At 38.5% G+C, this 72089-nt stretch overlaps 1 protein-coding gene and 1 non-coding gene across 3 annotated transcripts; one reads left to right on the top strand and one right to left on the bottom strand.

Annotated features, from left to right (window-relative positions):
• Positions 1-18050: 18050 nt before the first annotated feature.
• LOC126026432 (U11 spliceosomal RNA) lies at positions 18051-18184 on the bottom strand. Its single transcript, XR_007501705.1, has one exon. It is a non-coding gene; the product is annotated as a U11 spliceosomal RNA (small nuclear RNA).
• A 19062-nt stretch (positions 18185-37246) lies between these two features.
• CD200 (CD200 molecule) lies at positions 37247-65547 on the top strand. 2 transcript variants are annotated; one of them, XM_049785805.1, is made up of 6 exons: positions 37247-37304; positions 41215-41296; positions 48688-49008; positions 53194-53466; positions 54739-54846; positions 65485-65547. In XM_049785805.1, exons 1-6 carry the CDS (start codon positions 37293-37295, stop codon positions 65490-65492), a joined length of 804 nt encoding a protein of 267 aa, XP_049641762.1. In that variant the 5' UTR covers positions 37247-37292; the 3' UTR covers positions 65493-65547. The 2 variants fall into 2 exon arrangements, with proteins under 2 accessions (XP_049641762.1, XP_049641761.1); XM_049785804.1 differs by lacking the exon at positions 65485-65547 and adding an exon at positions 55380-55467.
• The last annotated feature ends 6542 nt before the right edge of the window (positions 65548-72089 follow it).

Here is a 72089-nt window from a genome sequence, read left to right as displayed (position 1 = left end):
GTAACAAGAAAATTATTCAGTGACCTTGGTAGTTGCTTCTGGGTTTCTATAGTGAGTAGCAGTTCCAGATTCAAAGGTGCTAAGCGTTTGCCTAGCTAAGATCAGTTGTTCAGTATATACTATCCCATCAAATCCTCACAGATACATTTTTATTTTACTTTGTATTTTTTTCAAATTAGATAACAGCCTAATGTAATATAAATATATACATATTATGTTACTTGTTGCATATAATTTCTAACTCTAATGTATTTCATATATATCATATCATTAGTAAAATTTTAATTTTAATGAAATTATTTTATCAAAGAATAATTAATCACTTCAGTAGGACACTTAACTCTGGACTTATTTATTGAGCACCTTATATGCATCCCTAAAGTGCTTTATGCTAGAGATGTAAAATAGAGTTGAAACAAGATAACCAGCACCATCTAAAAGACATATGCGACCCCCTAGGACCCTGCCCGCAGGGTGGACTGAGGATCACGAAGTAATTCATGGGTCACAAGCGGGATCCGACCTAAAAAGGAGGAAAGAGGCTGAGAAAGAAATGAGCTCAAGTCAAGCTGGATGATCAAGAGCTGAATTTATTAAGGCAAGACAAGCTTATATATAGTTCTATAGCATAAGGAAGTAGCTTTCAGTACTTTTCCTATGGTATAGAAAAGTAGGGGGGTTGTGCAGGAAGGACTTTCCAGTTTTACAACATACCCTTATATCGCATAGACTTATATCGCACAGACATTCTTTCACAATGGTAGCTTAACAGGATGTGATCTTATCTTAGCAACTCGGGCGGTTTACTGGGATATCTGACTTGTTTTGGTTAACATTTCTTTTAGGTCCAGGGGGTAAATGCCACAGTGGCCGCCTGTCAGGTACACAGGCCTTAGGTTTCAGGCATCAGAGACTCCATTTTGCTCTCTAGCTCTAACAGCCTCCAACAGACATAAACAGCTTTAACTCAAGAAATGCAATATAGTGTGATGGCTACAGATAATATATTACCAGCTAGAAGAAAAAATTCTGATAGAGGTATTTAGCCGTGCTGAATAATAGCATTCCTATGTCTTTGAATTGGATTATGATGGAGTGCTAAGAAAGGGTAAAATGTATTTTTCCCTCAATTCATTTTAATAAAAGCACCCCAAATGAAATGTTAAATCATTTCATGTAGGTCTTGTCTATTTACTTGTAATGAAGTTCACCAAGTATTTGGGGAAAGAAATCTTTCAGATTAATTAAATTTTCTGACTGATGATATTCAAAAGTCTAAATTTACAAGGAATTATGAGGTCTGTATCCTAAAGGAAATCTTGGTAATTCAAATATCAACTATAATCAATGTTTGACCCATTGAATTATTAGTGCAGTTTGATTTAGTGTATAGTCCAGTTTTATTTTTATTTAGTTTTATATCCAATTATCCATTAACATTTTTGTTATACTGAGAATAATAGATACTTATTATAGCTTTTTATCCATTCTCTATTTTATTTCTATATAACTATTAAATCACCTAATTTTTACTAGAACTTGAAAAGTTTTATTTCCTTCTAAAAGTTAAAAGAAGTGATATTTTTCAATAATATATTTATTTAAGCACCATGATTACAAACATATTTGAGGTTGGGTTTCAGTCATAAAAAGAACACCTCCCTTCAGCAGTGCAACATTTCCACTTCCAATGTCCTCCACCTCACTCCTCACCCACTCCTGCCTGTATTCAAGATAGGCATTCTACTTCTCTCACTTATTAACATTGTCATTATAGTTGTTAGTGTAGTTAAAAGTGAGATATTTTAATGTTTAGGACAACAAAGTTCTACACATAAAAAGAGTATAACAGACTGCATAAGACTTGTCCAAAATAATGAAACTCATGATTGTCTACTTCAGCCTACTTCAGCACAGAGGACCTTTAAAATAGACCTGAGTTTGTTAAACCAATCTCAGGCCACTTGTCAACAAGACTTCAAAATCAATAATAAAATGAATTTCTTAGAGAATTATGATTGAGAACATAGGTTCTGGACTTAATCATACTCGATACTGAGTACCTGTCTCCTTATTTCTTAGCCATGTGATACATATAGAAGATACTCAATCTTCTTTGTTCATAGGTGTTCATGTATAAATTGCTTGTGGCTTTATTTAATACTTAGGGTTTTGATAAAGATTTTATCTGATAAAGCCTGGCTAATATTAAGCATTAAAGAAAATATAGTTAATGCTATCTAACTTGTTATTGTCTTTTAACACGTTTGAAAGCTTTGATAAAGCACAGTTGACTAGATGAACTCTAAAATCTTAGCAAAATGGTTATATCTTAATGCTAGATACTTATATTGGGACATATTTAAATATCCTCCATTGTTTTTGTGCATTTTACCTTGCCTGTAATTTAAATGGGTGACCTTGTTGTACTTAGCCACACTGACTTTCCCACTGCCACTGTGGGAAAACCCACTGTGGTTATAATTATATTTTTAAATATAATTATTATTTTAATTATAGTGGCGTGCATATCGTTCACAGTAATATTCCAGGTACATATTTACATTGAATCAGGGGAATTCCCACCACCAAATTGTCCTCCCACTACCGCTCCCATCCTGCCTCCCATATCCTCCGCTCTCCACCACCCCCCCCCCCCCCCCGCCCAGGGGCTGCTAGAATGCATGGTCCCTTCTGTGTTTAGTATTACTTAGTGGTCTTATAACTGTTTGGTCTTGGTGCCTCCATTACTGCCCCCTCTAATTGGGAGGCGGGACTAGATAGCTCAAGTTATGTGGTTTTGTTTGAGGAAGAGAAAGGTAATATGATGGGGTAAAAATCGACTACGCCGACTATGAGCAGAGTCATTCTAGAGGCTCTCATCCTTGGTTTGAGGAACGATGGGGAAAAGAAGAAGGTGAAACACCACAACAGTTCAAAAAGAGGAATCAAATAAGATATCCAGTGAGCACTACAGCACTAAAAATATGCACCACATAGTTGCCATGGTCTTGAGATAGGAAATATGACAAGGCGCAAAGAGGAAGAAGAGAAGAGAAGAAAGAAAAAGTAAATATATAATTGAAAAAAAAAGGACAACTACTTCAATATCTACCCCAAAACAAAGAAATTGACAAAAACTAGATATAAAAATAATAAAAAATAAAATAAAAAAGAGGGATTATTTAGTGTATTTTGTCTCCCCCCCTGCATAGGCATAGTAAATATTGGGGTCATCCGTAATGGGAATCCCCTTGGCCTAAGAGATACAGGGTTTCTCTACCCTTGGGATATATTGTCATGGGATTATCTATAGACTCCTCTCACGTTCATTTACTCTTCCCTTGGTGTTTTTGTGCCGCATGGAAGACTTCTGCTCCGATCTGGATGATAAAGACAGACCTCTAAATCTAGAGGTCTCAGTCTGTGCACAGGTCAAGGAGTGGAACTTATAATGAAGACTTTCTTTGTGATTTTAGAAGTTCTGTTTCCTCGATGTCATTTTAATCTGTCTTCTGTGATTAGTGGTCTTGGCCCTTGTGCTGAAGCTCGGATGGAGTCTGGGATATCGTCTTTCGTTATGATTCCAGAAGACCCGTTCAGTTGCATTTGCCTCAGTCAGGGCTTTGGAATTGGAGGTCATGATTGTTATGCAGGATGTAGGGCTTTCTTGTTGGTCCCAGAATACATATTGCCTGGTCATAGTTCTATCAGCTGGTCATCTGTAGATCACGTTCTTGGCTTTTGCACAGCACATAGTGTGGTAGGTCTTCCGATTTTGTTTTGTCATTAGTTGGTAAGGTAGGATAACCTGTTCTTATGTCCATTTGTTCCCAATTTTCTCGTTGTCAGGATATCATATTAGAACTGGCACATGTTGGAGATCGAGTAGTATTCAGGATGCCCCAGGTGGGCTTTGGTTCCTGTAGCTGTTGTGAAGAACTGTGTCGATTCTATATCTGGGGTTCAGGATTCAAGTCTGGACAGTCGGTGTATAATCTTCTGGCATCTAAGATGGGTCCACATGACATATTTTCAAGGTGGGAGATTCCCCTGTATTGTAAATAAGTATGAGTTCTTATCCCTAGTAGATAAGAGCTTGTTTATATACGTGGGATTTCCCCTTTTTTAGTGTGCCTTTGCAGGAAGAAATGGTGCTTCATTATATTGCCATTGCATTTGGGGGTGAAAAGAACAGAGAAACAAGTCGCACACCCAAAAAACATAAAAATAGAAATAATTGCCCAGAGAGATAGAACAGTGTTGTTTGCCTTGCAAGCAGCTGATCCAGGACCAAAGGTGGTTGGTTCGGATTCTGGTGTCCCACATGGTCCCCCATGCCTGCCAGGAGCTATTTCTGAAGAGGTAGTGTTATACAGGTCTTATACTTATGATGGAAGTATAGGTTTCCCCATTGCCTTTTGAGATTTTTCTTGTGGGGTGTGGGTTCCCAGGCACCTTTTCATCACACACCGTGCCCTTCCTGAGATTGGTAAAAGATTTGAGGGTGGGTTTTGTATAAAGTTCTTGCATTGGGAGTCCTTTTATGGCTAAGTCCGGTATCCAGCAACAGTCCATGTTAGGATAAGTTGGTAGGGAGAGCCACACAGCATGAGTCAGTAGGGGTGTTGGTTGTCTTTTCCTGCCGGGGATGAGGTGTGGGTTTGACTGGATGTCCTTTCGCTCGGGTGCTGGGTACTGGTTCGTTGGGTAGAAGGTCAGTCTTGATGCCTAATAGATTAAGAACTGAGGGTGAAGAGTTTTAAAAGTTGGAAAATCTGGATGGGATTGAGGGGTGAAGGGGTAGTCGGATTCCTGGAAGGAGGATAGGGGAGAGTATTTGGAAGGGGCAGAAAGGAAGAAAGGGGAAAATAAGATTAAATAGAGAAAGAAAAAAAAAAAAAGGAAGAGGGAGTAGTGAGAAGACAGGTGAAAAGAGCGGGGGCACGTCATTTTGCTTGAATATGTTCGATGAGTAGGCCCCGTAGTATAAGTCTGCAGGTCACTGTTGCTACTTCAGTGGTCTGGCTGGTCATATGCTTGAAGTCCTAAAAGAAGGTCTGCCCTTGAGATAAAGGGTGTGTTAAAAAGTTTTGTCCAGACAATTTTGTAATGCAACCTGGTTATGGCATCTCATGTGGCTTAGCTCTGAGATGCCATCTTAGGTTGTCCATCCTTTGTATCCAAGAACGCCTGTGGACAGAAAAGCTGAGAGATTAGTTTAAGTATATTAAGCTTAAGGCATTAACACCTATTATTTTGAAATACTTCGGTTGTAGTCAGTGATTTCCTGTGGTATTCTTTACCTGTAACCTTGTATGAGATCCCTAAGAGATTATTATGAGCCTTTGCAGTAACAGACTGATTACATGCCTGTTCACTCTACGCTTCTGTTTCTGCAGTTGCTGGTTTCTTTATGGTTTAATGTGTGGTCGAGAGTTTATGATGTTCTTTCATGTGTTTTGGGCACTTCTGTTCAGTATATGTGTGGTATTACAGTGTTTGGAGTTTCTACCCTGTTAAGTTCTGTTATTTGATCTTTGAATATTAGTTGTATATATGGTGTAGTTTCTAGGTGCTTCAGAATAGTGCTATCATTCTGTGTTTATCTTTCATCTTCTGACTTACTTTGTTTAACAGAATATGTTCAAGGTCCATTCATGTTGCTTCAAAGTCTGTGATTGAATCATTTCTTACTGCCATGTAGTATTCCATTGTGTATAGATGTTGAATTAAATAATTAACGATGGGGCTGGATGGCGGTGGATGGCGAAGGATTTCTCTCTGCCATCCCAGGCCACATGGCTCCGCAACCCCATCCAGCCGGTGGGTCCCAGGCCCAGGTGATTGTCGTAATGAAAACTCAATCACAGGCAGGCATTAGGAAGCATCATCTTTATTCATGCCCTAACCACCACAGGTGTGTGGCCTATCTCATAACCTTTCAAGCATTCGGCCATTCTTAGACCTGCATCTTATAATTCAGCCATCTTCCTTTGGCCTCCATCCTGGTCAAAGACCAAAAGAGGCAAAGAACCTAAAGCCAGCGAGCGCAGCAGGGCAGAGCGACCCCTAATCCCCAGGCTCCAGGGTTTATCTACCTATTCCAAGACCCCTCCCAGGAATGGGCGGGGTCTTGCAGGTAAGGTCACACCTAATATTCAGTTCCCAAGACCCCTCCCATTAATGGGCGGGTCTCAGATAGGTACACCATTTCCCCCTTTTCTGAAATATAAAGACCCTTTTGTAATTCTGACTCCACCTTTAGCCAAAGGTGGGTTAATATTTTCATACAACAACGTAATAAAGTGAAAATTAATATATATTTCAGAAAAGGGGGAAATGGTGTACCTATCTGAGACCCGCCCATTAATGGGAGGGGTCTTGGGAACTGAATATTAGGTGTGACCTTACCTGCAAGACCCTGCCCATTCCTGGGAGGGGTCTTGGAATAGGTAGATAAACCCTGAAGCCAGGGAATTAAGGGTCTCTCTGCCCTGCTGCACTCGCTGGCTTTAGGTTCTTTGCCTCTTTTGGTCTTTGACCAGGATGGAGGCCAAAGGAAGATGGCTGAATTATAAGATGCAGGGCTAAGAATGGCCAAATGCTTGAAAGGTTATGAGATAGGCCACACACCTGTAGTGGTTAGGGCATGAATAAAGATGATGCTTCCTAATGCCTGCCTGTGAGTGAGTTTTCATTATGCCAATCACCTGGGTCTGGGACCCGCCGGCTGGATGGGGTTGCGGAGCCACATGGCCTGGGATGGCAGAGAGAAATCCTTCGCCATCCACCGCCATCCAGCCCCATCGTTAATTATTTAATGCAACATATAGATACCACATCTTAATGATCCACTCATCTGTTGTTGGGCATCGAGGTTGGTTCCAAGACTTGGCTATTATACTGAGTGCTGTGATAAATAGTGGGGTACACACATATTTTGGGATGAATGTCTTTCTGGCTTGGGGGTAGATACCAGGAGAGCAATTGCTGGGTCAAATGGCTGCTCAATTTTGAGTTCCTTGAGCACTCTCCAGACTGTTCTCCATAGGTGTTGGACTAGAGAGCATTCCCACCAGCAGTGGATGAGAGTGCCTTCCATACCACAACCCTGCCAACATAGATTGTTTCCATTATTTTTGATGTGAGCCATCCTCACTGGTGTAAGGTGGTACCTCATTGTTGTCTTGATTTGGATTTCCCTAATGATGAGTGAAGGTGAACATGTTTTCATGTGTTTCTTGGCCATCTTTCAATCTTCTTTGGTGAAGTGTCTTTTCATTTTATCTCCCCATTTTTCTATGGCTTTATTTAGTTTTGTGGAGCTCATCTTTCTGAGTGCTTTGTATATTCTGGATATCAGTCCTTTATCAGACATGTTGAGTGCAAAGATTTTTTCCCATTTAGTTACATGTCACACCCCACTCAGAAGAGGCACACACCACAAGGTAGAGTGCCCTCCTGAGAAAGAAATTATCTGCCAAAAAGGCCCGCTTAGTGTAGTCAAAATCACTTGACCCTTTGCGTGGATTATTTGGACATAATTTCATAAGGGCTGTAACTATTTCTCTCTTTATTTTTAACCTATATTAGAAATCAGGCCTTAGTAAATTCTTTCTACTAGAACAGCAATCAATCCAGCCAAAAGTCTCCCACTGTCAAAACTACCTTGGTGCCAAGAACTGGTTTTTCAACTTAGCTCATGAGTGAAGTAATTTTCACTTTTTGCTCTGTTTACCCAAAACAGGGTAATTTTCAGTTTTTCCTCTGTAATCTTCAGTGTTTCCCCGAAACTCTGAAACAGTCCACCTGAAAATTACCTTTTCCTCCTGTTTTACCCAAAACAAGGGAACCCAAAACAAGCTGGCCTTTTCACCCTCAGTTTCAACTCTTTTATATGCTAATTTAAGCTAGAGTCCTCCTTTTCTTTCCCCAGTCTCTTTGATGCCAAAAATTTGCATCTGCCTTCCAAGCCTCTAACCTTTAAAAACAGCTAGCTCAGAAAATAAAAATGTCTCCGTTTCTGTAAACGAGAGTCCCCATACTATCTGTGTGGTTTCATTCATTTCTACAACATATTTTCCGTCGTTCGCCATCCGTGTACCCACTCTCTCCCCGCGGGTTTTTTTCCCGAAAACTCCACGAAGGATCTGTTTGCAGGCGCTGGCGTCTAGCGGACAGGTTTGGCCCACAGCAGTTACATGTCTTCTTTTGCCATGCAGAAGCTTTTTAGTTTGGTGTAGTCCCATTTGTTTATGTTTTATGCTAAAGTTCTTGCCATTGGCAATCTATCATCAAAGACTTTTTTTGATATATAGGTCTTCGAGTGTTCCGCCTATTTTTTTCTCAATAAACTTATGGTTTCGGGTCTGATTTTGAGATCTTTGATCCATTTTGAGTTGACTTTTGTATATGGGGTGAGGTATGGGTCAATTTTCAATTTCTTACAGGTGGTTTTCTAGTAGCACCAACACCATTTGTTGAAAAGACTTTCTTTGTCCCATTTCATGTTCTTGGCTCTTTTGTCAAATATTAGTTGACTATATGTCTGGGGGCTTATGTCTGGAAATTCTGTTCTAACCCACTGGTCTGAGGCTCTGTCTTTGTACCAGTATCATGCTGTTTTGAACACTATGGCTTTATAATATAGCTTCAGGTTAGGTAGCGAGATGCTACCCAGCTTCTTGTTTTTTAGTATGTGTTTGGCTATCCTGGGTCTTTTGTAGTTCCAGATAAATTTTATGATTGATTGTTCTAAGTCTTTAAAGAATGATGTCTGAATTTGGATGGGGATTGCATTAAATCTATATAGGAGTTTGGGTAGGATGGTCATTTTGACTATATTGATTCTACCTACCCATGAGCATGGGATGTTCTTCCCTTTCCTTAGATCCTCTTCAATTTCTTTCTGAAGTTTTTTGAAGTTTCCCTGGTATAAGTCCTTCACTTCTCTTGTAAGGTTGATCTGTACGTATTTAATGTTTTTTGTTACTATTTTAAATGGAATTGAAGTCTTAATCTCTCTCTCCTCTACTTCATTATTTGTGTAGAGAAATGCTACTGTCTTTTGTGTATTCATTTTGTAGCCAGCCACTTTGCTGTATTGGTTAATTATTTCTAGAAGTTTTACTGTGGGCTCTTTAGGGTTTTCAATGTATATCATCATATCATCTGCAAAGAGGGACAATTTGAGTTCCTCTTTCCTAATTTGGATTTCTTTGATTCCCTTCTCTTGTCAAATTGCTATTGCTAGGACTTCTAAGATTATATTGAATAAGAGTGGAGAGAGTGGACAGCCTTGCCTAGTTCCTGACCTTAGTGGAAATGTTTTCAGCTTTTCGCCATTGAGGATAATGTTGGCTGTGGGCTTTTCATAGATAGCTGTAACTATCTTGAGAAAGGTTCCTTCTAAGCCTATTTTGCTGAGTGTTTTCAACATGAATGGGTGTTGAATTTTGTCAAACTCCTTCTCTGCATCGATTGATATGATCATGTGGTTTTTGTTTTTCTTGTTGTTGATGTGGTGTATAATGTTGATTGATTTACGTATGTTGAACCAACCTTGCATCCCTGGGAGGAAGCCCACTTGGTCATGGTGTATAATCTTTCTGATGTAGTGCTGGATTTGGTTTGCTAAGATTGTATTGAGAATTTTTGCATCTATGTTCATTAGGGAGATTGGTCTGTAGTTTTCTTTCTTGGTGCTGTCCTTGCCATCTTTGGGAATGAGTATGATATTAGCCTCATAAAAGGAGTTGGGAAGGGTTCCTGTCTTTTCTTTCTTTTTTTTTTTTTGGGTCACACCCGGCTGTGCTCAGGGGTTACTCCTGGCTGTCTGCTCAGAAATAGCTCCTGGCAGGCACGGGGGACCATATGGGACACCGGGATTCGAACAAACCACCTCTGGTCCAGGATCGGCTGCTTGCAAGGCAAACGCCACTGTGCTATCTCTCTGGGCCCAGGTTCCTGTCTTTTCTATGGTTTGGAAGAGCCTGTGGATCAATGGTAAGTAAGTCTTCTCGGAATGTTTGATAGAATTCACCTGTAAAACCATCTGGACCTGGACTTTTGTTCTTAGGGAGTTTCTTAATTACATTTTCGATTTCCTCTGAAGTGATTGGCCTGTTTAGATTTTCTAGATCTTCAGATTCCAGTCTTGGTAGCTGGTATTTTTCCAAGAATCTGTCGATTTCTGCTGGGTTCTCTAATCTAACAGTATAGTTGTTCATAATATGACCTCATGATATGTTGTATTTCTTGGGGTTCTGTTGTAATCTCTTCCCTTTCATTTGTGATCCTATTAATTTGGGTGATTTCCCTCTTTTTTTTTTTTTTTTTTTTTGGTGAGTCTTGCCAGTGATTTGTCTATCTTGTTTATTTTTTCAAAAAACCAACTCCTGGATTCATTGATTTTTTGGTATTGTTTTCTTGGTTTCTATGTTGTTTATTTCTGCTCTGGTTTTTTTATTATTTCTTGACTTCTCGTTGTGGTTGGATTTCTTTGCTGCAGTTGTTCCAGTTCCTTAAGGTGATCCTTTAAATTGTTGATTTTGTTATTTTCCTCTTTTCTGACATAAGCCTGTATTGCTATGAGTTTCTCCGTAATTACTGCTTTTGCTGTGTCCCACAAGTTTTGACAAGTTGTCTCTTCATTATCGTTTGTCTCAAGGAATCTTTTTATTTCTTCCTTGAGTTGCTTTTTTATCCAGCTATTGTTGAGTAGCATGTTGTTTAATCTCCAGGTGTTTGATTTTCTCCATTGTTTCTTCTTACAATCAATTTTGACCTCTGTTGCATAGTGATCTGATAGGGTGCTTCTGATGATCCTTACACTTGTGGTTTTATATAAGTTAGATTTATATCCTAAGGCATGGTCTATTCTGGAGAAGGTTCCATGTGGGCTTGAGAAGAATGTGTATTCTGCTTTTTGGGGGTGGAGGGTCCTATATAAGTCTACTAGCCCTAGATCTTATAATTTTTCATTTAGGGCTGTTATTACTTTGCTATTTTTCTGCCTGCTGGATCTATCCAGTAGTGATAGTGGAGTATTAAGATCCCCTACTACTATCACATTTCCCTTCATGTGTTTCTCCAGGTTTGTGAGTAATTGCCTAACATATTTTTCTGAGTCTACATTAGGTGCATAAATATTGATCAGGGTTAGTACTTCTTGATCTATTGTTCCCCTGATCAGTATGTAGTGACCTTTTTTTGTCTCTGATCACTTTCTTGAGGTTGAATGCAATTTGGTCTGATATTAGGATGACCGTCCCTGCTCTTTTTTGTTTCCCATTGGCCTGAATAATTGATTTCTATCCATTTATTCTAAGTCTGTGCCTGTCCTGCATTAGTAGATGTGTTTCTTGCAAACAGCAGAAGTCCAGTTTATGTTTTCTAATCCAGTTCTCTAGTATATGTCTTTTAATGGGAGAGTTTAGACCATTAACATTTAGGGAGATTATTGACAGAAAGGGTTGTTGTGTAGTTGTATTGTGTAGGGTTGTTGTTGCTGTTACAATCAGGGATTTGGATTGTGTAATTCGTCTCTGAGTAGGTCATTTAAAATTGGTTTTGTTTGCTCAAATATTGCTAGATCGTTTTTATTTGACAATGTTTTTAGTCTTCCTTCCCATATGAATGAGAGCTTTGCTGGGTATTGGACCCTAGGTTGGAAATTTGTTTCATTCAGTCGTTTAAATATGTCATTTCATTGTCTTCTTGCTTGAATTGTTTCAAATGGGAGATCTGGTTTGATTCTTATGTACCTTCCTTTGTACTTGAGTTTTTTTCTCCCTTATTGCTTTTAAGAGTTCATCTTTTGGGCCTGGAGAGATAGCACAGCGGTGTTTGCCTTGCAAGCAGCCGATCCAGGACCAAAGGTGGTTGGTTCGAATCTCGGTGTCCCATATGGTCCCCAGTGCCTGCCAGGAGCTATTTCTGAGCAGACAGCCAGGAGTAACCCTTGAGCACTGCCGGGTGTGGGCCCCCCCCCAAAAAAAGAGTTCATCTTTCTCTTTTTTTTTTTTTTTTTTTGCCATTTGGATTACTATATGTCTTGGTGTTTGCTTATTAGGGTCTATTTTATTAGGGACTGTTTTTACTTCCTGGAATTGCATTGAGGTCTCTTTCCAGAGGGTTGGAAAATTTTCTGCTATTATTTCCCTGACCACTTATTCTTCCCCTTTCCCTGTTTCCTCCCCTTCTGGTATACCTACAATTCTTAGATTATTTCTTTTGTCTTTGTTTATTAAGTACTGGACTTTCTCTTCCAGTGCTTTGCCTTTTATTTCCTTGTTGGTTTTCTGGACTATTTTTGATTGCAGTTTTTCTTCAAGTTGTTCTATACGCTTTTCCAGCTGTGAGATTCTACTCGTATAGCTTTTTACATTATTTATTGTTTCCTTAAATTCCATTTGTATGGAATTTCTCATATTCTGTAGCAGTTCTTCTCTTAGTTGGTTGATTTTTTTATCCATGGTTTTCTTGTACTTACTGGCTAGTGCTTCTTTCATTTGATTTACCATGATTTGCATTTCTTTTTTCATGGCTGTTTTCAGATCTTCATCTCTTGGATTTGTTCGTTTTGGTGGACTTGGAAACTTGTTTGTGTTTCCTTCCATATCTCCAGATGTTTGGGTCTTCCTTGGTTTACCCATATTTCTTTGCAGATCTTGGTGTTGCCTGGTTTGCAGGGCCTTTCGATTAAAGCATGCTTTTGCCACCTGCCTTGTTTGATATAGGTATTTCTGGTTTGTTTAGTATTTTGCTTGCAATTTAATGAGCTCTTAATTATTTAAGAAACTTGGGTGTTAGATCTGATCTGGCTAGACCTATATGTTGTGTTAGGCTAGGGCCGTTCACGAAGTCGGTGTGGGTGGGCGGAGCTTCCCTACCTGGGGCAGTCAGGGATAACCAGGCAGGGGGTGGCTAGGGCCTTTCGTGCGGTCAGCATGAGTGGGCAGAGCTTGACTTTGCCTCATTTTATTGCCAGTATTCTCTAGATATTCCTTCCATGTATAAATCTATGTATATATATATGCATACACATATACATTTATGCATATGGATACACATTTGTGTAATTTATAACAATCCAGCAATACTAATTTTGAAAACAATATGTTTTATAGGATAGAAGACTAAGCAAATAAATATCACACCATTATATACAATATCAAGGAGCAGCCCATAAGTGATGTGTAGTATATATATGAAGAGCAAAACATAATTGAAAATAACAAAAAAGGGAGCTGGAGAGATAGCATGGAGGTAAGGCATTTGCCTTTCAGGCAGAAGGATGGTGATTCGAATCCTGGCATCCCACATGGTCCCCAATGCCTGCCAGGGGTGATTTCTGAGCATAGAGCCAGGATTAACTTTGAACGCTGTCAGGTGTGACCCAAAAACCAAAAACCAAACGAACAAAAAAACAAAACAAAACAAAAACACTCCAAAATATAATTTATAAAAGAAAAAAGAAAAATTATACTTCTATATGAAATCAGAAATATATGTTACATTTATATATTTTACAAATATATAGAAGCAAAAGAAAATTAGAACAATATTTTTAACAATCATAACTGACAAAACAACATAATGCTATAGGGCAATTTATTAATACTTATTCCATATTTTCTGCTATCTTATTTCAAAAACCCTATATTGTACTGGAGGATAAAAATGAAACCAAGATTTTTTTTTAATTCTTGTAGTCAGTGTTGGCCATTCAGACAAATGTGATCAGCGAGACATGAACAAATTTTTGGTGAATTTCTAAGGCAAACTTTGTATCCTTATCAAAAGAAATCTATGTGAACGTGTAACATTGCCCTTCAGTAATCAATTCCTGAAATATGATTTGTATTTTCACAAATATAAAATTTGGGGGCAGGGTGGAGGGCACAACTGCAAATACTTGGAGATTACTCCTAGTTATGCACTCAATAATCCCTCCTGGTGATGATTGGGGACCATATAGGATGCCAAGGATTGTACACAAATAGGTTGAGTGCATGGTAAGCACTTTTCCTGCTGTACTATCTTTCTAGTCAGACCAGCTACCTTTTGTTCACAAGAAAAGAAGAGATATAACTTAGTTCTATGCTGTTTCTCTCCACATGCTCCCCACAGTTTCTTTACTTTTTTCTTTTTTTTCTTTGTTGTTTGTTTTGGTTTTTGGGTTACACCTGGCTGTGCTCAGGGGTTACTCCAGGCTCTACATTCAGAAATCGCTCCTGCGAGGCTCGGGGGATGCCGAGATTCTAACCACCGTTCTTCTGCATGAAAGGCAAATGCCCTACCTCCATTCCATCTCTCTGGCCCCTAGTTACCTTTTTCATATACTTTCCATTAAACTTCTTTATATTCTAAAACAAAAAGAAAGATAAAAAATAAGTTATAATCTATTTAGAGTGAGGCATCAAGAGAGTGATACATTTTCTTAATTGTTAATTTTGGAATGCCATTGCAGAAAACAATAAAACTCACTGGATTCTGTTATATTTATTTAAGTTACATTTTAAAATAATGTTTAAAAACATTTTTAATGGGCTGGAGTGATAGCACAGTGGATAGGGCATTTGCCTTTCACATAGCTGACCAGGATTTGATCCCTTGCATCCCATATGGTCGGTCCCCAGAGCCTTCCAGAAGTAATTTCTGAGAACAGAGCCAGAAGTAATCCCTGAGTGGCACCAGTCTGGCTAAAAACAAACAAACCAAAAAAAATTTTTTTAATGAAAACATCAATGTCTTGAAGAGAAAAAACATTAACAAAGCAAAAAACTCCCACATAATTAAAAAATTACAACAGTCAAACACAAAAGAGTACTAAAAACACTAACAGTATAACTTAATTAGCAGCCATTATCAAAAATCAATATGTAATGATTTAAACACATAAGGTAATAGTCAACGTGATACTGAATAATGTGAATCAAGATTCTTTGTCACACATAGATCATGGGACTACATAACAGAAAGAAAATGTAAGTTAATTTTAAAATGTGGTGCATGAAAAAAATGCCTATTCTGACTAACAATGTGAATATAAAATATAAACCAATAAAAAGCAAGAGGAAATCTATTTTATCTTGGATTAGACAATAAGATGTAACACTAGATATAGTGTTTAGATGTAACACTAAAAAGTAAAAAGTAATTTAGATGTAACACTAAAAAGCATATTCTACAGCTAAGTATATGCTAAAAGTGACAGTCTCAGTAATAGAGTTTTGAATCTTTGGACAACACACCACTTTAACAGAATGTACAGCTAACAAGAGCTTACTAAACCTTCTGTCATTGTATTAATGCCTTCTTGGAGCTATATTACTTTTCAAAAATATGCTTGAACTTTTTTAAATAAGCTATTTAAGCACAATGATTACAAGCATAATTGTATTTGGGTTTCAATCATAAACAGAACATCTTCCTTTACCAGTACAACATTCCTACCACCAATGTCTTCCTTCCCACCTCCCCCAACCTTGTATTCAAGACAGACATTCTACTTTGATCTCTTTGTTTTGTTTTGTTTTGTTTTTTTTTGGTTTTGGTTTTTGGGCCACACCCATTTAACGCTCAGGGGTTACTCCTGGCTATGCGCTCAGAAGTCGCTCCTGGCTTGGGGGACCATATGGGAGCCGGGGGATCGAACCGTGGTCCGTCCTAGGCTAGCGCAGGCAAGGCAGGCACCTTACCTCTAGCGCCACCGCCCGGCCCCCTACTTTGATCTCTTATTAACATTGTCATGCAAGTTGTTAGTGTAATTATTTCCCTAGCTGCGCTTACCACTTTTTGTGGTGAGCTTCATATTGTGAGCTGGTTTTTCTGATCCTCATCTCTGTTGTCTCTGGGAATTATTACATTAATGTCTTTAATTTTTCTTAAAACCCACAAATGAGTGAGTCTATTCGGTTTCTATCTCTCTCCCTCTGACTTAGTTCACTCAACATAATAGATTTCTGCAACTCCCGATGGGGGACTCCCGACCCACGGGAGTGTGGGAATGAAGGTCGCTAGTAATTTCTGGGTTCCCTCAGAGCTGATCTGTGAAGTAAACTTGAGAGGTTAGTAAGAAGAGAGCTTTTGACGCTGTTAAAAAATTTTTATTGCTCGGGGAGACTGGCATTTAAAGGCAAAATACGTCATGGGGGGTGTTACAAGTACGTCACTCAATTTCCCACCAATTACAGCTTGCAAGCGCTTATCAGCATAAGCTGGGGGCAGGAAATAGGGAGGGATAAAGAGGTAGGCTTGAGCACATGTAAAAATGCTAATCATTATCTTGTTTGTACTGAAAGCACGAGTCATGTGAAACATTACCAAACAGGATCTTATAAATTTTACTCAGCAAGCATAAATAAAACATCAGCTGTAAACACATTAATCTTTTGCTAACACAAAGGCAAGTTGTTCTATATGGGTAACTTCTCTCTGGCTGGGTGGATGGCTGCTTTGAATATACTTTAGAGTTTAGCTATTTCCTTTGTCCTCAGGGCATGGGTGCCTCTGGTTGTATGTAGAGTCTGACGTTTCAGAGGTTCCGGTTATGCTCAGGGTTCAAGCAGCCCCCAACAGATTTCATGTACATCATGTATAGGAAAATTTCATGACTTTATCTTTCCTGACTGCTGCATAATATTCCATTATATATATGTATTGCAGTTTTTTTAGCCATTCATCTGTTGAAGGACATCTTATTTGTTTCCAGAGACTGGCTACTTTAATTAGTGCTGCAATAAATATAGGTGCGAGGAAGAAATTTTTAAATTGTATTTTTTTGTTCCTAGGTTATATCCCTAGGAATGGTATAGCTGAATTGTATGGGAGCTTGATTTTTTTTTTTTTTTTAGGAATCTCCATATTGTTTTCCATAAAGGCTGGACTAGATGGCATTCCCACCAGCAGTGAATAATAATTCCTTTTTCTTCACATCCCTGCTAGCACGGATTATTCTTATTCTTTGTGATGTGTGCCAGTCTCTGTGGTGTGAGATGGTACCTCATAGCTGTTTTGAATTGCATCTCTCTGATGATTAGAGATGTGGAGAATTTTTTCATTTCTCTTTTAGCCATTTGTATTCCTTCTTTGAGTGTTTGCTCACTTATTTTCCCCGTTTTTTTGATGGGGTTAGATGTTTATTCCTTGTTAATTTCTGTCAGTACCTTGTATATTTTGGATATTAGCCTCTTATCTGATGGGTATTGGGTGAATAGTTTCTCCCATTCAGTGGGTGGCTTTTGTATTCTGGGCACTATCTCCTTTGAGGTAGAGAAGCTTCTCAGCTTAATATATTCCAATCTGTTTATCTCTGTTTCCACTTGTTTGGAGAGTGCTGTTTCCTTCTTAAAGATGCCTTTAGTCTCAATGTCATGGAGTGTTTTACCTACGTGTTGTTCTATATACTTTATGGTATCAGGTCATCAGAGTTGCCAACTTCATTCTCTATGCCTGCTTTTGGCCTGTGTTGTTTTCCCATTCTCACGCTTGTAGTGTGAATTTTTCTACTTGTTGTGGTGTTCATTTGGCTAGAAGGTGCATGTGGTGTGAAAGCTCCTCTGGATCCACTGTTTGTGTTTAGGACAGCTTATTTCTGAAGAAGACACATCAGGGTACAATGAGCAGAGAGCATCCAATTATAGGCCACAGTACAGTCGTCCACAAGGTCTAGGCAGTTGGTGGAGGGGACAGGGTATTCCTGCACCTGGCCGAGATCCAGTGAGGTGGTCAGTGTGGTGGGGCGGTCAGTGAAAGGGGTGGGATGTTGTGGCACCTGGCTGGAGATCCTGGAGTTAGTCAGCGCAGTGGGGCAGTCGTTTTTCCTTTTCTTTTCAGAGTGTTCCATTCTATCAGTAATGAGGTGAAGAGCTTCAATGATGTCTCCAGTTCTACTTCTATCTCTGACAGAGTGATCTCTATGGCTGTTCACTAATCTCTCTGATTACTTTTCAGGGTGAGACTCTTCAAAGACAGTTCTTAAGACATTTTTTTATTGACATGTCCATGGAATCTACTTATTTTATTTATTTATTTATTTTTTTCAGGGCGCCGGGACCAACGATCACCAGCTGCCCAGGGGCTCAAAAATTATGCTTCTGAAATCTCTTGATGTCGATTCCGCATGCAGAGCAACCGAGCTGCCCGGCGTGTGCCAGTCACGACAGAAGCCCTTTTTGGAATCTACTTATTTTAATACCATTCGATCTCTCTTGACTGAAACCTTAAAGCCCCTCTATTCAAATTAAACCCACACTCTTACTTAGGACTCCCTATTACTACAGAAAAGAGATGAACAGTATCCCTCAGTGGTCCTCAAACTATGGCCCTCGGGCCACATATTGTATTTGTATCTGTTTTGTTTCTTCATTGCAAAATAAGATATATGCAGTGTGCATAAGAATTCGTTCATAGGTTTTGTTTTTACTATAGTCAGACAGACCCTCCAATGGTCTGAGGGGCCCCTGTTTAAAAACTGGCCCCCTGTTTAAACTGGCCCCCTGTTTAAAAAGTTTGAGGACCCTTGCCTAAGTGATTAGTGGACTTGAGCCTAGAATTTGTAGAAAAAATGAGGGAGAGTTTGTTTTCAGTTGTGTAGAAAATAAAGACACCCAACATCAGAAACATAGTAATGAGACACTTACTTTATGTTATATACAAAGGGGCATTCGTGCAAATGGAGTTTAAGTCAGAAGCTTTGAAAAATGTTTATAAGGTAGAAAAAAAAATTTTTTTTTTTGGTTTTTGAGTCACACCCGGTGGTGCTCAGGGGTTACTCCTGACTCTGCACTCAAAATCGCTCCTGAAAGGCTCTTGGGAACATATGGGATGCTGGGATTCTAACCACCATTTTCTGAGTTGGCAATGTCCTTTGATCTGTGCAAAAACAATATCGTTAACTATAGAAGACAGACTTAACTTTGATAACCAGGACTGGACAGAACTTATTCTGGAACCAATAAGAAAGACCCTCACCTAGATATTGGCCTGAGATTTGTACAATAACCAAGATATCTAATTCCAGAGGTCTGAATTTGACAACTGCAATTGAGCAGAAGTTCTGGAACCATAATGAAAGACTCTGTCCTAGGCTTCATCCTTGGATCTGTGCAAAACCCAAGACCACTAATTGACTGATTACAACAACAGTGATGGAACAGAACTTCTAGAAGCACAAAGAAAGACTGTATCCTAGACTTTGTACTATGACCTGTGCATGTACCAAGACCTCTAATTACAGAGGCCTGATTTTATAATCCACAACTGAGTGGAAAGTTTCCTGGCACCATAAAAAGACATTGGGGGTGAAAAGAGCATGTCCAGAGCCTGTAGTTGTTCCCATGACAGTATGCTTCAACAGTGGAGAAACCCTGTATCTCTTAGGCCAAGGGAATTTCCTTTTTAATTTCCCGAATACTTATTGTACCTTTGAGAAAAAAAAAGTGGGGGGAGGGCAGAGAGATAGCATGGAGGTAAAGCATTTGCCTTACATGCAGAAGGTTGGTGGTTCGAATCCCGGCATCCCATATGGTCCCCTGAGCCTGTTAGGAGCGATTTCTGAGCATAGAGCCAGGAGTAATCCCTGAGCACTGCCAGGTGTGAGCCACCCCCCAAAAAAGAAGCACAAAACCTTACTACACCAGGCCTCCTTCCTTTTATTTATTTATTTATTTATTTATTTATTTATTTATTTATTTATTGTTTTTGGGTCACACCCGTCAGTGCTCAGGGGTTTCTCCTGGCTCTATGCTCAGAAATCACTCCTGGGATGCCGGGATTTGAACCACCAACCTTCTGCATGAAAGACAAACACCTTGCCTCCATGCTATCTCTCCAGCCCCCCTTTTATTTTTTTAATTTTCTTTATTTTTTTTTTTTTTTTTTTTTGGTTTTTGGGCCACACCCGGTAACGCTCAGGGGTTACTCCTGGCTATGCGCTCAGAAGTCACTCCTGGCTTGGGGGACCATATGGGACGCCGGGGGATCGAACCGCGGTCCGTCTCCTAGGCTAGCGCAGGTAAGGCAGGCACCTTACCTCCAGCGCCACCGCCTGGCCCCTCTTTATTTTTTTATTCTCATGGTTATTTGCTTGTTTTTTTTGTTGTTGTTGTTGTTGCTGTTGTGCTTTTTTATGGTTGCTGGGTTTTTTTATGTTTTTCTTCTTTATTCTCTTTCTTTTTTTAAATTGATATTTATAGACTCCTCCCAGTTTTTTTCTTTTTTCTTTTTTCCCCAATAGAACCACATAACTTGAATCATCTTGTTTTGCCTCATAAATTTATGGGGGGAAATGGATGGTACCAGGACCAAATAGTCATATGAACATTTAATGGAAATAAAAATTGATCAAACTTAAGCACCAAATTCAAAGTCAATGACAACAGAATCAATACTCAATATACAACATGCTATACACAGCAGGGACCAGTTACACTAGCGTTTCTGGCAGGGGTGGCAAACAGGATTTTTACCCTCACTCAAAATGGCAAAATGCAATATGTGTTTAATATATTATTGTTAAAATTATATGCTTCTGTGTGAGTGTTTGTCTGTTTTGGCAGGTCACAGCATGGTGTGGTTCTCTGATTCTCACAGTTTAAAATTTTGGCTCTTTGTGTCAAACTTGTTTGCTACCCCTGGAATATGGGATGCATGTTGGGAACAGAGGTGCAGAGAGGACAACACTGGTGGTGGGAACGCCCCTGATTCATTGTCACTACGTACATTAAATATTACTCTGAAAGATTCGTAATTCACTTTGGTCACAATAAAAATTATTTAAATAAAAAGGAGAAAGAAAATAATGTCTGTCAAATGGCAGGAAAAGGCAGAGGGAATTTGGAGGGAGAATAATGGGAGGAACTTGGAAACATTGATTGAGGGAAGTAGACACTAGTGGGATTGGCGCTGGAAGCGTTATTTGCCTAAAACTCAACTATATATAACGTAAATTTCAATGCTTTAATAAAATAAATATTTTTAAAATAAGATCTTCCACTTTTTAAAATTCATTGTTTGTTCTTACAATGTCCTGCCACAAGAGGGAGGATTGGGCTGTTTTAGTTTATGCACATAAACACCCAAACATCCTTGTGACACTAAGTCAGAGAAGGTGCTTAAAGCTAGAGCTGAGACCTAGCTTTAGGGCTAGCTTTTTGGCTAACGTCACAGTTGACATTAGCTGCTGGAGGAACTTTAATGAGCCATTCTCTTCCCACAAACAGGTAAGAGATATATGGCTTTTGCTGTCATTATATGTGTTTCAAATATAAGATTCAAACCATCATTAATAAATGATGTATTTGGTAACAGCAACTATTAATTTAGAAATAAATGCAAACACTGGGCCAGAGCAGTGGAGGAGTGGTAGCTCATTTGCCTTGCATGCGGCTGACCCAGGACAGATGGCAGTTTGATCCCCAGAGTCCCTTATCGTCCCCAAGCCAGGATCAAATTCTGAGTGCATAGCCAAGAGTAACCCCTGAGAGTCACCGGGTATGACCCAAAAACCAAAAACCAAACAAAAACAAGAAATGTAAACATATTTTGGATTATGTAATCTAGTTCACTAATCTGTGGTTAATATTATGTTAATACTAGAATATCTACTCATCCACCATATCAAGATACCTCTCTCTATCACCAATAGACTGCATGCTTTGATTTATGTTTTATTGTCTCTCATTACTAGAAAGTATGAGATTCTGTCTGAATACATTTATTTGTCAGCTTTTCTGTTTTCCTCAGTGATGTTTGATATCTACACCTTCATGTAAGTTCTGGTTAATTGTCTATGTTTTCAGAAATTCATAATAGATTAATTTTTAAAATACTAGACACTGATTATTTCTATTAGGAATTATATTAATTGTCTAAAATACATATATTAATCAAATAATAAAATAGAAGTCATCTATAACTTAATATAATTATCTACCTTAATGTCTTATTTTATAAGTCCTCATACATTTAGATTTGCAAAAGATTATATTAGGTTTATTTTTCTACATCATATTTATCTATAGACTTTTGTGCATTGCAGTGTTGACATATATAATGCGAGCTGCTGTGGAAGAAGGGACTGTTCTGGGAGGGGAGTGTGCTCTGCTTCAGTGCATTCTGGCCTTGGACTCACTCACACCTGCCAATGAAGATAAAAAAAATAGGAATAGACATTATTTTTTAAAATTTTTTTTTAATTATGGGAACAAAGATGCAAAGAAAGAGGACAAGGTAAAGTTACAGTGGAAGTATATAGAACAACATGTAGGTGAAACACTCCAGGACATTGAGACTAAAGGCATCTTTAAGGAGGAGACAGCACTTTCCAAGCAAGTGGAAGCAGAGATAAACAGATGGGACTATATTAAGCTGAGAAGCTTCTGCATCTCAAAGGAAATAGTGCCCAGAATACAAAGGCCACCCACTGAGTGGGAGAAATTATTCACCCAATACTCATCAGATAAAGGGCTAATAGCCAAAATTTACAAGGTACTGACAGAACTATACAAGAAAAAAACAACTAACCCCATCAAAAAATGGGGAGAAGAAATGAACAGACACTTTGAAAAAGAAGAAAGGCAAATGGCCAAAAGGCACATGAAAAGATGTTCAACATCACTAATCGTCAGGGAGATGCAAATCAAAACTACTATTAGGTACCACCTCACGCCACTGAGATTGGCACACATCACAAAAAAGGAAAACAGGCAGTGCTGGCGGGGATGTGGAGAGAAAGGAACTCTTTTTCACTGCTGGTGGGAATGCCGTCTAGTACAACCTTTATGGAAAGCGATATGGAGATTCCTTCACAAACTGGAAATTGAGCTTCCATATGATCCAGCTATACCACTCCTAGGAATATACCCAAGGAACACAAAAATACAATACAAAAATCCCTTCCTTACTCCTATATTCATGGCAGCACTATTTACAATAGCCAGACTCTGGAAACAACCAAGATGCCCTTCAACAGATGAGTGGCTGAAGAAACTGTGGTACATATACACAATGGAATACTATGCAGCCATCAGGAGAGATGAAGTCATGAAATTTTCCTATACATGGATGTACATGGAATCTATTATGCTGAGTGAAGTAAGTCAGAGGGAGAGAGAAAGACGTAGAATGGTTTCACTCATTTATGGGCTTTAGGAAAAATGAAGGACATTTTTAACAGTATCTCAGAGACAAGAGAGATGAGGGAAGGTAGGTGCAGCTCAGGACATGAAGCTCATCACATAGAGTGATGAGTGCAGTTGCAGAGATGACTACACTGAAAACTATCATAACAATGTGAATGAATGAGGGAAGTAGAAAGCCTGTCTCGAGTACAGGTGTAGGGGGGTGGGGAAGAGGGAGATCTGGGAAATTGGTGGTGGGAATGTTGCACCGGTGAAGGGGGGTGTTCTTTACAGGACTGTAATCATACAACTATAATCATGTTTGTAATCACGGTGTTTAAATAAAGATTAAAAAAAAAAGTTACAGTGGAAGGGCAGTCACCCATAACAATTCTCAGAAGAAGTCCCCTTGCTGATATCTTAACTTTGAACTTTCAGCCAAAGAACATTAAGATAAATAAGACAAGATCCATGTACAATTACTTTGTCCCTCAAGTCCCCAAATTGTAGCACATTATAATATTTCTTAACAGCACACAAGGCAATCTAAAGCCATAAAACTTACATAACTCCATAAACATTAGAGGCATAGTATTTTTTACATTTCTATGTACATGCATATTAGCTTAAGTTAACCTCAAATTTTTAGTGGTTTTTTTTAAGGATTAGAGTCAAAGGAGCACAGTAAAAAACGGTGTTAGAGTGGCAATTGTTTGGATAGGCCCACCAAAATATGAGAGGCATGGAAAGGAATAACCTTGGCCTAAATACAGAGAGACCCTACCCCTGAAGTTTCCTGGCATAAGGCCAACTCTAGGCTCCAGGCAAGTTAGATCGTCCAATCCAAGACATTATCCATAGTGCCAACACACTTTTCACAGTCTCTGTTGTTGGTATCATGTTTCTGTATTAAAGATCCTGGAATCTGCATATCCTACATTGAAGTCAGGATGAGGAGCATCCTCTCGTTTCACCTCACCATTAAAGGGCAAAGCAGGAAGCCCTGTCCTGTAAGTAGGTCATTGTTGTTGAGTCTTCTCAGTGTTAAGGGAAGTCTCTGTTGAGCAGGTCGATGTCTGAGCAGTGGTAGGGTCTTCTGTGGTAGAGGATTGCTTCCAGGTGATGTTATAGACAAACCTGGATGTTTCCTTGATGACTTCCCTGGTTCAGGGGTGAATGGAAAATGCCCATTCTTCTGAGGCCTGTGCCAGGTCATTATGTCAATGTTCAGGGTGTAAGGTCCCTTTGCACTACAAAATTTGTGTATTCCAATCTCTATTATATAGGATCGTATTTGTATGTATAGTATTTTCTCATTTTAATGTGCCTATGCAAAAAAAAGGAGCAATGCCATGTGGCGTTATTGGTGCATATGGGGGACATAAGAACAAGTCCAATAATCCCCATGACATGGTTCAATCATAAGGATTAAACTGGGGGACTCTTTCACCAAAATTCCTTGTTGAACAGCTCATAAAGAGAAGATAAAAAGTGGTTAGAATCGTCACTGTAGAAGAGAATATTTAGTAAGACTTATAGTTGTCAGGAAAAACACAAAATATTCTAAAGACATACGTGTCCATTTTATGTCTTTTGAAACAGTTCCGGGTTGTTACACACAATGCCTGGCTTTAGTCTGTGATTAGGATTGTTGTGCAATACTGAAGTTAAAAAGAGTAATGTGGGTTAGTGATGTTTGGGGCGGGTGAGAGGGTTAAGGAGTAAAAATGAGCTTTGAAGGGTTGGGAAAGGGCAGAATACAAAACGGACATTCTGGATACGCAAAACATAATATAAAGATAAGGAATACTCTTAATACAAGCAGTGCGCGCGGGGGCTAGCACCCCTAAGTGGTTTCCCATATGCAGAGTGGTCAGAAATTGCCAGTGACAAACTTAGCGCAACCGAGCAAATCTCAGCACACCCCAAGTACGACCAACCATTTCTGGCCGCCTGGGCTGCCACCCCAGAAGGCCTGGAGGCCGGGGGCAGAAGAGGGGAAGGCTGGGGGCCTATCAAGGCTTCCAGCACACCCAAGTTAGGGAGAAGGCCTTCCACATGGGGTCTCCCCCAACCCCATGCCAGCTAGAGCTAGCCTCCAGCTCAAGAGAGGATCAAGAGAGAGCCGGAAGCCAGGATCTGCCCGCCCTACACCCTGTGCCCTTCCCACCCTAGAGCTGAGGGAAGGACGGGGAAAGCTTGGGACCCCATCCAGGAGGGACCCCCCAACACTCAAGATTCCTGCAATGACCATTGCTAAGAATGCAGGAGTTGCTGGCGGGGATGTGGAGAGAAAGGAACTCTTTTTTACTGCTGGTGGGAATGTCGTCTAGTCCAGCCTTTATGGAAAGCAATATGGAAATTCTTCCAAAACCTAGAAATTGAACTCCCATATGATCCAGCTATACCACTCCTAGGGATATACCCTAGGAACACAAAGATATAATACAAAAATCCCTTACTTACACCTATATTCATTGCAGTGCTATTTACAATAGCCAGACTCTGGAAACAACCAAGATGTTCTTCAACAGATGAATGGCTAAAGAAACTGTGGTACATATACACAATGGAGTATTATGCAGCTGTTAGGAGAGATGAAGTCATGAAATTTTCCTGTACATGGATGTACATGGAATCTATCATGCTGAGTGAAATAAGTCAGAGGGAGAGAGATAGACACAGAATAGTCTCCCTCATTATGAGTTTTAAGAAAAATAAAAGACATTTTTGCAATAATTCTCAGAGACAAAGAGAGGAGGGCTGGAAGGTCCAGCTCATGACATGAAGCTCACCACAAAGTGTGGTGAGTGCAGTTAGAGAAATTACTACACTGAACTATCATAACAATATGAAAGAGTGAGGGAACTGGAAAGCCTGTCTAGAGTACAGGTGGAGGTGGGGTGGGGAGGAGGGATATTTGGGACATTGGTGGTGGGGGTGTTGCACTGGTGAAGGGGGGTATTCTTTACATGACTGAAACTCAACTACAATCATATTTGTAATCAAGGTGTTTAAATAAAGATATTAATAAAAAGAAAGAAAAAAAAGAATGCAGGTGTTGAAAGATCATTGATAGTTGAGAATATTTTGCAGAGTTCCTCAGATGTTGGTTATGATGCTATGGTTAGAGACTTTGTGAATTTGGTGGAAAAAGGAATCATTGATCCAAAAAAGGTTGTAAGACCTGCATTGTTAGATGCTGCTGGAGTCGCCTCTCTGTTAACGACAGCAGAAGTTGTAGTCATTGAAATTCCTAAGAAGGAAAGGACCCTGGGATGGTTGGTATGGCTGGGATGAGAGGAGGTAAAGGAGGTGGCAGGTTCTTAGGTTCTTATTCTTCTTAGTATAGTGCTTTTTCATTATTAATGAACTGTGAGAGGAAGCTCAAATAAGTGCTTCTCACCTATAACTTCAAAAAAGTCAGTTGAAGGTAAAAAGCTGAATAAAAGGCTGGCTGATGCTTAAGAAAATCACAGTAATCATCAGTTTACTGGTTTCAGTTGGCAACATATAATGGTTACTGCTGTCATTATCCATGCCTACAGATAATTTATTTTGTACTTTAGAATAAAAATGCATTTGCACATTCCGGATTACTGAGTGCAAGAGCCATGTACCAATGTACTGCTACAAATGTATTAGAAAATGTATCAAGAGTGAGAAACTGTAAGTGTTGCCTGTGCATGTTTTTCCACTGTCCTGTCTCCTAAAATTCTTGGGAGTGGGCCGAAAGGGCCCAGAAAAATAGCTCTTCCAAAGGCTCCAGAAGAGCACGGCCGCTCTGCTTTGCTTTGTGGCCGCACACTCTTTCTAACCAATGAACTCCACCACAACACGCAGGAAAAAACCACACTACAAGCGTGACAATGGGGAAACCCGCAGGGAAACACCATGCATAGAGAAAGAAGACGATAGTGTGGATGACCTAAAAAATTCCAACCATCTGATTAACCTCTCAGATAGGAGTTTAGAATAGAAATAAGGAAGATGTTTGTAGAACTCAAGGAAAGCATAGATCGATCTGAACAGAACACAAAGACAGAAATCAGAAAACTCCAAACTGAAATAACACGGTAGCTCAACTGCAAACCTCAGTGGATGGCCTCGTCAGCAGGGTAACAGCAGCTGAGGACAGAATTGGCGTGCTGGCAGATGAGATGCAGAAAAACTCAACACAGCAGAAGAAATTGGAAAATAACCTTAAAAATAAACGATCAGGCAATGGAAAAAGTACTCAAAGAATGTGAACAGATGAAAATAGAAGTCTTTGATAAACTTAACAGAAACAACATAAGAATCATTGGAGTCCCAGAGGCCCAGAGAGGAGATCTCCAGGAAGAATCAACTGCCAAAGACATCATCAAAGAGATACTCCCAAAGTTAAAGACCACATGCAATCAAATCCTGCTTGCCCGAAGAGTACCAGCTAAAAGAGTCCAAAAGAAAAACACCCTAAGACATATCCTCATTACGATGACAAATCCCACAAATACTGAAAGCAGAAAGATCAAAAAAGGAAATTACATTCAAAGGAGCATCCCAAAGACTTACAGCAGACATGTCACAAGAAACTCTCAAGGCTAGAAGACAGTGGTGAGATATTGTGACACGACTGAATGAAATGCTGCCTCACTGAGAATACTGCACCCAGCCCAACTCACGTTCAGATTTGAAGGAAAGATACATAGTTTCATAGATAAACAACAGCTCAGAAACTTCACAGATGAAAAACCAGCCTTAAAGGAAAAACTGAAAGGTCTACTTTAAGACAAGAGAAACCAACAAACACAGCAAACTTATCTACAAAGATGACATTAAATCCTATGACAATCATCTCCCTCAATGTCAATGGACAAAATTCACCAACTAAAAGACACAGAGTGGCAAAATGGGTCAAAAAGATGAATCCAACCTTTTGCTGCCTACAAGAAACACACCTGAATAGTCAGAACTAAACATACTCAAAATCAAAGGCTGGAGGAAAATCATCCAATCAAACAACACCATTAAAAAAGCTGGGGTGGACAAATTAATATCTGATGACACCAACTTTATACTCAGAAAAGTTGTAAGGGACAAAGATGGACACTATGTACTAATCAAGGGATATGTGCAACAGGAAGAAATCAGACTATTAAACATATATGTACCCAAAGAGAGACCAGCAAATTATCTAATACAATTACTGACAAATCTGAAAAAAGAAATCAATAATAACACAATAATTGTGGGAGACCTCAACATGGCCCTGTCAACACTTGATAGGTCAACCAGACTGAAACCCAACAAAAACATACTAGCCCTGAAAAGAGTAATGGAAGAAAGAGGACTAGTAGATACATATAGGACACTCCACTCCAAAAAACCTGGATACACATTCTTCTCCAATGTACATGGGTCATTCTCCAGGATAGACTACATGCTGACACATAAAACATACCTTCATAAAATCAAGAGGATAGAAATCTTGCAGGCTACTTTTGCTGATCACAGGCTCTGAAATTTGATGTGAACTACAAAGGCACACAGAAGAAAAACTTTAACATTTGGAAATTAAACACCCTGCTACTGAACAAAAAGGGGTCCGAGATGAAATCAAAGAGGAAATAAAAACTTTCCTGGAAACAAATGATAATGAAGACACAAACTGCCAGAATTTATGGGACACAGCTAAAGTGGTCCTGAGAGGAAAATTTATAGCTTTGCAAGCACACATCAGGAAGGAAAAAGGGGTATACTGAATAGCTTAATGAAGCAACTCATAGAATTAGAAAGTGCTCAATAAAAAGACCCAAAAATAGGGAGACAGAAGGAAATAACAAAGCTGAGATCAGAAATCAATGAAGTGGAAACCCAAAAAACAATCTGAAAGATCAACAAAAGCAGAAGTTGGTTCTTTGAAAAAATAACAAGATTGATAGACCATTGGCAAAACTCACAAAGAAAGAGAGAGAGAAACCTGATAACCCGTATTAGAAATGAAAAGGGGGAGATCACAACAGATATTGCAGAGATCCAAAGGGTAATCAGAGACTATTTTGAGAAACTTTATGCTACTAAACATGAGAACCTGGAAGAAATGGATAAATTCTTGGACACTTATAACCTTCCACGGTTAAGTAAGGAGGATGTAGCATATCTAAAAAACCCCCATCACTATTGATGAAATTAAAACTGTAATCAAACATCTGCCCAAAAAGAAAAGCCCAGTCCCAGATGATTTACTAATGAATTCTTTCAAACCTTTTAAGAGGAGCTACTACCAATCCTAGCCAGGCTCTTCCATGAAATTGAAAAAACGGGAACATTCCCAAACAGCTTTTATAAAACCAACATCACCTTGATACCAAAACCAGACAGAGATGCTGCCAAAAAAGAAAATTACAGACCAATATCCCTGATGAATGCAGATGCAAAGATCTTCAACAAAATCCTGGCAAATAGTATCCAATCCATCATCAAGAAAATTATACACTACAACCAAGTAGGTTTTATCCCAGGAATGCAAGGATGGTTTAACATCCATAAATCTATCAACACCATACACAACATCAACAATAATAAAAATAAAAATCACATGATCATATCAATAGACGCAGAGAAAGCATTTGATAATGTCCAACATTCTTGATCAAAATTCTCAGCAAGATGGGAATGAAAGGAACCTTTCTCAATCTAATTAAAGCCATCTACTATAAGCCAATAGCAAATTTTATCCTCAAAGGAAAAAAACTAAAAGCCTTTCCTCTAAATTTTGGTACAAGACAAGGCTGTTCGCTCTCACCTCTCCTCTTCAACATAGTACTGGAAGTGCTTGCTATAGCGATCAGGCAAGAAAAAGATATTAAGGGAATCCAGATAGGAAAGGAAGAAGTCAAGCTCTCAGTATTTGCATATGACATAATACTCTACTTAGAAAACCCTAAAGACTCTACCAAAAAGCTTCTAGAAACAATAGACTCATACAGCAATGTGTCAGGCTACAAAATTAACACACAGAAATCAATGACTTTTTTATACACCAATAATGATAGGGAAGAGATGGACGTCAAGAAGGCAATCCTGGGCCCGGAGAGATAGCACAGCGGCATTTGCCTTGCAAGCAGCCGATCCTGGACCAAAGGTGGTTGGTTCAAATCCCGGTGTCCCATATGGTCCCCTGTGCCTGCCAGGAGCTATTTCTGAGCAGACAGCCAGGAGTAACCGCTGAGCACCACCGGGTGTGACCCAAAAACCAAAAAAAAAAAAAAAGAAGGCAATCCCATTCACAATAGTGCCACAGAAACTCAAATATTTTGGAGTCAACTTGGCCAAAGATGTAAAGGACCTATACAAAGAAAACTATAAAGCCCTACTCCAAGAAATAGGAGAGGACACACGGAAATGGAAACACATACCCTGCTCATGGATTGGCAGGATTAATATCATTAAAATGGCAATACTCCCCAAAGCATTATACAGATTTAATGTGATCCCCTTAAAAATACCCATGACATTCTTCAAAGAAGTGGATCAAACACGTATGAAGTTCATCTGGAACAATAAACACCCTCGAATAGCTAAAGCACTCCTAGGGAAAAGGAGTATGGGAGGCATTACTTTCCCCAACTTTAAACTGTACTACAAAGCAATAGTTATCAAAACAGCATGGTATTGGAATAAAGACCGACCCTCAGATCAGTGGAATAGGCTTGAGTTCTCAGACAATGTTCCCCAGACATACAATCACCTAATCTTTTACAAAGGAGCAAGAAATTCTAGGTAGAGCAGGGAAAACCTCTTCAACAAGTGGTGCTGGCAGAACTGGTTAGTCACTTGTAAAAAAGCGAACATAGACTCCCAGTTAACATCATGTATAAAGATAAAATCCAAATGGATTAAAGATCTAGATATCAGACCTGATACCATAAGGTATATAGAACAACGTGTACATAAAACACTCCATGACATTGAGACTAAAGGCATCTTCCAGGAGGAAACTGCACTCTCCAAAGAAGTGGAAGCAGGCATAAACAGATGGGAATACATTAAGCTGAGAAGCTTCTGCACCTCAAAAGAAATAGTGCCCAGGATACAAGAGCCACCAACCGTGTAGGAGAAACTATTTACCCAATACCCATCAGATAAGGGGCTAATCTCCAAAATATACAAGGCACTGACAGAACTTTAGAAGAAAAAAAAATCTAATCCTATCAAAAAATGGGGAGAAGAAATGAACAGCCACTTTGATAAAAAAAAGAAATACAAATTGCCAAAAGGCATATGAAAAAAATGCTCTCCATCACTGATCATCAGGGAGATGCAAATCAAAACAACGATGAGATACCATCTCACCCAACAGAGATTGGCTCACATCACAAAGAATGAGAACAATCAGTGCTGGCGGGGATGTGGAGAGAAAGGAGATCTTATCCACTGCTGGTGGGAATGCAGTCTAGTTCAACCTCTATGGAAAGTGATATGGAGATTCCTCCAAAAACTGAAAATTGAGCTCCCATTCGACCCAGCTATTCCACTCCTAGGGATATACCCTAGGAACACAAGAATACAATACAAAAATCCCTTCCTCACACCTATATTTATTGCAGCACTATTCACAATAGCCAGGCTCTGGAAACAACCAAGATGCCCTTCAACAGACAAATGGCTGGGCCCAGAGAGATAGCACAGCGGTGTTTGCCTTGCAAGCAGCCGATTCAGGACCAAAGGTGGTTGGTTCAAATCCCGGTGTCCCATATGGTCCCTTGTGCCTGCCAGGAGCTATTTCTGAGCAGACAGACAGGAGGAAACCCTGAGCACCACTGCGTGTGGCCCAAAAACAAAACAAAACAAAACAAAAAACCCCTCCCCCCAAACAAACAAACAAACAAACAAAAAAACCCCAGATGAATGCTTAAAGAAACTGTGGTACATATACACAATGGAATATTATGCAGCTGTCAGGAGAGATGAAGTCATGAAATTTTCCTATACATGGATGAACATAGATTCTATCATGCTGAGTGAAATAAGTCAGAGGGAGAGAGAGACGCAAAATAGTCTCACTCATCTATGGGTTTTAAAAAAAAATAAAAGTCATTTTTGCAACAATCCTTAGAGACAATAAGAGGAGGGCTGGAACTTCCAGCTCACTTCATGAAGAGTGGTGAGTGCAGTTATATAAATAATTACACTGAGAACTACCATAATCATGTGAATGAATGAGGGAACTGGAAAGCCTGTCTAGAGTACAGGTGGGGGTGGGGTGGGATGGAGGGACATTTGGGACATTGGTGGTGGGAATGTTGCACTGGTGGAGGAGGGTGTTCTTTACATGACTGAAACCTAATCACAATCATATTTGTTTGATTGTTTTTTTTTTTTTTGGTTTTTGGGCCACACCTGGTGACCTTCAGGGGTTACTCCTGGCTATGCGCTCAGAAGTCGCTCCTGGCTTGGGGGACCATATGGGACACAAGGAGATCAAACCGTGATCAATCCAAGGCTAGTGCAGGCAAGGCAGGCACCTTACCTCTAATGCCACCGCCGACCCCCACAATCATATTTGTAATCAAGATGTTTAAATAAAGAAAAAATGATTGAAAAAGCAAAGAGACATAACTGTTATAGACATTTATGGGATAATCACTTACAAATTTAACTTATAAGTGTTGATAAAAACACGATGTTTAAATATTAAAATTAAGTATTTACTGCAACCACTTTGAATTGAGGCTCACATTTAAAAGATAAACTCTGTAAGAAGAAATAGATGAAACATATCTTGCCTCCTTCCTATCAGCATAATATAGTATACATCTTATAAACAGAATCTTTTTAAAAAGCTTATAAACATAACAAAGTTTTAGTAGCCCTAAGGCCTCAGTTACTTTCTTGTAAGTATAACATATAAGGTTATGAGAGTCAAGAATTAACCTATAGGTTATGTTTTTAAAAATGTTTTTTCCTATGAGTGATTGCCTTCCCACTATAACTTTACCTTGTCCTCTCTTTGTATCTTTTTCTTCAATAAAATTTAAAAAAAGAAAAAAGAAAGAAAATGCATCAAGATAACAAGAGTGGTTTTCTTCTTTTTGTGGGAGAACGGGGTCACACCGGCAACACTCAGGAGTTATTCCTGGCTCTACGCTCAGAAATTGCTCCTGGCAGGCTCGGGCGACCATGTGGAATGCCGGGATTATCTCTCTGGCACCCACAAAAATGGTTTTCAATGTGAACCCGTTATCCAAAAATTTAGTACTTGCCATAGCAATTAGGCAAGAAGAAAATATGAAGTTATCCACATAGAAAAAGATGAGGTTAAGCTGTTGCTCTTTTAGATAACATTATACTGTATAGACTCCATAAAAAAGCTTCTAGAACAGGGGTCTCAAACTCGCGGCCCGTGGGCTGTTTGCGGCCCTCCGTACAACATTTTGTGGCCTGTGGCCAGCCTGCAAATATTGCAGTATTCACGATTATTCACTTACCGAATAACTGCAATAAAAATCGCAAGTAAGAAAAAAATCGCATTAAACATTCACATACCCCAAGCAGTTCCATTCAGGGTATGCAAATGTTTAATGCGATTTTTTGTGATTTTTTTTACTAATGCGATTTTTTATTGCGAATATTCGGTAAGCGAATAATCGCAAATACTTTGCACATAGTGTAGACGTCATTTTCGCTGCTCCTGCCCGCTGTCCCTTGCATTATCGGAGGACTAAGGGATAGAAGGAAGAGAAATTTATTACAGAATTAGATTTTGTCATACTTTCATCATGACTTCATCAAAGCCTGCAGTGAAGAGAAAGATTGATGGTGAGCACAGACAATTTCAGGAAAAGTGGGAGACACAGTATTTCTTTGTTGAGCACAGGGGCATTTCCACATGTCTTATTTGCTCAGAGAAAGTTGCAGTGCACAAGGAATACAACTTGAAACTCCATTATTCAACTAAACATGCTGAGGAATGTGCAAAATATCAAGGAAATGAGAGAGCCAAGTGGGTTGCCAGTCTTAAAGAATGTCTAATGAGGCAACAAGATTTCTTCAAGAAAGTAACCAAAGAGAATGTTGCATCAGTTGAAGCTATTTACATGGTTATTGCTAAGGCAGGGAAACCATTCACAGAAGGAGAGTTTGTTAAAAAAAATGCATGTTACAGGCTGCAAGTATTATCTGTCCAGAAAAGAAAGGTCAGTTTAGCAAAATCAGCCTTTCTGCCAACACTGTGGCAGAGCACATTTCTGACATGTCAAGTGACATTTATCATCAACTATGTGAGAAAGCCAAATGTTTTGATGCATACTCAGTTGCTCTTGAAGAGGGCACAGATATAACATATACTGCGCAGCTCATATTTATGTCCCTGGTGTTGATTGCAATTTTGAATTGACAGAGGAGCTGCTCACAATAATTCCAATGCATGGCCAGACCACCGCTAATGAGATATTTCGGCATCTGTGTGATGCCATTGAGAATGCAGGTTTGCCATGGAAGAGGTTTGTTGGAATAATAGCCAATTGAGGACCATCAATGATAGGGAGGAAAAATGGACTAGTGGCACTTGTTCAAAAAAAACTTGAAGAGGAGGGTGTAGAGAAGGCCATTGCTCTTCACTGCATTGTCCATTAGTAGGCCCTTGCAGTAAATGCCTGCTGTGTGACAATGTGATGTCTGTTGTTGTGAAATGCATCAACCAAAGCAGATCCAGGGGTTTAAAGCACAGAAGGTTCCGTGATTTTTTTTTTAGAGAAAATGGAGTCAGAATATGGAGATGTGCACTATTTCACCAAGGTATGTTGGCTCAGCAGGGAAGATGTCCTGAAAAAATTTTTTGAGTTGAGAGAAGTGAAAGCCTTCATGGAGAAGGATGGGAATGCTGTTTCTGAGTTGAGTGATAACAAATGACTCATGGACTTTGCTTTTTTTGTTGACATCACATATAAGCTGAATGTACTAAATAAGATTTTACAAGGCCCGAGGCAGCCTATCAGTGCTGCCTATGATGTGAGAGCATTCTCCACAAAACTTGTGTTATGGAAATCCCAGCTCTCTCAGACAAACCTTTGCCATTTCCCAGCATGCAAGGAACTTGTGGATGCAGGCACACCATTCAGTGGTGAGAAATATGTTGATGCTATTTTTAAGTTAGAGAAGGAATTTGATCACAGATTTGCAGACTTCAAAAAGCACAGAGTCACTTTCCAAATTTTTGTGGACCTCTTTTCCTTTGATGTGCAAGATGCTCCTCCTGTGCTTCAAATGGAGCTCATTGACCTGCAATGCAACTATGATCTCAAAGCAAAGTTCAGGGAGATTAGTGGAAAAGCAGATATGCATGGGCAATTTTTGAGAGAATTGCCCCCCTCCAGTTTCTCTGAGCTTTCCTGAATGTTCAAGCGCACCATGTGCCTTTTTGGGAGCACATATTTGTCTGAAAAGTTATTCTCCACATTGAACTTCAATAAGTCAAAGTACAGGTCTAGCCTTAATGATGATCATCTTCAAGCCATACTGAGGGTCTTAACTGCTTCCTCCCTAAAGCCAAATGTGGTTCAGATTTGTGAGAAGAAGCGCTGTCAAGACTCTGGCAACAAGGAATAGGCAAAAGATGCCATGTTCAGAAGAACTGCTCATGATCTTCACTCAATGTTCTATTCATGTTCAGAAGAAATAATTAAAACTGTTAATAATGACATTTGAGGACTTTTTTTTTTTTGGTGAAATCCTTTATGCGGTCCTTCCTCACCCCGACTTTGCCTTCTGCGGTCCCCAGGTAAATTGAGTTTGGGACCCCTGTTTTTGAAACAATAGACTAGAATAGTAAAATGGCAGGCCACAAAATTAGCACGCAAAAACCAGTGGCCTTCTTATACACCAATAATGATAAAGAAGAAATGGACATCAAAACAAACAAACCAAAAAACCAAAAAAAAAAAAAAAAAAACCCAACCCCACATAGTGCCCCACAAACTCAAATATCATGGAGTCAATGTAACTAAAGAGGTGAAGGACCTATACAAAGAAAACTACAAAACACTGCTTCAAGAAATAAAAGAGACACAAGGAAATGAAAATATATACTCTGAACATAGATTTGGAAGAATAACATCATTAAAATGTCAATACTTCTCAAAGCATTGTACAGATTTAATTCAATTCCTATAAAAATTCCCATGACGTTCTTCAAAAATCATATGGAGAAATAAATGTCCACGAATAGCTAAAGCAATACTTGGTCAAAAAGAAAGAAAAAGAATAGACGGTATCTTTTATGCATCTATTTTCTCCCCACACATCCACACCACCTCCAAGAACTTTGGGACTAGTTAAAATGTAAATCATCAAACAAGTGGAAGGATGTTATCACAGTAAAGAAAATAGTGTTTTGAAGAATGCATTAGAGTCCAATTAAAAATGTGTGCCTTTTTAAAAGATGTCTATTTTGAGGCATTTGTTTTCATTTTTACATCACAAGGCGGCACTTTGGGGAACCGACTCACAAAACAAAACCAACAAACAAACAAAACCAAAAAATCTTATTCTAGCCTCCCATCAAAGGAAAAAAAATGCCAGTCCTTCTTAAAGGACTGAACTTCTGGCTGAAAGGTCTTCCTCTCCCGCTTCTCCAGATTTCCTTTCATTGTTAAAAAGAAACCAGGGGCCGGGCGGTGGCGCTAGAGGTAAGGTGCCTGCCTTGCCTGCGCTAGCCTTGGACGGACTGCGGGTTCCATCCCCCGGCGTCCCATATGGTCCCCCAAGCCAGGAGTGACTTCTGAGCTCATAGCCACGAGTAACCCCTGAGCGTCACCGGGTGTGGCCCAAAAACAAACAAACAAACAAACAAACAAAAAAACCAAAACAAAACAAAAAAAAGAAACCAAACCCAAAAAAGTAATTTTCCTACTCTCCCAGTTTCCCCTACGAAAGCGTACATTATTTGAAGACGAACAAGACGCAATTGGAAACGGCAGGAAGGGCTGCTGAGAGCTGTGTGGGCGGGATTAAAGTGAGATGGGTGGGCCTGTGTGTGGGGGGATTAGAAAGGAAGCTAATGAGTTAGCTTTCCTCCAGTGCTTGGCATGTGTCTGAAACCTACGAGCTTCTGGCAAGAGGAGACGTCTCCCCAGGCTTTCCAGGAGCAACCCGACACCCGCTGGCTCCCCAGGCTCCAGGATGCAGAGACTGGTGAGCTGGGAGGCAGAAAGAGGGGTCGTGGGTGAGCGATGTTGCCACTGAAGACTCGGTTGTTAAGAGACTCACTTGATCACGCTGTTTTTCACCGGTCTGCCCTGGTCCATTGCGCGGGGCTTTTTACGCAGAGGCTCATGTTGTTGCGACTGTCGGATATGATTTGGGGTGTGTGTGTGTGTGTGTGTGTGTGTGTGTGTGTGTGTGTGTGTGTGTGTGTGTGTGTGTGTGTGTGTGTGTGTGTGTGTTTTACTGGCAGGACCGGGAGTTGAACTCTAATGCTTTCTATTCTTTGTGAGGGCTGCAGCTAGGGTAGGACTGGGGCGGTTAGAGTAGTCGATGGGGGTGCTCCCTCTCTCCTTTCTCCTCCTGGGTCTTATCGCAGGATCCTTGCTTTGCGAACCCATTTTATGGGATAGGGAAATTATGGTTAGTAAAATCTAGGATACCCAAGAGAAACAAACAGATAGGTTGTTGATAAAGACCATGTGAATGCTTCAAAATAAAAGGAGAATTTTTGTTTAGTTATTGGTGAGTTATTTTTTTTAAATAATTAACTTGAAAATTAAAAAATTCAAGGAGCTTTTTTTTTCATATTCATTTTTTATGGGAAAGACCACACCGTTGTTATTCCCTATTTCAAAACAAAGGAAAATGGTGTGGTCTGCAAGCTTGCGTACTACAGGCTAGACGATTTTAATCCCCCCAGTAACCTTACAAAGGAGATTATGAATTTAAAAGAATAGGAAAAGAAGCAGAGAGGATAATTTCTGTAAGCCTATGTGACTGCATATAGGAATCAGGATTGAACAAAGGAACTTTTAAAGGGAAGGATGCATCCGGAAAGGATCGCTGCCGACTGGGCTCAGATAAAGGGCCCCTCTGTCAAACAGGGGTCTGTTACAAGGACTGGAAGTGAACATCTCCATTTCCATTATTGTACTTCTCATATAGGATTTGATTAATTTTTAAACTACTTACTAGTTACTGACATTTAGCATATGTCGCATTTAGCATAGATACTGTATTGAGTATGTTGACTGCTTAAATCTCATAGTAATTCAAGTGAAAAGCTTACCATTTATATATTTATTGCTTATGTTTATCAATTATTATTTAGTACCTCTATATAAACTACCATATTAGTTTGGAATTGATAGCTCAGACATATGGTGTTTGTGCTTTCAAGTCAGCTAAATAAATATATACATATTGACTGTAATCATACAACTACAATCATATTTGTAATCACAGTGTTTAAATAAAGATAATTTAACAATAAAATATGTACATATTTAGTAAGAGGTCATTCCTTCTAATTCCCTTCGCTTCGATTACTGTGGTTATTTATTTATTTATTTATTTTATATTTTGCTTTTGGGGCCACACCCTGTGATGCTCAGGAGTTACTCCTGACTATGTACTCAGAAATCGCTCCTGGCTCGGGGGACCATCAGGGACTCTGGGGTTCAAAACAAGGTCCATCCTGGATTGGCAACATGAAAGGCAAATGCCCTACTGCTGTGCTATCGCTCTGGCCCGTGTGGTTTTATTTTTTATTTGTTTTGTTTCGGTTTTGATTTTTTGGACCACACCTGGCTCTGCTCTTGGCAGACTCCAGGAACCGTAGGGGATACTAGGGATCTAATCCAGGTCGGCTATGTGCAAGGCAAAGGAACTACCCACTTTACTAATTCTCCAGAGCTACAGTCAGTGTATTTTTGTTTCTTCAATGTTGTTGGCTCCCAGTTTACACATCTTGAGTTTTGCTGAGTGTCTGTTTTCTTCTCTATGTCAAGAATAAGATATTTTTCACTGCCAGAGTCAATCCATTCTACATTCTTTCTCATAGTCGTTGAAAGAGTGTGTATAAGGGCCCGGAGAGATAGCACAGCAGTGTTTGCCTTGCAAGCAGCCGATCCAGAACCAAAGGTGGTTGGTTCGAATCCCGGTGTCCCATATGGTCCCCCGTGCCTGCCAGGAGCTATTTCTGAGCAGACAGCCAGGAGTAACCCCTGAGCACCGCCGGGTGTGGCCCAAGAACAAAACAAAACAGAAAGAGTGTGTATAATAATGTATGAGAAAGAAAAAATTAAAAAAACATAAAAAAAATTTAAAAAATGGTATGGAGGGCCGGAGTGATAGCACAAGTGGTAAGGCGTTTGCCTTACATGTGGCTGAACTAAGACAAGCACAGGTTCGATCCCTGGCATCCCTTATGGTCCCCTGAGCGAGGAGTGATTTGAGTACAGAGCCAGGAGTAACTACTGAGTGACACCGGGTGTGGCCCCCCAAACAAACAAATAAACAAACAAAAAATGGTGTGGAAATAGGATGCCAAAAAGTCTTTATTTCTGAAGTCAGTGTTTGAAATAGTAGGAGGCTAACTTGCTTGGAGTTAAAATATAAAATGCTCTAAGACTTGACTTGTTTCCAGACATTTGATGGGAAGAATGCAAGGTGGAAGAACCAGCTTTTCCCACCTAAGGAGAAATAGTATTTGTTAGTTCTAGAGAGGTAAGAGGAACTGGGAAATATCTATGCTTAGACATCAGTGCTGTTGATGAAAAGGCTTTGTGCCTGTCCCCACATGCCCAGGGGATTTCAGAACCATCAAAAAGAATATTCATACAGTAGGTGTTAAAATTAAAATGGAAAACACTTATACTTTCTTTTTCTGATATGGAGAGGACGTAGAAAGTAACAAACCCAACTATCAAAGCAAGGGAACAATATACAACAGAGATCAGTAAGAGTAAGATCAGTAAGAGTCTTTCTATGTAGAAATTTTACTTTATCCTTAGAATTTTACTTTATCCTTCAGTGAGAATCCAGCAGCAAACAATTGAGAGAAATAAGTAGCGAGAGAGAACACTTTTCAGACATTTTCATTTCCTTACATTTGGGGGGGGGTGTTAGAGAGGAATATCCTGAGCTAATCAAGGTTTACTCTGACTCTGCCCTCAGGAATTACTCCTGGTGTTACTCAGGGTACCACAGAGAATGCTGAGGATTGAACCCTGGTCAGCTGTGTGCAAGTGCCTCCTGTACTTCTCTCTGGCCCCATGTAAATGTTTTAGTTGCACATACACAAATGTTGGAGCACATGCAACCCTGGCATTGTCCATTGAACAGTTGGAGTCTGAGCAACACTGGATGTGACCTCTCCCCACTCCTGTCCAAACCAAACAAAAAACATGGAAAATTACAGAAATGTTACATATCTTGTCTGTACCTCAAGGAATGAACGTATGCCTCATGCAGACCAAATAAATGTGATCTATTATAGATAGAATTCATCCATTTGCATTTCATCCTCATGTTATAACATTGCAAAATTATATGCACATCCACATGTTTTGTGAAAAGTCCAAAATTCTACTCAGGCACATAAAAATAAACAAGGAAAATGGCAGAAAGGCTCATCACTAGAGCTTAAAAGGTACAGTTTGTATTAGATCTATAGGATTCCATGAAAAATCTGCCTCAGAAACTTCTAGGCAATTTCACATTTCTTCCCAACTTACATTATTAATTATTAAATTGGTAGACATCATTTATGTTAGATGTGGATGCTTTTTAACTTTTCTTGTCTCTGTGGTTTTTTTTTTTTTGACTATTTGTTTTCTCCAGTGATCCTTTGTGAGAACTTGTTCTTAAAAATGATGGACGCTGGAGCAAGGCCTTAACTTGCTATGTTTATTGTAATGAAGGAGGCACACTATTATGTTCCCTTCCTGTTTCCTGGAAAAAACTATTATTTCTTCCATTTATAGCCTTTGGTTCAGCTTGTAAAAAACCAAAGTTCTCTGTGGTTAACTACAACATTCCCTGAAATGATGGATATATTGAAACTTTCTTGATTTGTCAGCATCTAAACCTCTATTTCTGTACTTTCTGTTTTCAGGTATTGAGGAGGCTCTTGTGTCATGGCTCTATCTGCAGACTGATTTGGATATTGCCAGCAGTGATGCTATGTAGGGCACAAGGTAAAAAGAACCAGTTTTCTTGCTAGTTGTCTGCTAACAGAATTTTTTTTTTTTTTTGTGGTTTTGGGTCACACCTGGCAGTGCTCAGGGGTTATTCCTGGCTCCAGGCTCAGAAATTGCTCCTGGCAGGCACGGGGGACCATATGGGGCACCGGGATTCGAACTGATGACCTCCTGCATGAAAGGCAAACGCCTTACCTCCATGCTATCTCTTCGGCCCCTGCTAACAAAATTTATGTTTGCATAAATAACCATAATAGACCTTTGTTGTTTGTAATGTTAATTTGCATGAATTATTGAAAAATGGATGGAATTTGCCTGGCCGGTGGGAGTTGTTTTTTCTGCTTTCCCCACACTGCTTTTATTATAGAAAGTGGTACTTTGGTGGTGATTGTGGTGTTGGTAACATTCTATCCCAAAAAGCTTTTTACTTCTTCCTTTCTTTTTTTTTTTTTTTTTTTTTTTTTTTTTAGTTTTGGGGCCACTCTTCACTGTGCTCTGGGTATAATCTTTGCTCTGTGTTTAGAGCTCACTCATAGTGGTACTTTAACCCTTGACTGTGGACCATTTGCATTCTGATAAAAACATTTTACATGCATATACAGAGATAGTAATAAGAAAAATACTCTTCCATAAATAAAACAAGATGTAGAAAAAAATCTAAATTAAAATACATTTTTGTTTCATTAAAGTGGAATCATTTTTGAGGGTCTCCTAAAGGGTCTCCTAATCTTGTTTCTTAGGTGGCTTACTAAGAAAGTGCTCCATTGCAAAGGCCACTATAGTCAATAACACACTAAATGGTGCTGGAGGCTAACAACCAGCAGTGCTCTGGGGACCATGTGGTATTGTGGATAAAACTCAGGTCCTCCATTTGCAAGCCATCTTTTCCACTCCTTTCAGCTATCTCCCTTTCCTTCAATTTGAAAAGCTATTTTTTGTTTTTTGTTTTTGTTTTTTTTTTGTTTTTTTTTTTTTGGGGGGGGGTCATACCCGGCAGCACTCAGGGGTTACTCCTGGCTCTATGCTCAGAAATAGCTCCTGGCAGGCTCGAGGGACCATATGGGATGCCGGGATTCGAACCACCAACCTTCTGCATGCAAGGCAAATGCCTTACCTCCATGCTATCTTTCCGGCCCCTGAAAAGCTCTTAAAAATAGTTAGTAATCTCATAGAGGTTGCTCAAGATATAGAAGTAAATACAATTGAAAATTTAGAATTGTTTAGAAATCTTAAAATTGGGTATGCCTCTCTTCTACAGAAAAATAACAGAGAAAATGAATCATAGATGATGCATAAGTTCACATGTTACATAAAACATGCATTTACACTGCCTCTATTTCCTGGATTTCTTTTTTTTTTTTTTATTTTGGGCCACACCCGGTAACGCTCAGGGGTTACTCCTGGCTATGTGCTCAGAAGTTGCTCCTGGCTTGGGGGACCATATGGGACACCGGGGGATCGAACCGCGGTTCGTCCAAGGCTAGGGCAGGCAAGGCAGGCACCTTACCTTTAGCGCCACCGCCCGGCCCCTATTTTCTGGATTTCTTACTTGTGTCAAGCCTTCTGCCCCATCTATGGAGGCCAAACTTAATGCTGCTGTTGGCCTCCTCTCACCTTGCATGTGATATTGTTTTCCATCAGCCTTCCCTAGATTGTTCATACTGCTGCAGGAGGGGGTACTTCCTCTTCTTTGTAACATGATTTACTCACTGAGGGGATCTAAATGGAATGCCATGTAAGCAGCTAAAGAGTGTAGATTTCCAGATCAGTTATTTCTTTCAATCATTTCTATTCCATTATATATTCCTTAGTCAAAGTGAGAAATCTCTTACAAAGTTAAAACTGGTGTTGAACCCTTTTCTTCTAGCCAGTCTACAACCAATAATTTCTTCACATCTCTGCTTTATGAAATTTCAACAGGCTTCCACAAAATCTTGATCTCAAAAGCATCTTTTGTCCCTATATCATTTCACATTAGTCAGAAATCTATACTGCCACACTAACACTGGACTTGGCATTACTCAGGGGTTTGTTCTGTTTTTCAGTTACTCTATTCTTGGTGCTTTTGAGGGGTTGTTAAAATAATGTCTGTGCTGTTTATTTTCTCTTCAAATCACTCTAGTCAACATTTTATTACTTAAAACTGGGTGTTTTGAATCAACTCCACATTTTGCATACTATTCCATTGAATTGTGGCTTTATCATTTCTACTTCATTACTATTTGAGTTGAGAGAGGTATGGAATATTTGGGTGTGTGTACGTATTTGTTCTTTAATCTGTTTTGTTTCCTAATAAAGTTATGGTTAAATATTTCCTTTTGAGAAGCACCTTGTCAAAATTTCCAGATTTAATATATTTACTCTAACTGACTTTCTAGTTATTTATAATTTTTATAATTTTTTAATATATTTTTATAATTTTATAATTTGCTATGAGTTTGGATTAATTAAAAAGTTAAGTCAGTATGTTTCTATTTTATTGCATTGGATAACAACTATTAGAATATTGCATTTCAAGTTCGAGTTTTGAGGATGTTCTACACATTGTTTGAAAAAATTTGTGTTCTCTTTTGGGTAAAATGTATAAATTGATATATGTTTATTTAAGCTTATGTTTAATTTCAGTAAAAATTTGTAAATATTGGTAATTATTTAGAATTTTTTGCTTTACACATATTTTTACTATATGGTATTGAAAAATTTGTGTGAACTATGGGAAACTCTTATTTATGATTGTGAATTTTTACTTTTTTTGAGATTCCATTAGCTTTTTTATATTCTTTTGTTTGTTTTTGTTTGGAGGCCACACATGGTAGTGCTCAAGGCTTACTCCTGGCTTTGAGCTTAGAGATCACTCCTTGTGGCCCTCAAGACTGTCTGGTGCCAGAGATCCAACCTGGTTGGGCCACGTAAAAGCCAAAGCACTACTTGCTATACTATAGCACTAGCTCCTCCATTAGGTTTTATTTTTTTATATATATATTTGAATGTCATGCAAATGAAGTTTCATGACTAATTTTTGTTGTTTCTTTATCATTTGAAAAGTTTATTTTTGTCCTTTATATTTTAGTGTTTTCTTGTTCCTTTTCTATCCTTTTAAAAGTTTTACTGAATAGGGGCCGGAGAGATAGCATGGAGGTAAGGTGTTTGCCTTGCATGCAGAAGGATGGTGGTTCGAATCCCGGCATTCCATATGGTTCCCCGAAACTGCCAGGAGAGATTTCTGAACATAGATCCAGGAGTAACTCCTGAGTGCTGCCAGGTGGACCCAAATACCAAAAAAAAAAAAAAGTTTTACTGAATAATTCTTCAACATTCTTAAGGCCAGTAAGTAGTACAGAGAGTAAGGTTGTTGCCTTACCATTACTATTTTGTTATTTTTTTGCCTTGCTGTTACTGGGATAAGCCTGCTTCTATCCCTAGAATAGCAGAGGGATCTCTGGGTACCAACAGGAGTAATCCCTGAGCATAGATCGAGCAGTAAATCCTGAGAACCACTAGGTGTGGCCTCAATATAAATAAAGACAAACAAAAATTCCAGAGTTTTTTTGTTTTGTTTTTGTTTTTTTTTTGCTTCTTGGACCACACCGGTGATGCTCAGGGGTTACTCCTGGCTATGTGCTCAGAAATCACTCTTGGCTTGGGGGACCATATGGGAGGCCGGGGGAATTGAACTGCAGTCCGTCCTAGGTTAGCAAGTGAGCAAGTGCAAGGCAAATGCCCTACTGCTTGCACCACTGCTACAGCCCCAATTTCAGAGTTTTTTAATTGTTCTTTTTTTGGGCGGGGGCACACCCTACAGCTCCCAGTGAATATTCCTGGTTCTGTGTTCAGAAATCACTCCTGGGGGCCTGAGTGATAGCATAGTGATAAGGTGTTTGCCTTGTACACAGTCGACCTGGGACGGAACTGGGTTCAATTCCCAGCATCCCAAATGGTCCCCCAAGCCAGGAGCATATCTGAGTGCAGAGCCAGGAGTAACCTTGAGCACAGCCAGTGTCCCAAAACCCCAAAACAAACAACAACAACAAAAAATCACTCCTGGCAGACTTGGGGTACCATGCCTTCGACTAAATCCAGGTTGGTCTCAGGCAAGGCAAACACCCAACCAAAAACCTGACTGGCACTGTGCTATCACTTTGGCCCCCCCTTTTTAAATTATTCTTTAATTCCTGTTTTTTATATTCTTGTACTGGATGCTGGAAGAATTCTGTAATCTAGTTTGCTAAGTACTAGTTTAGTTTTCAGTAATATTCAATATTTTAAGTAAACTAGTAATACTGTTATATTTTATTTCTCACTTTCTGCATGTCTATTATTACTAATTGCACTTCTGGTTCCTTTTTTGCATGTAAGATATCACATGTAGTCAAGTTAAAATGTTATTGATTAAATGGGAAGCAAAATAAAAGGGAAACATAAAATGTCATTGACTTAGGACATCTTTGTTCACTTAATATGAAATTGTGGAGTTCATTTCATTGTTTAATTTTTGACAAATGTTTTATTCTTTGTTACTATGTTGAGATTTACCATTGTTTCATCTATTTGAATAATATAAGTAGCCAGCATTAGGGAGGAAAATTATTGTCATGTCTTGTATACCGCACTACATTCAGTAAAAAATGTTGACTATGTGGATTATAATTTGGTTGTTAAATTTTTTTTTATTTTTATTTTTAATTTTTTTATTTTAATTATGAGAACAAGGATGCAAAGAAAGAGGACAAGGTAAAGTTACAATGGAAGGACAATACATAACATAATTCTCAGAAGTCCCCTTGCTGATATCCCAACTTTGAAATTTCATCCAAAGAACATTAAGATTGTAACACACTGTAATATTTCTTAACAGCACACAAGGCAATCTAAAGCCATAAAACTTACATAACTCCTTAGACATTATAGGCATAGCATTTTTTTACATTTCCATATTCATGCATATTAGCTTAAGTTAACCTCAAATCTTAAGTGGGTTCTTTTTAAAGATTAGAGTCAAAGGAGCACCGCAAAAATGGTGTTAGAGTGGCAATTGTTGTTTGCATAGGCCCACCAAAATATGAGGGACATGGAAAGAAATAACCTTGGTCTAAATACAAAAAGACCCGACCCCTGAAGGTTCCTGGCACAAGACCAACTCTAGGCTCCAGGCAAGCTAGATCGTCCAATCCAAGACATTGTCTGTAGTGCCAACACACTTATATTTTTCACACAGTCTCTGTTGTTGGTATCAAGCTTCTGTATTAAAGATCCTGGAATCTGTATATCCAACGTTGAAGTCAGGATGTGGAGCGTCCTCTGGTTTCACCTCACAGTCAAAGTGCAACGCAGGGAGCTCTGTCCTGTAAGCAGGTCATTGTTGTTATTAAGTCTTCTCAGTGTTAATGGAAGTCTCTTTTGTGCAGGACAATGTCTGAGCAGTGTAGAGTCTTCCTTGGTAGCGGATTGCTTCCATGTGATGCTATAGACCAGCCTGGATGTTTTGTGGATGGCTTCCCTGGTTCAGGGAAATGCCCTTTCTTCTGAGGTCTGTGCCAGGTCGTTATGTCAATGTTCAGGGTGTAAGGTCCCTTTGCACTATAAGATTTGTCTGTACCAATCTCTATTAGATAGGATCTTATTTATATGTATAGTATTTTCCCATTTTAATGTGCCTATGCAAAAAAGGAGCAATGCCACGTGGTGTTCTTGGCGCATATGGGGGGGATAAGAACAATTATGGTTCAATCATAAGCATTAATCTGGGGGACTCTTTCTCTAAGATTCCTTGTTAAACAGCTCAAAAACAGAAGATGAAAAGTGGTTAGAATCATCACTATATAAGACAACATTTAGTAAGAATTATAGCTGTCAGAGAAAAAACACAAAATATTCTAAAGAAATACGTGTCCATTTTATGTATCTTGAAACAGTTTGGGGTTGTTACACACAATACACGCCTTTGGTCTGTGATAAGGCTTGTACACTACTGATTAAAAAGAGTAATGTAGATTAGAGATGTTTTGGGGGAGAATAGAGAGTAAAGGGATAAAAAAAAGCTTTGTAGGGATGTGGGAAAGGGCACAATACAAAATAAAGATTCTGGATACGTAAAACGTAACATAACAGTAAGGAATACTCTTAATACGCCCCAGCGCGGTTCTGTAGTTTTGGGATGCATAGGGAGGGATTTCTCCCCCCTCCCCCCAGGGCCCGATTAACCAGGCGTGGCCCTGAAGACCCACCAGGTTTGGGGGGGATCTTGGTCCTCTGGACTAGGAGTTCAGCCCAGGGGGCCTGTGGCTAGCTGTCCTACCCAGAGCCCCCAACATACCAGTCAAAGACCCAGAAATCCTGGCATGTGGAGTGTTCTGAGCCCAGCTGCGCCTCTGTAGTTTTGGGATGCATAGGGAGGGATTTCTCCCCCCTCCCCCCAGGGCCCGATTAACCAGGCGTGGCCCTGAAGACCCACCAGGTTTGGGGGGGATCTTGGTCCCCTGGACTAGGAGTTCAGCCCAGGGGGCCTGTGGCTAGCTGTCCTACCCAGAGCCCCCAACATACCAGTCAAAGACCCAGAAATCCTGGCATGTGGAGTGTTCTGAGCCCAGCTGCGCCTCTGTGGTTGTTAAAATTTTTCTCGTATCATCAACCTCCTGGATCTTTGGTCTGTATACCTCTGTGTTTAATATTCTAATATTCACAACTATTTCCTGAAAGCAACTAACACTATTGTTTCTCTTTTCTTTATAATATAGGTGTGAGTAGTATGTGTGTATGTGTGTGTGTGTGTGTGTGTGTGTGTGAGTAGTGTGTGTGTGTGTGTGTGTAATGTGCAGGAATCCAATTCTTCTTCACTTAAAATTATCACACTATTGTCTTTTAACCTTTTTCTGTTGCTGTCTTTTTGGGGAGGGGGCACACCCGGTGGCACTCAGGGGCTACTCTTGGCTATCTGCTCAGAAATAGCTCCTGGCAGGCACGGGGGACCATATGGGACGCTGGGATTTGAACCAACCACCTTAGGTTCTGGGTTGGCTGCTTGCAAGACAAATGCCACTGTGCTATCTCTCCGGCCTCTGTTGCTGTCTTTTATCTCTGTAGGTATTTGTAATACTTTTATTTGGCATCTCCATTTTCACTCTCATTTTCCCTACTTGATTGTTCCTAGGGATGCTTTATGAAACTTATGGCCGCATTTTTGCTTTCTTAATATTTTAAAATATTGCTTCTCTTAAATATTGTCCAAATATAAGGATATATCTTTTCAGCAACATCAGCATGAAGATAAATGTTTACTTCTTTGCATCCTTTTCTTTTTCTGCATTGGCCTTGGATTTCTTTCTTTTACTATATTTCTACTTAAAATTTAATATTCAAATGTTTTTTTTTTTATGATTCCATGTTGAAAGTGTTGACACAAAATGAAAGAGAGTTGTTGAACATGCCTGCTTCCTTAAGATGCTCTCTGAAGAGTCCCAAGGAAGTCTTGGTTGTGACATGGCAGAAAATCAAGTCTGTAAGTCCAGAAAACATAGCCACATTCAGCAAGAAGTTTGGAGTTGTGGTCCAGCCTCCCTTTAAGGACAAGCTAAATATTACTCAGCTAGAGCTCAAAAACTCAACCCTCACCATCTGGAATACTACTCTGGAGGACGAGGGTTGTTACAAGTGCCTCTTCAATATCTTTGGTTCTGGACAAATCTCTGGAGTCACCTGCCTCAACCTCTCTGGTGAGAATCTCTGAGAATATATTGCTTTAGATTAAAATTACTATTTTCAGAACGTGTGCAACAAAGTTGTGGTGCCTTACGGTCAAATCCTAACCTTAGGAAAGTTCATAAAAAGACAATTATCCTTAAATGCTTACTCTGATTATGATTAAGGAGCTATATATTGAATCTCTGCCTGAAGTTACCTTCTTTTTCCTGAATAATTGTTTTGTCAGGAGGTTTTTGAGGACTATAGGGAGGAGGAAAACAAATTATACAACATTGGTGATATAATTAAAATCTCCTATTGCATTAGAAATCCTCTAACTCAAAAACAATCCTATCCATAATCTGGACCACAGATTTTTATTTTTTTTAAATCTGCACACTGATTATGAAGTAGATCTTCTCAAGGCTCACTAAAACCTAATGCCTGTCATTCCAAGGACAGTGTGCAAATTGCTTCAGTGTATTCTCTCAGAACAGGAAAGGGTGTAAGTAGCAAAAGTTTTTCCTATCTAATGTTCACTAGGGATTTAACTGGATAATAAACATTTTAAACTCCAAGAACTTATTTTGACAGGATTTCTTTCTACTAAGAGCATACTAATGAGATAAAAAATTGAGAAATGGGAATAAGGTGTAACTTTGGGGCTTGTCAGACTTGATGTTATTTTTATTTTTATTTATTTTTATTTTTTTATTTTTTTGGTTTTTGGATCACATCCAGTGGTGTGATTCCTGGGACTATGCTCAGAAATCGCTCCTGGCAGGCTCAGGGGACCATATGGGATGCCGGGATTTGAACAACTGACCTTCTGCATGCAAGGCAAATGCCTTACTTCCATGCTACCTCTCTGGCCTAAGTTTTTATTTTATTTTATGAAGACAAAGATGCAAAGAGAGAGGACAAGGTGAAGTTACAGTGGGAAGACAATTATCCATAAACGGAATTCTCATTTTCAGCCAAAAAACATTAAGAAAAATAAAACAAAACACATACACAATTATTTTGTCCCTCAAGTCCCCAGATTGTAGTACATTATAACATTTTTTTTTTTTTTTTTTTTTTTTTTTTTTTTGGTTTTTTGGGCCACACCCTGTGACGCTCAGGGGTTACTCCTGGCTATGTGCTCAGAAGTTGCTCCTGGCTTCTTGGGGGACCATATGGGACGCCGGGGGATCGAACCGCGGTCCGTCCTAGGCTAGCGCAGGCAAGGCAGGCACCTTACCTCCAGCGCCACCGCCCGGCCCCACATTATAACATTCTTAGCAATACACAAAGCAATCTAAAGCCACAAAATTTATGGAACTCCTTTAACATTAAAGACTATAGTATTGTTGACACAGTTGATTATAATACATTATTTCATTAAGGATGAGTCAAAGGAGCACAGCAAAGAAGGTGTTAGAGTGGCTATTGTTTGCATAGGCCCAGCAAAATATAGGGGACATGGAAAGGAAAAGCCTTGGCCTAAATACAAGGAGACCTTACCCCTGAAGTTTTCTGGCATAAGACCAACTCTAGGCTCCAGGCATACAAGGTTGTCCAACCCAAGGCATTGTCTGTAGTGCCAATACACTTTTATTTTTCATACAGTCACTATTGTTGGTGTCAGATTTCTGTAGCTAAGGATCTTGGAATATGTCTATATCCTACATCAAAGTCAGGATAATGTGGAGCCTCCTTTAGTTTCACCTCACAATTAGAGGGTGATGCAGAGAGCTCAGACCTAAAAGCAGGTCGTTGTTGTTAAGTCTTCTGGGTGGTAAGGGAAGTCTCTGTTGAGTAGGTGTATGCCAGAGCAGTGGTAGGGTCTTTCCTGGTAGAGGATTGCTTTCTGGTGATGTTGTATACAACCGTAGTTGTTTTGTAGATGGCATCGCTGGTTCAGGGGTAAATGGACAATGCCTGTTCTTCTGAAGCCTGAACCAGGTCATTATGACAATGTTCAGGGTGTAAGGTCCCACTGCATTACAAAATTTGTGTGTCCCCATCTCTATTAGATAAGAACGTATTTGTATATAGTAATTTCCCATTTTAATGTGCCAAGGCAAAGGAAGAACAATGCCACAGGGCGTGATTGGTGCCTATGGGAACGCTAGAACAAGTCCAACAGTCCCCTTGACTTGGTTCTAACATAAACTTTAAATGGAGGGACACTTCTACAGACTTCCTTATTAAATAGATAACAAAGAGAAGGACAGACAAAACAAATACATAGAGGGGAAATTTTGAAATGGTTGGGTGGGGTGTTAAGTTCGGTGAACCACTTTGGTCTGTGATTGGACCTTTACGGTATTGAAGGTAATTGATGCTATTTTTTAGTAATAGAAGAGCATATTTAGGATTATTATGAAAATTAAATTGGCACTTTATGCATACCTACAATAGTGGACACATATAAGAGAAAACTCCATAGGTACCAAAAGAAGAAATGTATGATAATACCAAATATATGATATATGCATACATATCTTGTTTATAATCAGCCTTTCTAAAGGAATTTGGGGAGGGGGCAGAACTCTCAAGCAGTGCTCAGCAATTCTTGGCCAACTTGGTGGTGATTCAGTACTGGTGCTTGAAGACATAGTGTTGCTCTCCCTCTGCTGGGCTAGCGGCCACCAGAGTCAACCTAGTGGTCCTTGGTAGCCTCCAGGATTATATCTAGAAATATACAGCAGACCATCTGATGCCAGGAACGAAACCAGGATCCACATCTTAGCATGTGTCCTTGCTACTATACTAGCATCTGACCTCTCTATAGCACTTTATTCTAGGCTTCTTTATTATTCCTTTTCATATCATTCTTTCTATATCTGTCTGCCTGTCTCACTCAGTATCTTTTCCTTTTTTTTGTCTTGCACATACCCACATCTCTATTTTATCCTCCCACATCTATTTTCTTCCTTCTCTCAAATCTCTTTTTTGTTTCATTTTTTTCTTTCTTAGATTATATATATCTTTAGAGCATTTTTTCATTGATACTTCTTTTTATTTTTTTAATTTTCCTACAGTATTTTCTCTCTTTTTTTTACTACTCTTTCTCTTGCACATAATCTTTGAAATTATTTTTTTAAATACCAAATATAGTATTCAAGCTTGTAATTCTGTTGTTCTTTTCTGTGTTGTCTATTTGCACACACACAACATTTAACTTTCATTTAAGCCATTCTTTGATATTCCAGAGTACCACAGCAATGTCAGCCTTGCTTTTTCACTCTTCCTTTATTTCTCTTTATTTATTTATTTATTATTTATTTATTTATTTATTTATTTATTTCTCTTTATTCTCATGGGTGTTTAGTTAAATGGAAACTGTTTAAACAGAGACACAATCTTATAGCTACATTTCCTCTAACCCACTGTCTCATACCCACATCTTGAACCACTAAGGAAAAATTGAGACTTCCACTATACTCTTTCATTATCTTGTGAACTCCAGAGCCAACCACAGAAAGTTTTCATTTTTTCAGTAGAGATAAATTGCACTTTATAAAAAATTGAACTCATTAGTAAAGGGACTTTTAAAGGGGAAGAAAATACAGCTGGCCTAACAATGTCCTTTCTTGTAGCTATATAGGTGATCTCCAAGATCCCTCCAGCTGTCACTGTGTGATTTTTTTTTTTTTTTTTGGTGAAGGCTGTGAATTTCTGATGTATAATCTGTGTAGGGAGTTTCCAGGTTTCTTCTCTATATTTTTGACTAGTGTAGCATCAAGCAGAAAGGTCTATCTCTAAGTAACAGATCCAGTTACAGAATCTCAGTTTTTAAATTTCTCTGGCACAGGCCACTGTTTGGAGGTGCTAACTAAGCATGGCTGTCAAGTTTCTTGAGAGGAATACCCAGAAGTTAGAAATGCTGAATTGTCCATGGAAAAGACTTCTAGAATATTTAGGCTCTGAACTGGTTGGAAGAGAATGGAACTTCTCTCCAAGCTAATTCTTTTACAAACTACATAAATGACCTTTCTTGTTCCACTAGATTTTTAAATAATGATAGAAATGTATAAATAATGGATTGTCTATCCATTGGTCAGATAATTAATCACAAGAAGACTGAAAAGGCCCAGTTTATGTTGGATTTTCCCTTTTCTTTCTAGCCCTAATTGCCTTTCTGTAATAAAATTTCCCTATGTGAGAAGAGTTGGAGACTCAGGTGAGATCCTTAACTGATAGTAGACAATTATTTTCTTTTGTCCCAGTACAGCCCACAGTATTCCTTCACTATGACTTCTTTGAAGATTACTTAAATATTACTTGCTCTGCCAATGCTCGCCCACCCCCTGTGATCTCCTGGAATATTTCTGGGTCAGAAATACAGAACTCTACTGAGACTATCTTACACCCTAATGGGACTACATCTGTCATCAGTGTTCTCCATGTCAAAAATCCTAAGAGTCAAATAGGAAAGGAGGTGATCTGCCAGGTGCTGCACCTGGGAACTGTGACCAACTTTAGGGAAACTGTAAACAAAGGTAAGAGAATGTGGGGGAAAGTCAGCTGTAGTCACACCTGTGTACAACACAACCAGAAGGTCATGCCTTTAATAGCAAAGAAACCGTGGAAAGAATGGAATTAAATAGGAAAATAATAGGCTTGAGGAAGCAAGGTTGACATGGTATATTGCCCACAAAAATACTAATTGCTATTATTACTTATTCATTCCATGTTATTAACACTTATAGAGTGTCCGGTGTGTGTCAAGTTTTGACATTACAACATGAAGATTAGCATGCAGAGGGCTTGTAGTCTATGAGGGAAAATGCATTATGGGTAGGCTGAAATGGAGAGGAGATCATTAAATAAATTTCGAAGGATTTAGATTATTTCCTAGAAAAAATTTCCTTAAAAAATGTGCACATAGTGTACATTGTTGGAAAGGGGCAGTACAAATTTTAACAAGGGCAATCCAAGTTGTTTACACCACTCACCCCTTTTAAACAGAATTGCCTCCTGATTAACCTCAATTGCTCACTTATTTTTCCCGATACCAGCCATCTCTGGTATCTTGGAACCTAGAGAAGAGGTTTTGAGTGAGACATTAAGGCAACAGTAGTTTTAGGGGAAAAATGTTTTAATCTGTGAAAAACAGCCCCCACTATTTTCTTTCTGTAGTTTTGAATCACTAATTCCAGATGAGGCACACAGTACTGCATGTCACAAAATGCTATTGCTACATTGTGGGCATAAGGTTTTTGAACAAAAAAATTTCTTAAACAGGAAAACTTTTCTATTATGTGTGCAACTTTAAGGAATATTTCCCATTGTCATTTCTTGAAAAATCAAACTCATCAAAAAATTACACAAAAGACTTGTGGTAGATTTGGGTGATTCTGAGGAAAGGCTAAAATTACATACAAAATAAAAGCCCCAAACAAGCGTGTATATTTTCCCAAGAATGCCCAGTTGACTTTTATATCACATTTTAATAAAGTTTGGGTAATTTGTTTCATGTTAGATAATAATAAAAACATCTATCTTTGGCTATTTTATAAACTTAAATGTAATACACTCAAAATATATTATTTGACATAATACATTCAAAGTTATTACTGCAAATTATCTGAATGAAATTTTTAATGGTGTTATATATTATAAGTATCATGTGAAGTCATTAATATAGCCCTCAATCTAAATATTTGAGAAAAGATTTCATTGAAAGCCAGAACTTGATTAAAAGCTGTTCAAATTTTTGCATCAACCTTTCTTCTATAATTCTTTTTCCTTTTCTCTTTTAATATCCATAGGCTTATGGTTTTCAGTTCCACTAATGCTAAGTATTGTTTTCCTCATAATACTTCTGGTATTAATCTCAATCTTAGTATACTGGAAACGTCGCCGGAACCAGGATAGAGGTGAGTTGTGATTGGGAATATAAGGAAGGAAACATGATTTTTTAATGACAAATTGGAGGACACTTGAAGATGTAAACAAGAGGATGGTGACAATGTGTTTTTTGTTTATAAGATACATAAATGTTGATGGTATATTAAAGCACTTCAGCATCATTTTCAAGCACTTTCTTGTAGTTTTGTCTTTTTTGATTTTTTTATTTAGTAGGTTGTTTAAAGTTAATTATATTGGAAATTTAGAATAAGGGTTGATAAGAGGAAAATAATATGTATTTAGTCACTGTGAAATCTAATAGCAAAACAAGAGAAATAAGGCTCTCTACCTATGCTGCATTTTTCTAATGAAAATGACTATCCTTTTTACAGCATTTCACAGGCCACTCATTTAAGAGATTGAAATGGTTCAATAGGATTAGTGAATTAAGTAATCGTTATATGTTATAGATACTATATTGTTATTTCTATGTTATAGACTCATGCCTCACATTCTATAGGCAATATGATGAAAGTGACTTTGTTGTATTCCACTTTTGTAGCCTGGAAATTTACCTCATGCCCCTACAACATCTACCAAAGTGCCTTATGTATGAGAGGTGTTCAATAAATGTTCATCAAAATAGTAAATGTATGTATGGCTGGATGGGTGGGTCTATTTTCAAAGTAATTTTTTTCAGTTCTTTTTTACTTATTGAAGTTTTGTTACCTCATAAACTGCATCTAAAACAATTTTAAGTCAAAACACAAGAGAAATCAGCTGAAGATTTATTATTTGCTTGAGACAGTACATCACTAATTAAAAGTAATGCAAAGCTGCTATTACCATTATATTTGATGGAAATTTCCTAGGGTGAAAGGTTTTCTCTTCACATGACTACAAGTCTAAAATTTAAATTTAAATTTTATTTTATTTTGTTTATTCATTTAGGATTTAGTCCATTTCACTTTTGTATATTAGATTTCTATTTTAAAAATCTCACTAAAATGCTCCTCTTTTACTTTTCACTTTAGATCTCATAGACAAATATTATTAGATTGGTTTTTAAATACTTTTTGTGCATACATCTTCTATAAATGCTGAATTTATTATTCTGATTTTATAAGAAAAGAAAAAAATCTGTCACAAACACTTTTCTAAAATTAGATATAGACATTTGTTATGTCTGGAGAAGAGATTGCTTGTACTTTTCCAAAAGTTTGTAATTTCAAAACATTTTTCTTTTCCAAAAAGAACCAAAGCCAAGAGAGAAAAATGGACTTCCTTCCTTAGGTTCACGTTGGTAGTTGAATGCGTTCCCAGGTCTGGTACAATGTTCTATAGTAGCTTCTTCCATTTAGGATGGCCTGGAGTCCTTACATGAAAGGCACTATCATCACCAGTCACATTAATTTTATTCTATGTTTGCTATTGCTGCTGTTTTTTGTATTTAAAAAGAATGATCAGAACCTTTGCTTTGCTCAATGATTGCTTCCTGATTTTCTTTTTTTCTCTTTGTTTTAAGCAAAAAGAATGTGATCATATGAGAAAAATATCAGCAACTTTTTCTGAACTACAGACATCAGACTTATTTTTCTTTCTTTTATTTTTTTAATTTTTATTTTGACCATATTGGCTTACATATCATTCACAGTAGCATTTTAGGTACATATTAACATTGAATCAGGGGAATTCCCATCATCAAATCTGTCCTCCCTCCACCCCCGTTTTCTTCCTGCAACCATATTCCCCACCATCACCTCCCGAGCTGCTAGAGTAAGTGATCCATCCCCCCTCTGTGTCTAGCTTACAACTAGTGATCATATATCTGTTTGGTCCTGGTACCCTCCCTTGTTCGAGTTATGTAGTTTTGTTTGAAGGAAAGAAAAGCAACAGAATGGGGTAAAAAAATCAAATAAGCTGAAAATGGGAGGAGTCGCAGGGGTCCTCAAACTTTTTAAACAGGGAGCCAGTTCACTGTTCCTCAGACCATTGGAAGGTCTGACTATAGTAAAAACAAAACTTATGAACAAATTCTTATGCACACTGCATATATCTTATTTTGCATTGAAGAAACAAAACAGATACAAATACAATATGTGGCCCGTGGTCCATAGTTTGAGGAATCTAGAGGCTTTCAACCTCAATTTGAGAGAGGACAGGAAAAAGGTAATTGAAACACTGCAACAATACAGAAAGAAATATCAAATGAAATATCCAGTGAGCACTAACAGCAATGATGAGCACCACACAATAGTCTCGGTCCTGAAATCAACCATGCCGGAGTGCAAAAAGAAGAGAAAGATAAAATAAAATAAAATAAAATTTGGAGACATCAACTTCAATATCTACACCCAAATAAAGAAGTCAAAAAAATCAATCAATAATTAAATATATAAGTGGATAAAAGAACTATTTTGTGTCTTTTTTTTTCTTTTTCTCCCTTCTTAGGCACAGTAATTATTGGGAACATCATAGAGGGAATTCCCTTCAGACTATGGCCCGCGGGCCACATATTGTATTTGTATCTGTTTCGTTTCTTCATTGCAAAATAAGATATATGCAGTGTGCATAAGAATTCGTTCATAAGTTTTGTTTTTACTATAGTCAGACCCTCCAATGGTCTGAGGGAGAGTGAACTGGCCCCCTGTTTAAAAAGTTTGAGGACCCCTGGTCTAGGAGATACAGGGTTTCTCCACTCTTGAAATATACTGTCATGGGATTAACTATAGACTCCTTGTATGATCATTTACTCTCCCCTCAGTGCTTTTGTGGTATATGGAGGACTTCTGCTTTGTCATGGATGGTAAATTCAGACCTCTGTATCTAGAGATCCTGGTCATAATTATTTTTCTAAAACAATTTTCCACTCATTATATCCAAGTGTTATGGTGTATCCTAATAATAAAGTCATTAATAACTAGACCCTTAAGCTGCATCTTCTTATTCTCCACTCTAGTTCCTCTTCTGACACAGACACAAGTTGATCTAAATTTTATATTTCAATCTTCAAAAGGAAAACTTTTCTAGGCATGAAGACATCTCAGTTTCCTCAGTCATTAAAGAGCAAATATCCATAAATATAAATGTTATTAATTAGTTTGGTTTGGGGTCATTTAGCCCTTTTATGTAGAACAATATCTGTATAGTATCTGTACAGTTAAAAATTTTTTTTGTTTGTTTTTGGGCCACACCCAGTAATGCTCAGGGGTTACTCCTGGCTATGCACTCAGAAGTCGCTCCTGGCTTGGGAGACCATATGGGATGCCGGGGGTTCGAACCGCGGTCCGTCCTACGCTAGCGCTGGCAAGGCAGACACCTTACTTCTAGAGCCACCACGCCGGCCCCACAATTAAATATTTTTAAAAACTAACTTTTAATTTTTAAAAGTTTATAAATGAAAAACTCCTCTACTAAGAAATGTTCCAACATCTTAATTTCGCATCTAGACACTTTTTTTTTTTTTTGGTGTCTTTTGCCAATTATTTTACTTGGAAAATAACAGCACAGCAGTAGAGTCAAATCTGTATGTTTGATCAGATCCACATTTTTAGGCCTTATTGCCAAGAGAAGTCTGGCTTGTGGGCTTTAAAATAAAAGAAAAAAACAATAGGGTTATCTCTATAAAAGTACTCATTATGCTTTACTAAGGATACAAAATTCTACATGCTTCATTAATTTTTATTGCTTATTTTCCAAATGCGCACAGCTTTGTTAATAAAAGTGACCAATTTTATTCCACAGTTCTTAAGGTCTCACTAGGCCAGTGGTTCTCAAATAGTGGGGCGCGTCCCCCCAGGGGGGTGCGAGGCTCGGTAAAGGGGGTGTGTTTAAGCCCATGTTTATATCTCTGTATGTCTCTGGAGCTGAGAGTTGCTGTGTCCTGCTTCAAACCCCGCTTCAAAAAGCTATGCATTGCAAAACGTACTCATTGTAGCCATTAATCCAGACATCACCTCTGATTAAAAAATCAGCTCAAATTATTTTATATATTTTTGTTTTGCAGGTTAAAGTTTTTATTAATAAGGATACTATTTACAGTAGCGTGGGGGCACGAAAAGTGTTTTCTTCTTCCTAGGGGGAAATGACAGAAAATAATTGAGAAGCACTGTACTAGGCTAAGGTTCAAGTACTAATAGCCTCATTCTATTTTTGATACCTTAGGGGAGAATCCCTCTTTCCCAGCCCAGATATTGCCACCTACCTGAGATCTTCATTTCTTTTCATCTTCAGTGACAGAAATGACTAGTTGAGCTTTTCTTATATAAAATCAGTTTTACACTCCAGTCTTCCACTTTTTCTTCTAAAGATCCTAATGACTACAATGAGACTTCTTGTGAACTCCAGAATAGCCTTTGCATCTCAAGATGCTCACTTCCTTTACCTGTGTTTAGTACTGTTATTAGCACTGGTTGTATGACAGAAGAAAACGCTGCAACTCTGATGAAACCTCATGGCGTAGTGGACCAGACTAGTAAATTAACAAGTAAATACATACTATTAAACATAAGAAAGTAGCTAAATAGAAATAGACCATGCCATGAAAGAGAATAACTTGGGGATAAATGGTTTATTTTGTTAGGGAAGGCCTCTAGAAAATGAAGGGTAGTTGGAGACCTAACTTGAAAGAAAAGGCCAGCCTATTGGAGAGAAAAAGGGAAATGGCTAGAAAATGGTTGCTAAGTTAGAAAGTAAACAAATACCAGATGGCTTGTTGATTATAAACTCTAAGTAAAGAAAGTACACTAACAATGCAACAAAAATAACTCAGACTCAAAGCTTTGGTATTTACAAGCGAGGAAGGGAACATGATGTTGAAGAAATGAACAGAGGACATCAAGTTGATAGTGTGACGGCACTCTAACTTTGATGGTAAATATAATATATGATGTAAATATATATCTAGATATAAAGATGTATTCCCCAAATTACACAGTATTGTAAAACAAATGACAATTTAATCAAAGTATTTTTTTAAACAAATGTTAAGGTGGAAAAGTCATTATTAATTTGTAACAGTCTTATTCAAAGTGCTGCTTAGATGCTGTAGTGTTAATTTGTGTGATTTTCCATATCAGAGAACCTGAGGTTGCTCCATATTGAAGAAACTCACTATCTGCAGAGTATTTGTTTGTAGTCTTTGCCAATATTTGTAAATATTCCCACAAAGGTTAGTTTTAAGCTCCCATCAAATTTAGCTGTCTGTCAGAGGCATTTTGAAGCTCCACAGTAATGTTACCAATAAATGTTACTTTAAAAAAGATTTCCGGGGCTGGAGAGATAGCATGGAGGTAAGGCGTTTGCCTTTCATGCAGGAGGTCATCGGTTCGAATCCCAGCGCCCCATATGGTCCCCCGTGCCTGCCAGGAACAATTTCTAAGCCTGGAGCCAGGAATAACCCCTGAGCACTGCAGGGTGTGACCCACAAAAAAATACAAAAAAATAAAAATTTCCAACTCAAAATTTTTTTCATCCTTATTATGTGTATTTTTAAAAACTATGTAATTGTTAAATGAAACACATGCTTTTAGTAAGTAAATGTGGGCAAAGACGGGAACTACAACCTTTGGGTGAATTTCAATAAGATTCTGAATTTACCTGAATTTGTTTAAACACATGGGCAGGAGTAATTGGAAGGGGGAAGAGCACACAGAGCCATCTTAGATGTTAGTTAACTGTAGAATATTTGGGTTGGAGATAAGCCAAATAAAATAGAATCAGAAAACACAGGATTCAAAAATCTAAACTATATACAGAATTAAACTTGCAGTGGCTAAAATTAATTCATTTGTATATATATTTATTTGTACATATTAACATGTATATTTCTATATCTTTCGAGAAAAAATTAATATTTTTAGTGTCTGGTGGTGGGGTTTCTAAGTGGCACTCAGGGGCCCAGAGTCTAATCCCAGTGATTTTTGACTGGTCTGATTATTGAGTGTTCTGGCCTAGTAATGTTGCACTGCTCCTGAGATCAGAAGATTGCTTCTGAGATCAGAAGATTTGTGCGGTACCAGGGATTATGGAGGGCATATATTACTGGGTATGAAGTTCTGGATCTCAAACAGGCAGGGCATATGCTCCATCTTTTTCAAATCATCTCTACAATCCAAGTGATTTTAATATGTTATTTATTTTTTTAAAATATTATTAAGGCAATTCTGGCTTATAAGATTGTAAATATTGAGACTGGAGTGATAGTACAATGAGTAAGATGTTTACCTTGCAGTCAACCAGGACTCTATCCTCGGCACCCCATATGTTTTCCTGACACCACTAGAGGTAATCCCTGACTACAACAGGGTATGGCCCCAAACCAAACAAAAGACTGTAAATGGTTATATGTTTTAGGGATACTATATTTTGACACCATACTTTGTACCGAAGTGCCAGTATACCTATACCACAGTACTTTTACACTCTATACTGCTCTTTGCTAACCTTAGTTTTGTGGTATTAGTCTAAGACAGTTTAAACTTGGATTTTGGACTTTGCGTCTTCCTACTTAAGCCATCTGGGAGAACACTCCTCTGTTGCTGGATTATAGGGGTTCTACATGGCAACCATTTACTTATGTAACAATTACAAATGAGGTGTTCATTTACTTTCCTCCTGATTTGCTTAATATGACTCTCTCTAGCCATTTATTTTTATTGTCATAAAAGGTCTGATTGCTTCTTTTATTGAAGCTGATAGTATTCTAATATATAGATGAATTGATTGGTAGAAAGATATAGAAAAATATACCTCATGTCATAGAACCCATGGGTAGTTTCCAGATCTTAACTATTGCAGAAATTGCTACAATGAACACAGTTGTTGCATGTCTTTTAAAATTAGTTTTGTGTTTTTAAAATTGATAACAAATATGAAATTGCTGGACTCTATGGTATATGTCTTAAAATTTTTTTGTTTGTTTATTTAGTTTTGGGCCACAAATATCAATGTTGAGGGGTTATTCCTGGCTCTGCACTCAGGAATTATTCATGGTGGTGCTTGGAAGACTACTTGGGATGCTTGTGATCTAACCCAGGTCAGTCTTGTGCAAAGAAAACACTGTATTGTTGTAGTTTTAATTTAATTTAAAGAGTACTACTGTTGGTAGGTGGATGGTGAGGCCTTTCTAGGGTTGGCCTGACTCCTGCTGCCCCTTAAGCCCAAGCAGCAGGGTAATGGCAGAGAAACTCACAAAGCAGTTAGATGAAGTTCCAGGAGTCAGCCAGCTTTATTTTACGGTCCCTGCTGCCATGTACACCTCCTCATATGGCCTCTATGCTAAGTCTTTTCCTAGCAGCTACTTCTCTACTCCTTCTGGCTCTCTAGGCCTCTGTCTCCCTTTCAGCTGCTCTGCAGGCTTCCTTGCTGACTAACTCCCTTTGCTGATGCTGATTTGCTGATACTGAATCTGATGCTGAATCTCTCTGTTGAATCTCCCTATTGATTCGCGCTTCTGCCACACTTCTCTCTCTAACTCTCCTTCTTAATCCCTCACAGACTCCTCTACATGCCCATTCCAGGTGTGGGTGGTTCTGATCATTCAGGTGGTAGAAATAAGCAGTTTGGAGAGGGCATACCTAGTGTTTGCAAGAAAAGGAAAGTTATAGAGAGAAGTGTGACAGAAGCGAGAATTAACAGGGAGATTCAACAGAGAGATTCAGCATCAGACTCAGCATCAGCAATTCAAGCATCAGCAGTAACATCAGCAAAGGGAGTTAGCCAGCAAGGAAGCCTGCAGAGCAGCTGAAAGGGAGACAGAGGCCTAGAGAGCCAGAAGGAGTAGAGAAGTAGCTGCTAGGAAAAGGCTTAGCATAGAAGCCATGTGAGGAAATGTATATGTTAGGTTGGACCTTGAAATGAAGCTGGCTGACTCCTGGAACATTATCTGAGTGCTTTGTGAATTTCTTTGCATCACCCTGCAACCTTCAGACCCACAGACCCATCACGCCGTAAGGGCTGCAGGCGCCAGGCCTAGCTGAGAAAGGTTTCACCATCCCTACACCAGTTCTAGGACTCATTAAACTAAATTAAAACAACATACTATATCACTCTAGCCCTGGTATTTTTTAATTGGGGGGTGAGAGGGAAATATATTGTGACCAGACTGTGAATTCCACTTTTCTCCTATTGCTTTCCCAAATAAGTTCCCCACCTTAAACAATTCTTCCTGAATAAAGCTTGTTTCTCCAGATGGATTTTCTTTCTTAACCATGTTGTCTCTCTGTCTTCAGTCTGTTTGGGTATCCTTCTGTCTCTTGCTGTGAAATTCTTTTCTCATTATTATTATTATTATTATTATTATTATTATTATTATTATTATTATTTTGGTTTTTGGGTCAAACCCGGCAGTGTTCAGGGGTTACTCCTGGCTCTACACTCAGAGATCACTCCTGGCAGGGTCGGGGGACCATATGGGATGCTGGGATTCAAACCACCATTCTTCTGGATGTAAGACAAACGCCCTACCTCCATGCTATCTCTCTGGCCCCTTCTCATTATTTTTTGGGGGGTTGAAGGGCCACATCTGAGTGTGCTCAGGTCTTGCTCCTGACCCTATGCTTAGGGTAATTTCTGGAAGTACTTAGGGGACCATTTGTGGTGCTTGGTATGGAACCTGTTTTGGCTGAATGTAAGGCAAGTGTTTTATTGTTGTTTGGGCCACACCTGCAGTGCACAGGGGTTGCTCCTGGCTCTGCACTCAGAAATCGCTCCTGGCAGGCTCCTGAGACTATATGGGAAGCTGAGGATCAAACCTGGGTTGGTCCTGCAAGGCAAACACCCTACCCACTGTACTATCGCTCCAGCCCCCTATGGCAAGAGCTTTTTTTGTTTTGTTTTGTTTTTGTTTTTGGGCCACACCCGGTGTTGCTCAGGGGTTACTCCTGGCTATCTGCTCAGAAATAGGTCCTGGCAGGCACGGGGGACCATATGGGACACCGGGATTCGAACCAACCACCTTTGGTCCTGGATCGGCTGCTTGCAAGGCAAACGCTGCTGTGCTATCTCTCCGGACCCGGCAAGAGCTTTAACCCCTGTACTATCTCTTAGGCCCAAGGATTTGTTCGGGGGTTCAGGTTGGTTTCTATGCAGGTAAATCTGTGTTTTGGTATAAATTTGCTGTGATGGAAGGACATAAATATCGATTCTTCCTTCCCAGCTGTTTTAGCTCCACCCTATCACTTGTTTTCTTTCTGTAGAGAAATACGAAGTAGTCACTTACCAAAGTTTGTTCAAGTAAGGAGGTAAATTAAAGGCAGGTTTACAAGAATATTTGTGGGTTTCCAGGAAAACTAGGCCAATAGAATAATTTTAAGGCTATTGAATTTAATAATGTAAAAAAAAAGACTGCATTTAAGAAACTAGAGTGATATTCTAGGCTAGGACCTAGACTATCTAGACCCTAGACTCTAGGCAGTGATGGCTAACCCTTTTGAGCCCGAGTGCCCAAACTGCCACACAAAACCAAAGAATTTTCTCAAAGTGCCAGCATGTCAATTAAACCTTAATAACAGGATTTTAGAATCTTAAAACTCTTTATACATTTTATAAATTTATTAATTGCAGACCTTCCCATGTGCCAGCTGCAAGGCCTTCGCATGCCACTGCTGGCACACGTGCCATAGGTTCGCCATTGCGGGTCTAGTGGATTGGGCACTAACCTTTGCATATGTAGTCTCAACTTCAATCTCTGACACCTTATATGGCTCCCTGAGGTCCACCAGAAATGATCCCTGAATGTAGAGCCATTAGTGAGCATTGACTACAGCTGGGTGTGGACCCAAAACAAAACAAAACAAAAAATTGCATTTTATCTCCTATTTTATTAATACATTTTTATTATACTTTACAAAAGCTTGAGCAACCCTAGATTTTGGGCTAGGAAAATGATTTTGTACTCATTACTAATATTAAAAATATTAGTGGGATTAGAAATGCAAGGCTTTGAAGACTCTGTAGATTTCTTGATATTACACAGAGAAGATTACCAGGATAAAATATGTATTCTTTACTTCACCATCAACATTGACTAGATTATGTGTAGGAGGAAAAGGATAGCTTTGGAAAGCTGAACTATTTTGTGGTCATTTTCATTTCAGTACCCACAAAATTATTACCCATCGAAAGCAAGTTCAAAATCTTATAAATACAATACATTCTGACTAATTGGAAATCTTGAATAGACTCAATCATTTTGATTGATTTTGCAAACCATTTTTTCTTAATTACTTATACTCTTTTAAAGAAAGTCACAATCACCTCACATCAAATTGGATCTAATTGGATCAGGGATATTTATTTTCTCACCTTTGCTAAGAAAATAGTCATAAGGGTCCGGAGAGATAGCATAGTGGTAGGACGTTTGCCTTGCATGCAGCTGACCTAGGATGGACCTAGGTTCGATTCCTGGCATCCCATATGGTCCCCTGAGTCTGTCAGGAGCAATTTATGAGCTCAGAACCAGGAGTAACCCCTGAGCACCACTGGGTATGCCCTGCCCCCCCAAACAACAAAAATTAAAAAGTTTTTATAAAAAGAAAAGAAAATATTTATAAGGAGAAGTCAATGTTCTTAATTCAGTTATTTCTGTATTACATGATTAGAATAGATGTAACAGATGTTCAAAATTGCTTTTTGTTGTTGTTGTTGTTTTGTTTTGTTTTATCTAGAGCCCTAATGGAGATACATATAAAGTTAAAGTTATTCACTGGCCTACTTGAATCAGAAGAAAAAATTATTCTCCAAAAGAGCAAGTGGTGTAGAAATAAATAAAAATTTCAAGACTTTCTACTGCCAACTAAGCAACACAGTGCCGTGTCAGTTCCAAGAGGGCATCATTTATCTCTCAGGTCTGTTGTAGGATTTCCTATAAAGTACTGCAGTGTTATATATTGAAAGGACATTGGACTTAGAATCAGTAGCCACTACTTTGAATATCAATTTAATTACAGCTAGTGGCAGCCCTTCCTTGGTCACTTTATCTCTGCACTTCCATCTATCGCATTTAGAAACTGTGTTGGATCAGATCATTTGTCAATTTGCTATAAAAACGGTTCTAATTCTAGAATATAAAGAAATAACAAAGGTAAAAGAGTGAAAAGAGAAGAAAGTATATGGAATGGTTAAGGACCAAAGACTATCTTTGAAACTACAATACCTTTTGCCTTTCTTTTTAATGTTTTATCTTCTATGCTTTGATGTGTATTTAGGTTTCTTGAGTAATTTCTTCACCATTTTATATCAAGTCCACAACCTGTTTATGGCTCTGCTAATAACTTATCTTTCTAGCTCTTAGTTTCACTGCATATATTTATTTATATCTGTGAAATTTGCTACAATGATTATGGAACTAAATGTATTGCAAAATAACACTGGAAACCTTTACTTACCTATCTTTAAAGCAGAATAGGTAGTCTTAGTCTAAGAAAGCATGCATCTCTTGTCTAATTGTCTTATGATTAACCCTATGCTAGTCCTTCTGAATCCAGCCTTATATAATGAAAACATATTGATTATGGAAACAAACATTTTTTCTGATAATAGTTTGCTAATTTATGTACTTTGTTTCTACTGGTTTCATTTACCATGAACTAACTTCTGAAAATTGCAGAAGATGCATGTATTCTACTAATCCAAATATATTGTTTCAACTAGTGAAACAATTTTGAATTTATAAAAAATAACAGACAAAATTAGTGACTTATTTAAAGCAGTATTTTTGTTCTCTATTCAGTGAAAAAATAACTAAAATGAAATTTGATTTTATGATTAAATTTTATATTTACTTATTTAGTAATTTTTGTTATTTAATTATGAATTATTTCTTATATTTGTAATGACATAATTATTAAATATCAATTCAAAATATTTTGTTTATGATATTATTTTGGGAAAATTAATGATAATCCTTGCATTTTTTCTGTAAAACTCTTCCTCATATTACCTTTCAAAGAAGACTGTTGGCATTTCTGATTAATCATGCCACAAATCTAATGTCCTTAGTCTGACTAAATTGGTGTCAATATCTTTTTAACATTAGAGTGTTATTTTGTAGTGTTTCTTTATATATTTTGGGGAGATTTTGCTTTAGAGATCAACCTTTACAATCAGTTTGATAAGTTTTTATTTAGCTTTAACTTTTTCACCCAACTTCTGATTTTGCTATTTTTCTATTAGTTTAACCAAGCTGGTGCCAGAACAAATGGAAGAACTTAAACTGCATTTTTCAAACAATTATGTCTTGGGGCACTGCAACATGAATAAAACTTTTTCAAGGGCCCTAAAGAGATAATGTGAATTATGCCTATTGATATTTTCATATTTATAACAAAACTGGTACTGTTAGTTATTTGGGGTGAGTTCCCAAGTGGTGTTCAAAGGAACCAAGAACCATTCCAGGCAAAACTCAGCCATCGGAGTGTCAGTGTGAAGGCCCAGGATGTATGCTACTTGGTACATAAGCGGTCTTGTGTTGGGGTCCTGGGCCACCTTTTGCCTTTCTTTTACTCAAGGCAGTTCTTGAGGGAAAAAAAAATATACAATCATGCTTTCCATAAGTCATCAGAATGATGTGGACATCACATATTATATATGCATCTGGAAACATATAAGAGAATGATAGTAAATAAGGCAAGTTATGTAATGGTGATGGGACGAGAGTTAGAGCACAGAAGAGCACTTGCCTCGAATGCAGCAGATCTGGTTTCAATCCCCCCGCACCCTTTAAGGTGGTTTCCAGGAGTTAAGCTTGAGATCAGTCAGGAGTAAGCTCTGAACATAACAAGGTGTGGCTCAAAGACAACAACAACAACAACAACAACAACAACAACAACAATAGCAGCTCCAGCAGCAGTAGCAAAAGAAGAATGTATAGTGAATTCCTAGAACCAAACTTCTGGAACTATGCTTTTCACTTGAACTACAAAAGCCCAAAGAGAAGACCACTTTATGGATTTCGTAAGTAGTTCTTAAAGAAAGGCCTTACTAAGTATTACAGTGCCTAAGTGAAATTCCAGCATATCATCATAACTTTAGTCTATTACCATAATTTTCTTGGAACTTTTCTAAAACTAGTGTCCTAGAACTCATCTTTCATAATTAATAATTCAATATAATTATTAGTAATGTTTGTAATAGAAATTTCATTTAGTAGATACATTAAAGGATTTCTCAATAACCTTTTAGTATATTGAAAAACTCAGGATAACTAGGATTAAGTTGAAAAGCCTGAAAATTCATAGAAAAATAATGGCTCTAACCAAGGAGGTAGTAGATTTCTGTAGGAATCAGACTTGCTCTGTGATTCTTTCCCTCAGCAAGAAAATGATACTAGTCCCAAATTATTCAATTAGGATTATTTTCTTTCTTTGATTTTGTGAATTGAAAAAGGCACTTGAGTTTTTCATATTTGAGCATGACTGGGAATGTTGCCAAGATTTGAGTCACTTAGGGTAACTATTATTTGTTCTCTTATTAATAAAAATTTAGAAAAATTCCAATGTGGTGTAAAGTGTCTCTGAGACCCTGGAAAACAAGAAAATATTTTTGTGCTTAAAATAAAAACAAAACTAAAGATAAAAATGTCTTAAGTGAGAAAGAGGGTTGAAATGCATCAATCATTAACTAGATAACATGTCAAAAATTCATATTTGAAGAGTACAAATATTAAAATTATGATGGAATATTAAGAATGATTTGGTTAAATGATTTTCTAGACCAAAAATACTTTTTATATTTTTTTCTTTTCTAATTATGAAAGAAACTGAACTTATTAAAAAATAAAGCTTGTGGGGCCAGAGTGGTGGCACAAGCGGTAGGGCGTTTGCCTTGCACATGGCTAACCTAGGGCAGACGGCAGTTCGATCCCCCGGAGTCCCATTTGATCCCCCAAGCCAGGAATGATTTCTGAGAGTATGGCCAAGTGTAATCCTTGAGAGTCACCAGGTGTGGCCCAAAAAAACCAAAAAAACAAAAACCAAACAAACATAAAGCTTGTGGGACTGGAATGATAGCATATCAGTGAGGATGTTTGCCTTACACACAGCTGACCCGAATTTGAACCCTAGCATTCCATATGGTGCCTCCCCACTGCACACTGCCAAAAATGACATGTGAGCACAGAGCCAGGAGTAACCCCTCAGCACCACCAGGTGTGCCTCCCAAACAAAAATAAATAAATAAATAAAGGCTTGTGGGAGCTGGGACGATAGTATAGCAGGAAAAGAACTTTGCATGAAGCCATCTGGGGTTTGATCTTCAACATCCCATATGGTCCCCTCAGGCCTTCCAGGAGTGAAACCAAACTTGTTAAATTGATTCCTCATAATTGTAATGCCTTTGGATTTTACATTTACTCTCAAAATATCCTATATTTGATCTTTTCTTTTGCTATTATTGTACAAACTAGTAAACTTATACTAGGTCAAACCAAACTAAGATTAAATTCTAAGTCAGTCAGTTTTTGTTTAGACCAGTGTTTCCTGTAGTGGGCAACTGTGCTTCCTGTGGGGATGTTGGACTGAGTTGGACTGACCCAGGTGCAGTGCTACATTCAGTGGAGAGCAGTAGTAACTTGAGGAGCATTTTCAGTTTGTTCACTTTAAAAAGGGTAAGCTTCCAGGAGTGTGGAAGCAATTATTTCCCCCAAAATTGAATCAGTAGGTGACCAGAGAAAAAGAGGAGAGTGGGTAGAATAGATACTAGGCTTAAATACAACTGACCCAGGTTTGATTTCTAGCACTACTTACGGTCTCTAGCACCAGAAATGATTTTTGAGCACAGAGCTCAGATTAAGCCCTGATGAGCACAATTGAGTTTGATCCCAAAAATGAAAAGAAAAAGAAAACAAAGAAAAAAACACTGAAAGGGAGCAGTAGGCCAAATATGTTTGAGAGTATATGGCATAGACTCTATAATCAGTTGAGCCATGTGAGGAGATGTCTTCAGGGAGTAACAGGAAGAAATTTAAGCCCATTTTCCACCCTCCAGTTGAATATGAATACTATGCTTTTTGTTAACTCTTTAGGAATACTATGAATGTGAAATGCAGTAGAAACACCTATTCACAACCCTCAACTCCTTACCAAGCTGCCCTCTGTACCCACTATTGGTCCTGGAATTTATCTTCCATCCTGTTTGTTAATAAATTTTACTTGCTTGATCAATATAATCAGTATCCATCTCCTCCTAATCCTCCCTAATTCTTTCTGGCCTAAACTATCATTTTTCTCTTAGATTCTTGTCATGCTTTTCTAATTCATCTTTGCTCCTCTACTTGTTCCTTATCTATTTGGATAACTGTTTAAAATATAAATCAAAGTAAACCAAGCAGCTCTTTTACACACGATTTCCTACTGCGTCTTGTGGTATGCATGCTTTTTCTTTCACTTTGAGTTTTTAAAAATACAATTTTGTCATTTTTGCTTCTGAGTATTAACAGCTACAGTGTGTCATGAAAGACAATAGAAAGCGCTCAAAAAGTCTTAAAGAGGAAAATGCGATTAACATTTCTGAATTCCCTTCCTAAAATTGTACTGCTTAACATCTAAAAATGGGTTAACTCTGCTTAATAATGAGTCATTATTAAAAGAAAACTTGCTACACCATGAAAGGTTTGTGAAATAATTTGCTGCTTTTAGCCTAAATCATATTGTCAAAGATACTGGAATACTAAACTTAAACTCTTCAATTGAAACAGGGGTTTTTGTTTCGTGGGTTTTTTTTTTTTAAAGTAGCTTTCACTTTCCATTTCTACCCCAATTGAAGAAGGCACTGCAGTCACACAGATACGCACTTCAAATGCCACAATTTTACATCTCACTGTCTCACCATGTATTGAGAAAGAGAATTTATAAAAACACATTGGTATTATTTCTTACAAATAAAAACTAATATTGTCATTATCTTATGTAAAATGATTAAATACTTTCAGACAATATTTGACAGAAAGATGATTTTAGGCAAACTTTAGAGTTTATTGAAATTTCAGTGACATGGAGCAGTCTAATTAATGAAAATACATCACTCTGTTGTGTACTTTAGGGATGGTATGATTGGCCAATGGGTGAGTAGAACAATGCTTACCAAAGTAGAGTAAAAATACCCTAGAATTTCATTCCCTCCTCCTTCCACTAATTCCAGTGGTTTTGTGAGGTCAAAATCAAATCAGTGTCCTACATGTATGAAAACATTGAGGGGAAATGATATGCTTCTTCTATTTGATCTTAAAGTTGACTTTAATTAAAAACTATCCTGAAGGGCCCAGAGAGATAGCACAGCGGTGTTTGCTTTGCAAGCAGCTGATCCAGAACCTAAGGTGGTTGGTTCGAATCCCGGTGTCCCATATGGTCCCCAGTGCCTGCCAGGAGCTATTTCTGAGCAGACAGCCAGGAGTAACCCCTGAGCAAAAAAAAAAAAAAAAAACTGTCCTGAAAAGAGAGAACTGATTTCTTGAGGAAACTCCAGGTCTATCAATTTGATACTATATTTGATTTGATTAAGCCCTGTTCCCAAAGTATTATTATAGGGATGGAATGATGGAATTATATGATGAAACCACCATCTTGTAAAAGTAAAGATCATTCAGCAATTTGATATGCAGAGCATGTTGTGGCTTGTGTAAAAGAATGAGTAAGTCTTAGTTTGAGTGAGAAAGGACTTCACAGAGGAGGAAACCGAGATCTAGAAATGTCAAGTGATTGCTCACTGAGAGACCACACAACCATCATTTTTTTTTTTTTTTACAAAGGTGGAACCACTTCTAAGTTTTCATATGATTAGAAAACTTCAGGACTTACTGGAAACTGAAGTTTTATGATGACAAACTTCATAAACTATACCAGCTCTTCCCAACCCTGTCTGTGAGGTACATCATCACACTTCTTTGACACTGAACATTTGCATCCGTTTTGATATTTAGTATGTATGTTCTGATATGACACCTAAAATCTGGAGAATTCCACAGTTGGCAGGAATAGTTTTGATTTTTTCAGTTTTTGTTTATTTCTTTGGAGAGACTGGATGAGAGAGAAGTGAGAGAGTGAAAATTGTGTGTGAGGGAGATACCAGAGGGGGGAGGGAAAGGGAGGGAGAGAGGGTGAAGAGGGAGGGAGAGAGGGTGGGAGTGAAAGAGGGAGGGAGCAAGGGAAGAGAACGCACATTCTTGGGAGGAAATGTTTCTAGATATATCAGGTTAGGAAAAAGAAACAACAAAAAAAAAAACCAAACCACTTTATAAAGCCAGGCTTAACTGAATTTCCATTCACTTTCATCAAGT

The sequence above is a fragment of the Suncus etruscus genome, chromosome 13 (assembly GCF_024139225.1).
Source record: "Suncus etruscus isolate mSunEtr1 chromosome 13, mSunEtr1.pri.cur, whole genome shotgun sequence".
NCBI lineage: Eukaryota > Metazoa > Chordata > Mammalia > Eulipotyphla > Soricidae > Suncus > Suncus etruscus.
The sequence above is the reverse complement of the archived record's forward strand: the minus strand, read 5'-3'. Positions and strand labels throughout refer to the sequence as shown.

Bases quoted from the DNA above. Each gene is read 5' to 3' on its own strand.
- CD200 (XM_049785804.1), top strand. The intron at 53,467-54,738 runs GTAAGAGAATGT...TAATATCCATAG, and splicing joins TAGGGAAACTGTAAACAAAG to GCTTATGGTTTTCAGTTCCA. The intron at 54,847-55,379 runs GTGAGTTGTGAT...CCACTTTTGTAG, and splicing joins TCGCCGGAACCAGGATAGAG to CCTGGAAATTTACCTCATGC.